Source organism: Monomorium pharaonis, chromosome 10 (genome assembly GCF_013373865.1).
Source record: "Monomorium pharaonis isolate MP-MQ-018 chromosome 10, ASM1337386v2, whole genome shotgun sequence".
Lineage (NCBI taxonomy): Eukaryota > Metazoa > Arthropoda > Insecta > Hymenoptera > Formicidae > Monomorium > Monomorium pharaonis.
In genome coordinates, this window is record NC_050476.1 from 13,975,016 (window position 1) to 14,034,674 (window position 59,659).

Below are 59,659 nucleotides of genomic sequence, written 5' to 3' on the forward strand. Positions count from 1 at the left end.
TCAAGCAAAGAGCGCCCTTCACAATGTGTCTGCAAAAGAAAGAGCGGAAGGCAAAGAACGGCAGAGAACGGCCAAAAACGACGGAGCGACAAACAGACACGTCTACTTGCTACTTACGTAGGAGCCGAGAGAGAGAAAGAGAGAGAGAGAAGGGTAGAAAAGTAATTAGAAGGAGAAGCAGCGACTTTTGTGAAAAAAAAGAACAGAAAGAAAAAAAAAGAGAAAGTGTAAAAAATAAGAAATAAGGAGAAATATCAGGTAATAATAAAATAAGAAATAATATTATACAATAATGTCCGATGTTTGTTTACATATGTATTTCTTTTAAATATCTTTAAAATTTTTTGATCTTTTTTCCAATATAGAGTTCTATATATCTTTTCATTTTATAAAAATAAATTTATAAATTATATTTAAATGTTATTTTCTATTTCTTATTACTGATATTTATTTCCATCTTTACCTCTCTCTCTCTCTCTCTCTATCAATCTATCTATCTCTAATCTTTTTCCTTTCCTTAAATTCTATCTTTCTAATAAAATTCATATTCCATTAAATACGCGAACTATCAAAATATAATATTTTAAATTAAATTTTTATTTGAATTATTTCTCTCTCTCTCTCTCTCTCTTTCTACCTCTCTGTATTAACTTATAATTTAATTTATATTTATAAAATAAAAATAAAAAAGTAAAAGGTTAAATGGCTCGCGCAAAGCGTGCGCAGTTTTGTGTTCTAGTATCTACAAAATGTATACTTATTATAAATATAGCAAAGGTATATGTATATTAATATAAAAGAATATCTTCTATGTAGACCTTGTACACGGAGAGAATTTTCTCTTAAAAATTACCCTGAAAATCGTGGTAATTGTGAGACAACGTAAACCTTGAAGAATTTTACCATATTTTTAATAAAATTTACTAAAATTTACTAAAATGTTAATAAAATTAAGCAAAGTTTTAGTAAATTTTGTTAAAAGTATAGTAAAATTTGCAAAGTTTTGCCAAATTTTATTAAAATTATAGTAAATTTTGTCAAAAGTATAGTAAAATTCTTCAAGGTTTACGTTGTCCTACAATTACCACGATTTTCAGGGTAATTTTTAAGAAAAAATTCTTTCCGTGTAGTACCTATATGTAGATGAAAGTGCTAAACTGCTATTACGTTCCTGTAATCACTGTGCCTCTTATTATTCTTACCAAGAACCACAAATGTTTCATAAAACTTCATAAATTGTTTCATAAAACGTGCAAACAAACCCATTTATATTAAGTTGTGTTAAAATAAAGCATATTGAGTCAAATACAGAATCACGACGTTTCAACGGGAACTCATTTAAATCCCACAGTCAGTTTCTTATAGCTTAAAGCTAAAATTCTTTATTGTAGACTAGGGGTATACCCATATAGACAAAAAGATGTCTTTTAGATTTCTAAAAGATATCTTGCGATTTCTTGCAATATCTCGCATTTTTTACGAAAAGATATCTTTTCGCAATCTAAAATATGTTTTATGCAACAGTTTGAGATATCTTTTAGATATCTGGTGATGTCTAAAAGACACCTTGAAGAAATCAAAAAGATATCTTGAAGAAATCTAAAAGATATCTTAAAGATATCTAAAAGATGTCTTTTAGAAATCCAAAAAATCTATATAAGACATTTTAAAGATGTCTTTTATATGTCTTGAAGACCCTATCTAGAATTCTTTTTAGATATTTATAAAAGTTTATACATTTATGCGGAGGCTCAGAGAGCTTTCTCCGAGAAGAGGTGCGAAGACCTGTGGAATTCTTTCTATCAGGATACAAAAAATCTATTACGTAGGCTCTAAGAGGATTGAGAGCTTACTACGATTGCTATCGTAAGTTAATCCGTCACCGTAAGTGATCTTATATAACTCTCAGAATGTAAATTACATCACGAGGAAGGCAGCATCGCGTCGCCTATAGCGGCGATTCCGCGAACTACATCGCGGCTGCCGCGATTGCGGATGCCGCATACGTGAGTACATTGTATTGTGGCGGATGTTTCACCGCTATATGAAGTACTAAATTATGATTTAAAATGTCTTTTTTTAATGTTGATAAATATATAAAGACGTTTATAGATATCTTAAAGCAATTCTAGAATTGGTCTTCAAAGTATGTATAAAATACATCCTAACCTCTACAGGATCAACCCTTTTTTGACCGACTTTTTTAATTTTAATACTAAAACATTTTTGTCTTTGTCAGTGAGATGAAACAAAGAAGATGACATCACTCTAGCGCCTAATATTATTAGGCTTTCAGTTCGAAAAAAGAGTGATTATTTAAGTTACATTTTATAAATATTTTATATAATGTTAAAAGTTAATAATAAGGTTAAAGAGCTAATGATTTTTAATTTTATTAATTTTAAATTTTTATTTTTAACTTTAACTAAATATTTAAAACACATAAACTTTAACTCGTAAACTTTTTTCCAAAGTTTTCAAAATTTATCTGTGTAAAAGAAAAAATTGTGAAAGAAAAAATACATTTCCAAATAATCAATAATATTTCTTTGTTATTCTATGTAAACTTAATTTACAAATAAAGTGTTGAATTTATTTTATGATCTAATCTAATTATAATTGTTTTGATAATTTAGTTTAAACAAATTATATTTTTTTATTTAATATAAATATAAATAACGTTTTCCAAAATTAACTTTAAATTTAACTGGAATTAGTTTAATCTACCTTTCAACTAAATCATTTTTTTGTTTATACAATTTTTAACTTGAGAAAATTAATTCTATAAGCTATTTAACTTTAACTTGATTTTGTTAAAAAAATATATAAACTTACCAACATTAATTTTGTGTTAACATTAATTAACTTACCAACATTAATTTTGAAGTTGTCGAAGTTTGTAAAATTTTATCGAAGAAACAAAAGTTTTTTAAATCTTCAAATTTTCTGAATAAGTCATATAACAGCAAAGCGCGCGTTACTTAATTAAATAATTAATTAAATAATTTATTTAATTAACCATAAAATATATTCAACATTTTATTTGTAAATTAAATTTACATGGAATAACAAAGAAATATTGTCATTTATGTGGAAACGTGTCTTTTTTAATACTTGTTTTTTTCATAATTTTTTCTTTTACACAAATAAATTTTTAAAACTTTGGAAAACAGTTAACAAGTTAAAGTTCATGTGTTTCAAAAATATCTAATTAAAATTAAAAATTAAAATTAAAAATTTAAAAAATTAAAAATGTTATCTACAAAAATAAAAAAACGAATGCCTTGCTTTATTTAAAAAATAATTATTAATTTTAAATTTTAATTTTTAAAATTTAAAATTAAAAAAGCTAAAAGTAACACTTTTAACTTTTTTAATTTTAAATCTTAATTTCGCCTTGTTTAAAAAATAATTATTTTTTAAATAAGGTCAAATTAAAATGAGAAATTTAAAAGTTAAAAGTGTTATCTACAAAAATAAAGAAACGAATACGTTATATTCTTAAAGAACTCATTATGACCAGCTCACATACTGCTCATTTAGGTGGCGCATAAGATCACAATACGAGCACCTTAACACCTCTTTTGGAAAATTAAAGAACTCATAAAAATTCATATAATTTATAAAGAGCTACTATAAGATGTCTCCTTGCTGTCTGGGAATATATCTTGTAGAGATCTTTCATTTAGATATCTTTGACATGTCTAATTCGAAAATTTTTAAGACATTTTTTAAGATGTCTTTTAGATGTTTTTTAGATATTTTTTAGAAATTCTATGAAGATATCTTCAACAAAATCTTTTTAGATATCTTTTAGATATCTTTTAAAAATATCTTGAAAAATAAGATGTCTTTTTGATTTCTACAAGATATCGATGTTTACTGAGAATAGAAGTAGAAATAAGATTACATTTATCTGTTGAGCTTTCTAACAGTACAATAGTGAAAGGTAATCTGGAAGATAAAATTATAAAAAACTTTATAAATAAAAATATTTTAACAAAGTTATGGGACCATTCTGAAGAAAATTTAAAAACATATGCAAGTAACTTAATACAAAATGTTGTAAAAAAATATTTTCATGTAAGATTATCTTATATGTGTAAGAATATGACTGAAAAATTAGAAAATGTTCGTCATTTTTATACGAAATTAATAATTTATAAAAATCAATCAAAATTATTTTTTATTCTGTATTTTATTATTTCATATTTTATTTTATATTTATTCGTATTTTTTTCAGATGTAATTTTTCCTGAAGTCCAGTATTCCAGTGTTGAAGAAGTATTTCTATTTTCAAAATAATTTCTGTACATGATTATATTTTTAACAAATAATTTACAATTTATAAATAAAATAAGGATATCATTAAATATATAAACATTTTTACGTTAATTACTTTACCTGTTTAATTAATTTTTAAATTGTTTATTAAAATAGAAATGTTTATTATTTTGTGACTGGGTATTATTAAAAAATTATTAATTGTACATTTGAATTTAGCGCCATTATACACATCACATATGACGTCATAGTTTGTTCGATTTTGGCTTCACTTTCTCGAGCAAATGATCCTTCCTGTACTCTTTATTCACTTTATTCAATGCTCTCTAATCCATGGTAGAAGAGTCTCTTACCCCATTTTGGTGGAAAGATTCGAAAATAGGATAGATGTAGGAAAATTCAGCGAATATTCGAACGTTAGTTCGATTTTGAGGAGTGCGTAACGGATAGTGAATCCAGATGATAAAATCATTTAAGAAAACGCACTAGTTATGTGACATCTCGATAAAAAACATTTTAATATTTAATAACCATAACGAATTAATGTAAGTTGTTTTTTACAAAACTTGTTTTTTGGTCAATGTCACTTTCATCTTATCTCCTGTTCTCAGTTCTTCATATATCATTGAGACGTATCTTAGGCGAACATGTGCTTATATAACCTCTAACATCTTAATCTCTCATTTGCTTAAATTGCACGCTGATTTCATGTATGCACGGACGTTCTTACGATATGTTTCAAGTCCGTCTCTCTTCTCGTATCTTATCATATTTCAGTTCGGTATGCGATAATTTCACCTGGTTAAATCGATCTTCAGTGCGAGTTAGGTTGTGCCACATATCGCTATGAGTATGACAATTATTTTATTCAAAAGTATATTTTTCTCGAACGTGTACTCATTTGCGCGATTGTTAATTTCCAACATCGGGATTAGACGAATACTTCAGGTTTATCGATAAGCGAAAGGAGTTTTGATCTTTCTAGCTTATAAAGTGCAGTAAAATATATAAAATAAGAGTGATGTGAGTAAAATGCTGCTTATTTGCTGCTTATGTGCTTTGTGTAATTTATCTCCATTTCATTATCTATATGCTATTCAGTAGCATAAATTCTTACAATTAATTGTTATAATTATAGCTAATTGTTATGTTTCTTTGGTCAAAAGATTTAAATACATTATTTTAAAGTTTACTTTTTATAATTTAAATAATATAAAACTATTAACATTATAAAAAGTTTGGTTTAAAAAGTACAATATTACTTTAATATATGAAATTCATTATTAATAATTCATTTAATTGTATCATATGTATAAGATTTAAGTGATATTTAGATTATACATGGACAATTTTTTTTCAGTCCTTTATATTTTGTAAAAGAAACTCTTTGTAACTCTTGTAAAAGAAACAATGTAAAAAATATCCTTTTAATTAATTCTTGTTTTTTCAATATAATTGTTATTTTTTATACTAAATAGAAATTTCACACAAAAAAGAAACTTTGTAATTAAATTTACTTATAAAACAATGTGTATGTAAAATATAAAATTATATATTCCCAGATAGCACAGAGAGTTCAAAAAGAACTCAATTGGTATGTCACCAATTATGAATTCTTTTTGCATTTCTTTTTTAACTCTCTGTGCTCTCTAGGAATATATAATTTTATATTTTATATACTATTTTACAAAGCTATCTGGGTTTACATTCTATATATTATTTATAAAATATTTAAAAAGAATTTAAATAGAATTATTAAAATAAGGTTATTTTTGAAAAATAAGGTTAAAATGCATTAAATAAGATCTATGAACTATATTCAACTATTATATGGATGTCAGATCAAAAATGGCATTTTTATTAAAAAAAGAAAATAAAAAATAAAATACAATAAAAAAGAAATTATTGTGCTATTGTTCCACTTAGGAAGTAAAATTAACAAATTTGTCAATTAAATTATTTTAATAATTATAAATATTATCCAAAGTTTAAAACGTACAATGTTAAAATGACAAAAATAAATCATGACTAAACAAAAAGTGATTTTGTAGTAATTATTCTGGAACCATTTTTATGTCATCTTGATGTTATGACTTTGTTCTGCTTGAGCTTCTACTTTTTTTTAATTTTTGGCCTGTTGTGCTTGGCTTGTTCTTTTGTGTTACATTATGTACATTATTGTATTTTCACAGGTTGGGTGATGAGATAGAACAGTCCTTAAAAGTGGAAGAGGTAGAAGAGTATGCCATGACTTGTCTAGGGACGTTAGTATTTGCGGATAAACATTCTCGACAATCATTAACTTCGAGTGATTCATCTAAAGAGCAAGTTGATTCCTTATCACTTGCATATGAAGATCTCTTCATCATGCCATATAACATCATACATGATTACTGTCTCATCATACAACATTTAGATATCAGTAACAACATGTTTAGTAGGTAAGCAAATATGTTTTATATAAATATATATTAAAAATTTTGTTATTAAATTTATTTCATACATATTTAAATATTATAACAATTAGATTGAAAATAGTAAATATATTTTACATATAATTTTTATTTTAACTTCTAAAGTATCTCTCTCTCTCTCTCTCTCTCTCTCTCTCTCTCTCTCTCTCTCTCTCTCTCTCTCTCTCTCTCTCTCTCTCTTTCTCTCTAAATGATATAAGTAGCAAAGTATATTTAAAGTATATTTTACTATTTAATAATATATACAGAATATATTGAATTACTAAATATAACATTTCAATATCAAAAAGTAATAATAAATAAATAGTTTTCATATTTGGCGCATTTGCCTCATATTATTATTTTTTTGTATACCAGGTAAAATTTTTGTTTTATTTAAAAAGAAAATTGCTTACGATTTTACATTTACATTTATTTTATATTATGTAAAAAAATAAGAGCAGTGTAAAATAAAAATGTTACTTGGATTTATGTAATATAATGGCATTTTCCTTAAAAAAGCACACACACAACCTTTTTTGTTTAAAAAAAAGTAATTTTGTTTGGATATCACATATTTCATAGTGCTAAATATTTCATAGTGCTCATTTTTTATAGAGTATAGATAATTTTTTGCAATAACAGGTTTTTATGTGTGTGCTTTTATTTGTAACATTTAATTAATTGTATTATTATATATAAAGTTTATAGATTCTGTTGTTTTGTTCACACTAAAGAAAATTTATCATAAGATTACATTTGTTATAATAAATGTTCTTTTATTATAAAAATATCTCTTACATCTCAATCAACAGACAATATTTTTATAAATTTTTAAAATATTTTTAATTATTTTTACATTACCATCCCAGATAGGAAAATTGCAAACTAAATGCACAATTATTGCATCTTCTATTTACCTTAATTTTGCAATATGTTGCAAGTGAGACTACAAAACGCATATGTTTTGATGAAAACAAATTTGAAAATTACTTTGCGTAAATATTACAACATTGAATTAAAAAATAAATTTTAAATTTATTTACGTAATTATTACGACATTGTATTGAGAAATAATTTTCGAATCTTATTGCGTAATTATCACGACATTGTATTAGGAAATAAGTTTTGAATTTTATTGTCTATATAAGTATTGCGACATTATATTAAAAAATAAATTTTCAATTTATTGACGTAATTATTATGACATTGTATTGAAAAATACATTTTCAATTTATTTACGTAATTACTATACGCGGAGAGAATTTTCTCTTAAAATTTACCTTCAAAATCTGGTAATTGTGGGATAATGTAAATTTTATTATAGTTGTAGTCAATTTTACTAAAAAGTATAGTAAAATTACTCGAGGTCACACATTACCTCATAATTATCAGAGTTTGAAGATAAATTTTATAAGAAAATTTTCTCTGTGTAATATTGTATTAAGAAATCAATTTTAAATATTATATTTATTATTAATATCTATTATATTATATTAATATTTATTTTTATAACAGCACCGAATAATGTTTGCACAACAGTTATCAAATGAAACATAATTTTAATAATGGCTATAAAATGTACATAATTTACCTGCTGAATAATAAAAGCACCCAAAATTGGTCCGCGTGTGTACAAGTAAATAATCGCAGCTAAATTTACGATATCACTCGTTTATGCTTGTTTAAGAGATTTACCAAAGAGAACGAATTGAAAATCAAAGAAAATACACTAACAATAAACTGAAAATAGTGGCTGTATGCTGAACGCCGAATGCACACAGAGTTCGTAAAGGAGAGCCTCACTCTTCGACCTGTTGAGACTTGAGAGTGCTGAGTATCGGGCGAATTCGGGCGGGTTCGAGAAATAACCGAACACTAGATTTCTGCAGATTATGTCGCAATAATTGTAAACTTCACACTTTGTCAATCTATTTACAAATGATACTAAAATAGTATGCATGTTTCTTTGTAAAATTTTTATTTAAGAATATTTAAGTAACAATTGTACAATTTGATATTGTAATAATTTCTACAATAATTACAAAATTAATTTTTGAAATGTATTCAGCAATAATTATGCAGAGATGAGACTCACTAATATCACAATTATGCAAAGATGTATTTTAGGCATTGATTTTTTAAAAATTGCTACATGTTACATAAATTAAATGTAGAATTAATGATTTTAAAAAGTAGATTTATAATTATGACACAATATATCCTACATTACATTTAAAAACTAAAATGTTGCTAAAATTTTTCTGCATGCTTTCCTATCTGGGATTTATTATATAAATAATATTTTATATTTATTAAACATTTGTTTTACCTTAATTATTTACACAGGCACACAAAAAAGTGATCTGATACTGGGACCCCACTAGTCTCTTTGTATTTTGACGTGTTAAACACGTAACCGTTGTCAAAATTTTTTCTTATCACCCACCATTTCTTTTTTTTTAATAAAAAAAGCCTAAAAATCTTTAAAATTGCAATATTTATTCTGCACGCGGAAAATAGTGATTGATGGGGCAATTCTAAAACCGGATTTGTGTTCAGCGGATTAAAATACACAAAGATATCATAGTCTGGTCCATGATACAGACTATTTTTTATGGGTGACTGTGTTATCGTACTTGAACTTAGTCTTTGACGTGTTTTCCCGCGTTTTCGGGCAAAATGAATATCACCATGTTATCTATAGTCAAAAAACTATAAGAAAACATACCGATTTCACTGCCGCACTAAATTTGATCTATATCACAAACCAGACTATGATATCTTTATGTATTTTGAGCCTCTGAATACAAATCCGGCGTCAGAATTGCCCCATCGCTCACCATTTTCCGCGCGAAGAGCAATTATTGCAATTTTTTAAGCTATCCTTTTTATAAAAAAAGAAGTCGTGGGTGATAGGGTAATTCTAACACCGGATTCGTGTTTAACACGTCAAAAATACATGGAGATTGACTAATGGAGTCCCAGTTTCAGACCACTTTTTCTTTAAATTAATTTTAAATAAAAATAAAATTTACTGCTATTTAAAATCAAATTTAAGGGCCTAATATTTATAAAAATTCTATAAAAAATGTGAAAGAATTATAAAATGTTTATTATAAACATTATTTATATATTTATGTTTATGCACAAAATTTTGGCAGTTTGTCCAGCGCTCAGTTTAAATGCTATTATACAAAACGTGACTACACTGAATTACATTAATATAAAAAAAAATTGCGGCAGTTTTTCGGTCGCAAAAATGTCTTACAAGAAAATAAAGTAATTATTTAGTTTAGGGGAGGCAGCTTTGATGACTTTGACCTTGACATATGTTATCAAGGTCACCCTCTTGAGTGACCACCTTTAAAAGATTTTAGCCGTTGCTCGTGATTCATTAAAAAGTTATTAACAAAAAAAATTTAATAAATACGACACATAATTACTCAGTACACGAGTACATCACATGATTTTGCGACTTTCCACGCATAGCGAGGTACATCCACCCCTGTTTACAGAGCGAAACGACGTCCACGCCTGTACTTTACCACAAGGATTTGCAATTTTAGATTTAAAATTGTGGCCAAATAACGAATTTAAAATGGTCGTGTTAGATTAAGAAAAATTACGGGGTGGGGATACAGGGGGAAGGGCTCCGTCCCTTCCCTGCCAACATGTTCTCTGCATCACACTTTGCAGCATAGGAGAGTATGAAATATTTATATACAATAATAAGTTTATTTATTCGTGATATTCTTCAATAGGATATATTGAAGCCATAATTTTAAAGAATTTAACAAATTCGTTCGGAATAATTATATTTGGAATAATAATATTTTCAAAAATAAATTCAGTTATATAATACATATAGTGCTCTTTTCGGGTGCCATATTGTGATATTCCAGCTCGAATATCCCGCCACAGACGTTCAATATTTTGAATATGTACTCCTGTACTTAAGTCCATAAAATTTTCACTATGATTAACAGTCCTATACGTATAATCATAATTACTTAATGAACTGTATGCCCGCCAACAATCGCTATGAATAATAGGGCTGGTAAAATACAATGACGTATAATTGGTAGCAAGACTTCAGTAGGATCGCTGTTCAACAGGTACAACAAATAAACGGCCTGTGCTTTGTTCAATGGCTCCAAATAACCATTGACCAGTTTGATCCCAGGTAGCAAGGTGACGTCTAATTGACGGCATTTTTTGGTCATTTTATGACGAACCAGACGTCATAATGTCGAGATAAAATGACGTCTAAATGTCGTAAAACTGACGTACATTTGTCTCATCTTAACGACGTCATATATTGACGTCAAAAATACGTCATTATTTTCATATTATTGACGTCATTTTCAAGAAGCTAGTATCGTACATTTGACGGTATTTTATTGTTATTTTTATGAAAAAACATAGGTTTTTAGGTTGCATTTAATAAAGACGACATTTTAACGTCATTTTTATAACTATCCCAGGTAGTAAAAGCCGTTATTTTGACGTTTTAGAAAATATTTCGGGTACATGTCCTATATATGCAGTACTTGCATTATGAAAATATCGAAATAACATAATTATAATGTAAAAAAAAATCTACGTTGTTTCTCAACAAGCATCACGACCCACCACACCATAGTCACGTTTGGAATTGCCTAACTTCCGCGGTCACCCATCCAACTCTGAACCGCCGTCGACGTTGCTTGACTTCGAAGATCGTACGCTACTTAGCCCTTTGTGATGATCCATGAACACTTGATGATCATGAATACATATTTGTTATAGATCAGTTCAATAGATGCGAGAAACATGAAACTTGTAGTTAACTAATATTTTTATAAATAAATATAAATTTACAGTTTTTTTCCTGATTTTTACATATGCAAAATAACATGTGGAATAACTTATAGAAATATGTTTTTGCTCTGTTCTTTTGATAAAGCTAAATTATACCTCAGACAAAACGCAATATTTATAAAATATTTATAAAATATTTATAATATTTATTTAAATATTTTATAAATATTTATCTAAATATTTTATAAATATTTATCTAAATATTTTATAAATATTTTTGTGGTCTTAGATTTGACAAATCATAAAGATTTATCATAAATATTATAAAAATATTTATGAAATATTTATAAATATTTACAAAATATTACTTATACAAATCTTTATCTTTTATTTATCATAAATATTATATAAAATATTTAATTTATATTTTAATATGTTGAATAACGATTTTGTTTTTCGTATATATAAAATATGTGTAAAATATTTATATAATATTTTGAAAAAATAAATATTAATAAATATTAATAAATATTTATCATAAATATTATGTGCTGCCTGGGATGATTCTAAAATATTGATAGTATTAATTATATAAAATATTATATTAATTTTAATAATGTTGTTTATTAACCAATCTTTAAATAATGATAGTTATAGGTAGCAAGGTGTCGTCCATTAGACCTCAATAATTTGTCATTTGAGGTCAAATCGTCAATTATTACAAAGAGTTATAGTTAACGTCAGTAATTAGTCACTAATAAAATCTTATTAATACGTCGTAAAATGATCAATTAACTGACGTTATTAATTAGTCAAGAATATGACGTCGGAAATACATTATAGGATGGATAAATGACTGACGTAATTAATAGGTCAAAAAATGACGTTACTATTACGTCTTAATTTGGTAACATGACGTCTGCGACCTTAAATGACGAATTATTGACGTCGTATTAACGTCATCTTGCTACCTGGGATTGTATTATTTATTCGTTCACGCTTTAATCATTATGACACATTTTTATAGATGATATGCATTGTTTTTATGGATATTCAATCGGCATCATTTTTCAAATGATTAATTATATTGTTACGTGCGAGCTCGCGTGTGTGAACGCGAGCTTTATTCAGAAAAATCAATATATCAATTTCCCTCGTCAGCTGAGGGATGTCGCTTCGTTTTAAAGTTGTTTGTTGTTTGGTTTGGTTTTCGGTTTTGAGCTGTCAAGCCGAAAGTTTCTTGTGCTTAAAATAAACCGCTTTCTTGTGCTTAAAATAAACCGCTTGCTTAAACGAAACGAGTTGCTTTATTTCGTGCGCGGGCGAGTGCTCGGGAGTGCGCGAGCGTGTGCTGTGCAAGCGTGTGCAAGTGCACGGCGCGAAAAGCGTTACAATATTTTTGTTTGCGTTATTTTACTCATGTTTAATTTTATAAATATTTATATACAATATTTATATAAAATATTTATATACAAATTGGTAATTTGGTACGACTGAAGAAGACTATGTATAGCCGAAACGTTTCGAAATTTGTTAAACAATTTTAATACAGTTGTTTTTAATAGCGTTTATAATTATGTATTTTTGATTTAATAAATTATATTAGATTGTGAAAATTGGTATTAGCTCGAGATATTGACCTGTTTATCTTATTGTTTTTGCTTATAAAACATACCTCACGTTTATCCATTACCTCAAAAGTTTACACATTACCTCAAAAGTTTATCCAGTCAACGGCTGTAGAAGATGCAATCGATAATTTAGTTTGTAAAAGTAATTGACGTGGAGAATTCAACAACATGCAACAACAAATCAAACGACAAATTTTTTGCAAATTTAATGCAGTACGTTCAAACCATGTTTTCGTTAAAGCACTTGTTTTGAAATTACATGTTTGTCGTTTCCGTTTTCTACCACGAATTTGCTTGTGATATGTTTTTGTACAATGAAAAATAAGACTTCGTGAATACTGTACATCTAGGTGTATAATAGCACTACATTGTTGTGACAATTTATTTGAGATTGAATCACTTTTTTGTTAACTAAATATTGAATTAATTTATCATAATTATGCGTTAAATGTAGAAATTCATTGAACAACATAATAAGCGGAAGTAAGAAATCACTATCGAGTAGTGAACTATCGAGTAGTGAACAGATCGAACAGTGAACTGAGAATGTTGTGATTATGTATATATACTAAAAAAAAAAAGAATTGCTGCAATAACCAATTTTTATTGGCTGCATAAGAGTTTTCTGCCACAACTATTAAATTTTTGAAGCAGCAAATCGCAATGTCAATCTATGATTTTATATTTGCAAACGCAAACAATTTTCAAAGGTAGTAAGTGTAAAAGAAATTGGCTACCCCAGCAAACACAGAACATGTTGTAATATTGCTGTGATGTTGCTACAATGTTATAACATTGCCGCAATGTTGCTGCTATGTTCTGTGTTTGCTGGGACATTTCTTAGCTGCGGTCACTTTACCGACTAGGTCGATAAGACAGTTGGCCGGGTTAGCCAACTCAAATTTGTCGTGCAAGCGACGACCGGTGATAGGATTTTATTTTCGTGAAGCTCGCCGGACTCTCTCACCCATTGTGCACACGTCTCCATTACAGTGTATAATGTTTCAGTTTCTAAGATTTGTTTCTAAGATTTATCGGTGAGAATCCTAAACACGAAATCACATGCGCACGTTCGTGTAACTGTGAACGAGAGAGAAAGTAAAAGAGGAAGTGAAAAAGCACGCAACCGGCGATCGGCGAAAAATTACACATCACTAAACATGGAACTGCAACGTTAAAAACATTTCCGAAACGTTGAAGAACGTTGTAGCAACGTTTCGTGTTTAGCGGGTATTTCTAATTGGCTGCGTTCAGCATAGAAAGCTGCTTAGCAAATGTAAAAATCGTAAATCTGATTGGCATTCACAAATTTTACAACAGTTGCAAAGTAATTTTTTCTGCTGAGTGTAGTCATTTGATCACCATCATGGCAGAAGAGTGGACAATCGATACATTAAAGAGGGAGTGGTTCATTTGGACACAGTACAATTGGACACGGTGCAAATGGACACAAAATAATGTACACGTTTCAAATGAACACGGTTCATTTTGACACAGGAATTTTGGACACAGTAATTTTGTTCACAGGAAAAATAAATTCTGGACAAATTACAATTTGGACACGATAAAAATATACACCGTGCAATTGGACACGTAAAATTTGTACACTGCAAAGTTGTACACCGCAAACTTGTACATCGCAAACTTGTACACCGCAAATTTGTACACCGCAAAGTTGTACACCGTGTATTCTGTATTGGAAATCTGCTAATACATATAAACTTTACTTTGTTTGCAATGTACAACATGGGTTAGTGACTTCGACGAGGTGAGTGGGGGAGGGGGGCCTAAGGCCCCCCTTGCACCCCCTCCGCGCGCGCGCGCGCGCGCGCGCGTGTGTGTGTGTGTGTGTGTGTGTGTGTGTGTGTGTGTGTGTGTGTGTGTGTGTGTGTGTGTGTGTGTGTGTGCGCGCGCGCGTAAACCATTCTCTGCACCACATAGGTTTGCGACTTCCACGCAAAACTTTGCGGTGTACAACTTTGCGGTGTACAAGTTTGCGGTGTACAACTTTGCAGTGTACAAGTTTGCGGTGTACAATTTTGCGGTGTACAAGTTTGCGGTGTATAAGTTTGCGGTGTACAATTTTGCGATGTACAAGTTTGCGGTGTACAAGTTTGCGGTGTACAATTTTGCGATGTACAAGTTTGCGGTGTACACGTTTGCGGTGTACAAGTTTGCGATGTACAACTTTGCGGTGTACAAATTTTACGTGTCCAATTGCACGTGTCCAATTTTTACATTTTTATCGTGTCCAAATTGTAATTTGTCGAGAATTTATTTTTTCTGTGTACAAAATTATTGTGTCAAAAAATCCTGGACACTTGCACCGTGTCCATTTGCACTGTGTCCAAGTGAAGGCCACTCCATTAAAGAAGTGGGAATTTTCATCTTATGAAGCAATATTTAAAGGTAAGTTTATTATCTGAGATTATTCAATAGGAGGTTATGATATTATACTATAATAATTATAGTACAGATTGTTTGCATTTCTTTGATTGTTTATGAAATTATTACTAATTATTACTAATTATTACTAATTATTTTTAATAATTTGGTCACACAATGCTTTACATTTTCATGTTATTGTTTAAATTCCTCTACTTATTATTAATTTTTTCTTAGAACATGAAATAGATAAGAATAGCTTTTTAAAGCTAAAGGAAGAGCACATACGTCTTTTAATTCCTCTATTTGGCCCACAAGTTAAATTTTTGCACTTATAGAAAAATTTAGTGTCTTCATCGAAGCAGTTAAAGTATATGTCCTTTGTTAGTTTTGAGAGAGAATTATTCATTAAACCTTTCACACTTTTTCGCTTTTATTTTCTATTTCTGACTGAAAATGTAGAAATTCCGGAAGAAAATAGAATTTTTGAGACGATAAATACCTTTGTTGCTGTCGATGATAGTCTTGTTAAAGATATATCAATTGAAAATATATTTGAAGGACAAAAAGTTAATGAAGACTTACCAGTTATTGAGGAATTCCCTACTGATGTGTCAATACAGAATGAGGAATCACAGAAAGTAGAACGTTGCAAGAAAGATTCTTTCAATTAGAATCGAATACATACTTGTGTTTCAAATGTAAGTCCTTATTAAGTATTGCTATTATTTTAAGTAATGAAAAATTACAAGTTAAATATTGTTGTGGGATGTAAGGCTTTATCTTGAGCGAACAAGTGATGGCAAGAGTTATTTTAATCTGTATAAAAAACAAGATTTTGACGCTCTGAGATCAGATTTGGCTAAATACATAATAGCAGCAGAGTTAGCTGGTGATCCGAACAAACGGTGAGTGTGGTGCAATAATCTACTATTCGAATTATTTCATACATAGTTACTGTAATTACTAATGAATATAAACAAAATTATTGATATATGTATATCTCTTACAGAATTATTTCGGATGATTTTAAGGGACTTAGTCAATAAATTATAGAACTCTTTTCTACGGAAATTATAGTTAGTTTTATGTATTTTTTATTATTCGTTAATTTCTTTATAGTAGAATTCTATGCTCTCTTTATTTATGTCACATTTTATTTTATTTTAAATAGGATACTTGGTACATTCCAAGAAGAAAAAAGACTACTGGGATTGATCGAGCAGTACAACCTAAGGAACCTAAGGAACAACCTAAAGGAAAGCTATACGATCAGTACACAAAATTAATTGGCAAACTTAGAAGGGCAGAGCTTTGAAGTGGCAATTTATAGGAAGAAGGACTTGGATGACTCTGATGACTTTAATGGTATAGAAACAATATTTTGAATTTAAAACAATTCTTAACCCCACTTTAACTCTTATTTGGTACTATGATCACAGGATATTATATATGATAATATATATTATGAATGACAGTTTAATATATAATATATTATGATATTATGATCACACATAGGAGCGGGCAGTTCAGAAACACAGATAGCTTTCAGTGGTTACGGAGATGCCTAGAGCCACAGAATGAGGCCATTATAAAGTGGAAAGAGACTGCCTCCGTAAGACTTTGGAAACTCAGAAGTACAGAATGCAGACAAAAAAAGCAAATACTTTATTGGTGCAATTACTGACTATTTTAATGAATTTCGGATTTTACGACAGCCTTGGGGTTATATTTTAGTAAATTGCTGGGATTAAAATTTTATTATTATATTTTTTTAATATATGAAAATGACATTGTGTGTTTGTCGAATTCTAGTTGGAACAAGATTTTAGCTGCCTGTATCCTAATAATTCAATGCAACTTTTGTCCAATTGGGAGAAAATTGTTCAAATGAATGATGGCAAATACTTTATTTCTACAAGGCATGCATTGTGAACATGTACTGACAAATGTAAATGTTCATCTTTAAATCACCTTAAGTGTAAGTATCCTTTCTAATTTCATTGTAAGTGTAATTGATCTTCTGCTTACATGAAGGGAGATAAGAATTTTGTTTATTGAATTTATAATATGCCGTGTAAATGTATTTGAAAATAAATTTATGATATTTAAAAATAATTTGTCTACTTTTTATTGTTTGTTCTTAAATAAAAAATAATAATAACTGATCATCAAACAATTAAAGCATTTTGCTATTGCCTTGAATCTTGTGCATATTGTTATTTTATCTGATTGTACAAACTATCTAAACGGAAAAAAATAATTGTAATACATGGACCTAAAATATTGTTGTGTTAGCCATTTTTTTATTGAAGGATCAAAAAAGTAGCAATATTTTGAAGTCCACGTATTAGAATCATTTTTTCCGTTCAGATGGTTTATACAATCAGATAAGATGGTCGTAACAATATGCACAGGATGGCCACCATGCAGAAGTAAATTGACCGGAGCAACCAACTAGTAGGCTATCGCGCAAGAGTTATTGGTTGGAGTAGCTAATTAACAAAGCTGTTTTAAAGTAGGCAGTTAGTTGGAGCAGCAAAGTCACGTATTAACTCCAGTCAAATTTATGGCAGCTTTGAAAATGGACTGCTGCAGCCAACAGAAATGCTATGCCATATTTGACCATTAAAATTGGCTGATGCAGCCAATTCTAGGCTACAGCAGCCAATCCTTTTTTTCAGTGTACAATTCTATCTATATGTTGTCAGATAAAGTCACAGATCTATGTAGTACAGTACAAGTAAAAAATTTATAATTTTTAAGTCTTTGTTATTGATGTAGAAAGAATTAAATTGCACAATCATTGTTATCTACCTTATTTAGCTATCTATATGTGGCAGTTACTGCATTCATTGATATAGCAAATACAATCTATTTTGGTTTATCTAAAAATCTAAGAATCATATGTATTAGGGGAGAGGCGGGCAAAGTGGCCAGGCTAAAGTTTGCTGATTTTTTAAATTTTTAAATTGACGTACAATCGCCATAAAGGCATCACAATTAGTGATTATATACTTTAACTATCCTTGTATATAATAGAATTTTTTAATTATTTTAGATTGAGTTAAATGCCTAAAATATTGAATTTTTTAAAAAGTACGTAAGTAGCCACTTAGCTTTAAGATAAAAAATGACCGATAAAAAATGGTTTAAACTTATAAAATAATGTATTTTATTTTTTTTTATACAAAAGTTACATAAACTTAGGACAATTGCTAAAGTAACTTGGAAAAAATGTTCATTATAAGACATTATAGAAAAATTGCACTCTAACTTTAAAGGTCCGTCATTTTGTTTAAAATTTGAATTCAAAAAATCGAATATGATAACGACAAAAAAATCTACTCTTCTTTAAGATGCCATTTGGTTTTCGTATTTTAATTGAGCGGACGGAGAAATCATTGTCACCGCGGAATTATGCATGGCTGACTACATGACGATGAGAGGGGAGGGGGAGATTTTTAACCAAATCATTGTAATATTTGTATGAGAATTACAAAAGGTGTACTTTATTATACAAAAAGTCCCATTTTTATAGTTTGCTTCTTGGTTCTGTAAAAAATTCATGAATAATGACTTCTTTTTGTGGCTTCAAACTTATATGCCCTTTTATAAAGAAGAAGATTACATTTGAAGAAGCGTAGTATTGTATTTATCAAACTTTTCTGTTAATAACTTTTTGTGTATAATTCGAAAACAAAGACCGAGCGACGGTAACATGTATAGGGAAAAGTTGTTCAAACTAACAACCTTGACAACATATTTAAAGGTCATCAAAATGGTGGAAAGTCGCTAATGTAAATAATTACCAAAGACACATTTTGACTCCTTCCAACCAAAGATAAAATGTATCGATTGAGTTTGCATTAAGAGGATGCTAAACGGCTCGTCAAACGTGATCGAAGTCAATAATGTAAAGTCATTCATTTATCCTTATTCATAAAAATATTTGCTTCAAAATATAAGTTATGTAGCTTATCACGTACAAATGAATGATAGACCGCATTTCGTAATAGTTTAAGGAATAAGGCTATATATTCGTCAAATTACAAGCCGTAAAAAAGAATTATTTATTGGATCAAATTTCGTTCATTTAAGCGTTTTTACTAAAGATTTCTCAGTGAAAACGCTTAAATGAACAAAATTTGATCCAATAAATAACTTTTTTTACGGTTTATAATCGTAATTTGACCAATATGATCTTATTTCTCAATTTATTCCAAATTGCGGTGTACTATTCATTTGTATAAGCTACATAAGTTGTATTTTAAAGCGAATTATTTTATGAATGAATAAACTTAAAAACTGTTTTTGCATTTTTGGTTTTGATGTAATCGTCCTCGGGTCTATTTGTGTACGTACTTTAAATGTGTAAAAGGATTTTCAATTATGAAAATTCAATTCGAAACTAAATAGTTGAACAGAATGTCGGTAAAACAGTCAACTTTAGGATCCCCTTAAATTATAAATGGAAAGTGACGTGTGTTGATTTGTGTTAAAAGTGTCGACTGTTCTGTAAAAGAAGATCAGCCATTTTATTACACAATAATACATTTAATAAAAACAATATAAATTACTTTGGCGTTTTAGAAACCTGCAGTTTTTATCGGAGTTTGACAATTTGAGGTCTGTCAATTTGGATCATAATAAAATAGACGATGTTACTATATTTCCAAACATGCCAAATCTCGAGCTTCTCTGGTTGAATCATAATTGTATAAAGAATTTGTATCCCTTTATCAAGAATCTCCGTAGAAGCGTACCGAATCTTAAATACTTATGCCTTATGGGAAACGAAGCAGCACCTAGTTATCTCAATGGTGGAGATTTCTGTGATTATCTTCGATATAGGTATGTTAGAAGATACTTTTTTCAGTTTTATAATATATAATTCTAGTGGAAAAATTGTCATATTTTAATGTTTTTTGATGTTTTTAATATGGAAAAAGGAATTTTAGTATTTTATACATAAAGTTAAGATTATTTATAAGGTTTATAATAAATTTTACTGTTGAATATTATTTTTCTATTTATTTAATGTTTTTAGTTTATATAAACTGCGTGCCAATTAGTTTATATAAACTGCGCGCCAATTTTGTCAGTCTTGGAACACGGTTACTAGCTAGATATCAATGCTCAGAAGTATCTTTAAGATCCGTCCTATTCCAAAAAACTAATTCATTGTAAAAAATAACATCTTAGCCAAGATTTTTTGGGAAAGAGAGGATTTTAAACGCGCTTCTGAGTATCAAGTTTTTCTGGCTAATAACTATGTTTCAAGATTGACAAAATTGTCGGCTCGCAGTTTATATGAATTAAAAATATTAAATATTAAACTAATCTATTAACGCCTAAAGACACGCAATTTCTTGTTCATTTTTGAGCTTTATACTCAATAGGAAAAATGGGAAATGTTTTGACCAAAACCTTGTATCTTACTATTTTTGAATATGCTCTTTCGATTTCCATAACCAAAATTGCATTTTCATGCTCAGAAAACTAGTATGGCGGATTTTAAGTGGAAAATACAGAAAAATTTTTTTTCGATATTTTTTTAAGTAGAAAAAGTATTAGGACCCATTTCTAACCGCGTCCAAAGGTAGATAAAATACACTGGCGCAAAAAAAAACGAAACAAAATTTTTGACCGATTTTTAGGCAATCTTCAAAGTGATGCAACTTTGCGAAAAATCATCCAAATTACATGTACTTTTTTTTAAATTAAAAGGCAAAGACTCTACTTTGAGAATTCCTACGCAAAAGTTTGATTTGTTAAGTGCGAACCTTTTGTATCGCATGAAAACCAAACATGTGTTTTTTAATTGAAAAAAATAAAAGTTTGTTATCATTTTGCACAAGTTTCTCGTTAAAATCTTGCTAATATTAATTCAGATTCTTAAAGTTCATTCTTTTCTAAATTAAAAAAAAAACATGTCGACACGATGTTTTTTGTTGATTGCACGCGAGTTTGAAATTTGCACTACATTTTAAGGTATTTTAGCGAATAAATACGGTATTTTTTTAATATCATGAATTTTGAGTATCAATATGATATTGCACATTAATTTTATTCGTGTTTAACTCAATCATACCGCTGTCATCAAAGTGACCCGATCTGCACCACGTGGAGATTGACGATCGGATTTTGTACATCATGTGGTTCTGAAATTCATCGGTGGAAATTTGTACTTACTGATCTGAATATAACGGATAGCTGACGGACCAATTTCACTGAAGTCAACAGAAGATCACATTCATCTACATTCATAAATCCACACATACACGTAAACATACATATACACATACTCATACATAAAAAATAAAAGTTCAAATTTTATTTTAAAAAATCAGCTTTTTCAGGGCCACATGATGTACAAAATCCGATTGTTATTTTCCACGTGGTGCAGATCGGGTCACTCTGATGACGGCGTTATGATTGAGTTAAACACGAATAAAATCAATGTGCAATATCATATTGATACTCAAAATTCATGATATTAAAAAAATACCGTATTTATTCGCTAAAATACCTTAAAATGCAGTGCAAATTTCAAACTCGCGTACAATCAACAAAAAACATTGTATCGACATGTTTTTTTTTTAAATTGCTTAGAAAAGAATGAACTTTAAGAATCTGAATTAATATTAGCAAGATTTTAACGAGAAACTTGTGCAAAATGATAACAAACTTTTACTTTTTTCAATTAAAAAACACATGTTTGGTTTTCATGCGATACAAAAAGTTGGCACTTAACAAATCAAACTTTCGCGCAGGAATTCTCAAAGTAGAGTCTTTGCCCTTTAATTTAAAAAAAAGAACATGTAATTTGGATGATTTTTCGCTTCAACTTTCAATTCAAAGTTACATCACTTTGAATATTGCCTAAAAATCGGTCAAAAATTTTGTTTCGTTTTTTTTTGCGCCAGTGTAGTTGAAGTTCAACGAGAAATTTTTTTTAACCCCAATTTATTGTAATTTTTTCAAAGTAACGGAAATTGCAAAAAATTGAGTGAAACATGGTTTTTTTCTTAATAATTCTATGAAAATCAAGCATTGTCAAGCTTTTTTTCTTCATAGTATGAATTTTGGATGAATCTAACATCATTGTTCATGTTTTATCAGAATTTACAATCTTAATAATGGCGGATCTAATATGATGGCGACCAGAGAACTAAAAAATATTTTATTTTTTCAAAATTTTTAAATGAAAAGAATATTGTATTTTACAAAAATTTTCTTGAAGAAAATATTTTTGTCAATTTCTTCATTGAATGTGCGTTGTTTTAAAATTATAATTACTATAACACTTATTCTTGAGTTATTAGGCTAAAGAGGAACAACGTACAAAAGCGTAAAAATTTTTTTTTAATTAAAAATATTAAAACTTAAAAAATGCAAAAAAAAGAAAGATTTAACCGTCTACTTTCACGTCATAAGAGTTGGAAAACGTTTGTGACATCTAACGGACAGAAGCTTCAGGTACATTACTTATTGAGAATATTAAAGTAGCGGGACTATTTTTTTTATTAAAAGTCTAGCGTTTTTTATATTCCACCTATTATATTAGATTTTGCATTTTTAAAATTTTATAGCTTTCAAAATTTTAATTTTTTTTTCTATTTTTTTACATTTTTGATATTTCATCCACCCTATTAAATCCGCCATTTTGAATTTTGAAAATCTGTCATCAAATTTGGACTCGGCAATCTCAGAAACTCTTAGAATAATATATAGTAGAAACGTACAAAGGATAGTTCTCTTTGGTCTAATAGCTTAAGAATAAGTATTATAGTAACGATACTTTCAAAACGTTATGATTTTATTTTTTCAAAAAACGCATCCAATGAAGAAATTGACAAAAATATCTTTTTTTTTTTAAGTTTTTTGTAGAATACCATATTTTTTTAATTTGGAAATTCTGACATTTTTCATATTTTCTTCGCCATATTAGATCCTCCATTTTGCGGTATCCAAAACATAAAAATGTACAAATCTTATGTTTTCAAAACTCTTCCTAATAGTCACGAAAAAAATATTTTTTTAGTTCTCGGGCCGCCATATTAGATCCGCCATTATTAACCCTCAATTTCTACCGTGTTTTTTGGCACCTTCTAACCCTACTTATGGGTCGTTTTCGTCTTTGCCCTTATAACCATATAAATAATAGATTTAAAAATCTGAAAAAAATCATGTATACTGTTTAAACATTTCTCTTTAAAAAACTACCATTATATTAATTGTAATTAATGTATATTTATTTACTGCGTCCCCTCAGGGTTTGCAGTTTCTCCATACTATACAGAATATTTTACAAATTAGAGCTCATCATCGAGTGAGTCCCAGATGCGCACAGTAATGAACGGACCCAGTAACAAATGGACACAGACCAAATGCGCACACTGCACATGCGCACGGACCAAATGCACACACGGAAAGTCGCAAACCCATGTGACGCAGTGAATGCTTTGCACGCACACACACACACACACACACATACACGGGGGGGGGTGCAAGAGGGCCTTTGGCCCCTTCTCCCGCACTCACCCCGTCCAAGTCCCTAACCTATGTGGACTTTACTCTGCTTGCAATGTACATGGATGGCATTTGGTCCGTGCGAATGTGCAGTGTGCGCATTTGGTCTGTGTCCGTTTATTACTGTGTCCGTTTGGTCTGTGTCCGTTTGTTACTGTGTCCGTTTCACTCAGCCTGCTGTGTCCGTTTATTACTGTGCGCATTTAGGACGCTCCCTCATCATCCCCCTATGCGCCCTGGCCATTGTGCAACCTTTACAGACTTCACCTCCATCCCTTTCACGTCTCTCTAATCATAAACTCCCCTTTCCCCCTTGCCCCGCTTCATCCCTTCTTCTTTCTTCTCTTTCTTCATAGTCCTTCCTCCAATATCCTCATCCTTGTCCATTTCTCTCTTATTCTCTCCCTTCATCCGTCCTTCTGTTTCCTTTCTCCTTTTCTCCTTCTCCCACTTCTCTTGCTCTCCTCCCTCCGTGATTCCGCCACTTGTTTGCACATAAGAACACATCATGAAACACATTCTATTGTATCCTATAAACGACCTCTTCTCCTCTCTCTCTCCTTCTTGTCTCGTCCCAATTCTCCTCAGCCTTTGCCCCACGTCTTACCATAATTTCTCTCCCTCTCCTCTACTTCCCCCTATCCTCCTCCATTTTCCATTTCTTCCCATCTACCCAGATCTCCCTATTTGTGATTTCCACTTTTTTGCCCTTAGCCCTCTTCCTCCTGGCCATCTCAACAATTCTCAATCTTCTTCTTCTTCTTTTCTCCATAGTCAGGTCTTCGTCGATCCCCATCCTCCATATCCTTCCCACCTTTGCCCTCCTTCCAGCATTTCATCTTTATCCCTCTTCTCTGTTATAAGCACCCATCTCTCCTCCTTGCTCCTTTCCTCCACCCATTTCACCTCGACCCTCCTTCCTAGCACTCTTCTCATTATTGCCTCCACGAAGCAACTTCTCTCCTCCGTGTCCTTTTATTCCTCTCCACACCAGCCTCTTCTCCCTGCTCCTTCTTTCCTCCTCCTTTCTCTTCCTCCTCCATTTCAATTCCTGCTCTTCTATCTTTTTTGTGTTTCTTCTATCCTCTTCTTTCTCTGCTTGTTTTCCTTTATCCTTTCTTCTCTTTTCTCTTCTCCTTCTTTTTCGACCTGCTTCCATCAATTTTCCTCCTCTTCACTTCTCTCCTCACTCCCTTCCTCTTTCCTGTTCTTTGTGTCCACCGTTTATCACTTCTCTCTTCTCCCTCCGTCTTTGCTTTCTCCTCTTTTTACCGTAAAAAAGTTAATTTTTTTAAAAATATATAGCGATGGTAAAAATTAAAAAAAAAATTTTTTTAATTAGTTTTTGGAAAGAAAAAAGTTCCTCTTTACGAAAAAACTGTCTGATCAACGTAGAATGAAAGCAGATATCCAATTTCAGCATATAAAAATTGTAAATTTTGAGGATAATGAATAGCGTTGTAAAATAGGGAAACATCAATAATCAACTTTTTTTTAGCTTAAAGTTTTAACAAATTTATTATTTAATACATAGTAAAAATACAAAATTTTGTTATAAAAATAGAAAAAGAACAGTTTAAAAGTAGTTATAATAGCAATTTAAACGATGACAATCGCAAACGGGTTTGTTGCATCGAGCACAACATTGATTGGTCTTTTTATTATTTTTATGTAAACAATAAAAACATTTTTTTCTTTTTTTAATTTATTAGTTAATGTCCAATCTTCCCAATATTTGCCGAATGCTAAGTTTTATTAATCTGCTTAAAGTATTCTGGATTCCTAACCTCCATTGTAGATGTTCAACTTAAAATATATACATAATTATGTCCTGAAATGCATGTATGTGTCCGTAAATACTTAAAACAAAAAAAAATTTTTTTTAAGTTTATTTTTACTTACGTAATCCCTACCTATGGGTCGAAAACGTCCTATTCGAATTTTACTTGGCTGACGTTTGAAGTAGAACAAACGAACCGTGCTGGCCTTGTGCACTGAAGACCCTTCCCCCTCAAAGTTTTTTTTAGTACAACTTCGATGGCGTTAACATCGCGGTTGTACGAAAAATTAAAGATAGTAGTTTTAAGCAGGACGAAAACGACCCATAGGTAGGGATTGAAGGTTAAGACTGTAAATTTTGATAAAACATGAACACTGATGTTGAATTCATCCAAAATTTATGCTATAAAGCAAAAAAGCTTGACGATGCATGATTTTCATAGAATTATTGAGAAAAAACTCATATTTCATTAAAATTCTTGAAATTTGTGCCGTTTTAAAAAGGTTACAGTAAATTAGGGTCGAAAAAAAATTTCCCATTAAACTTCAACTATTTTATCCATCTTTGAACGCGGTTAGAAATGGATCCTGATACCTTTTCTACTTGAAAAAAAATATTAAAGAAAAAAATTTTCCAATTTTTCTGTACTTTTCCATTTAAAATACGGGAAAGAAGAAAAGATGGCGGTCAGTGACAAACAGGTAGGACTTTTGGTCCCGGAGTTTTGTGGGAAAAGGAAGTGAAGTAGTGGCTGAGGAGAGTTGAAAAATGGAGGCAGAGAGAGCGAGATGTGAAAGGAAGCCCGGACATTGGAGGAAGAAAAATGGAGAAAGGACGAGAAGCAGGAGAGCAAGTTGAAAAACTGGAGTAAGGCATCAGAGGAAGGTTGAAAAGATGAAGGATGGGCATGGAGAAGGTATGGAGGAAGTGGTGCATGGAGAGGGCGCCAGAAGGAAGGAGCGAAGATGGAGAAGTGATGAAAGATGGCGCGTGTGGAGAGAAGGTCTAAGAGAGAAGAAGAACTGAGCGCATGGGCTGAAGGAATTGGAGATGTAATTGGGAGATTGAGGTGCAGAGTATGTCGAGGATGGACCAATGGAGATGAAGGAGCAAGGAAGAAGGTTTCGGGAGAGGGCAACAGTAGGCGGTGATAGGGAGAGTTGGAACACGTGTAATGAATTGATATGTCGATAAAAGATCGATGTGAAGAGTATGCGATTATGGTAGGCAAGTTATAGGCAACCGTGGAAAGAGTACGAGAGGAAGGTAGGAGGGATAAAGGTGTGATTAAACAAATGGAAAGAGTGAGAGTGGAGAAGGTATTGGTTGAGCTAAGAGAGATGCATGGGAGAGTTGAGAGAGATAAGGAGATATATGGAGGAGGTAGTGATAATGGTGAAAGGAAGGTGTGTGAAGTTTGGAAATGAAATAGAGTGAAGGTGAAGAGAGGGAGGCAAAGGCGAAGAGGAGAGAAGAGGAAGGAAAGGAGAGAAGAGAGAAAGAGGAGAACCGTGGCACGGAGAAACAGAAGAGCAAGAAGAGACTGGAGAAGGAAAATGAGAAGAAAACAGGAGACATGGATAGAAAGCAAGGAGAGGCGAGCAAAAGAAGGCTGGAGAGGAAAGAGGAGAGGAAATGACTGAGAGTGAGATTGAGAGAAGATAAAGCGATGAAAAGTAAGGTGAAACGACCGTAATTCTTACACAGGCATAGCTTGCCGGGATCCAGGGGTAGAAAAGGTCCTGTGACAACAGATCGTGTGCTTTCGTTTTACAATTAATTTCTATATTTTAACTTTCATGTACTTACAGAATATTTATGTACAGTGCTATTTACAAAACGCTATGCGTACTTTCGGCTTCAGCTGAGAACTGAGTCCGTGTGCGGCGCTTGGTGGCTTTCGCGGGGCTCGTAGTGTAGCGACGGGTGATGCCTTGCGGCAAGGTGCTTGAGTTCGGGGGTCCGGAGGGTGCACGGTACGGCGGGCTGTAAGTGCCCTGTTTACGTACGACGGTAGTTCGTGGGGCGCGCGATGCGGAGATAGTGTTTCGGCGCTTTTACCAGTGCACGATATTTAACTCGAGTGGCCTTCACTTGAACACAGTACAATTAGACACAGTGCAAATGGACACGGTGCAAATGGACACAAAATAATGTACACGTTTCAAATGGACACGGTTCATTTTGACACAGGAATTTTTTACACAGGAAAAATAAATTCTGGACAAATTACAATTTAGATATGATAAAAATGTACACCGTGCAGTTAGACATGTAAGATTTGTACACCGCAAAGTTGTACACCGCCAAGTTATACACCATAAAGTTGTACATCGTAAAATTGTACACCGGTCATTTAGACACGTAAAAGTTGTACACCACAAAGTTTTGCGTGGAAAGTCGCAAACCCATGTGGCGCAGAGAATGGTTTGCGCGCGCGCGCACACACACACACGGGGGGGGGTGCAAGGGGGGCCTTCGGCTTCCCTCCCGTACTCCGTCGAAGTCGCTAACCCATGTTGTACATTGCAAACAAAGTAAAGTTTATATGTGTTTGCAGATTTCCAATACAATATACACGGTGTACAGCTTTGCGGTGTACAACTTTGCGGTGTACAAATTTGCAATGTATAAGTTTGCGGTGTACAACTTTGTGGTGTACAACTTTGCGGTGTTCAATTTTACGGTGTACAACTTTACGGTGTATAACTTGGAAGTGTACAACTTTACGGTGTATAACTTGGAAGTGTACAACTTTGCGGTGTACAAATTTTACGTGTCCAATTGCACGGTGTACATGTTGTAGTCGTGTCCAAATTGTAATTTGTCCAGAATTTATTTTTCCTGTGTACAAAATTACTGTGTCCAAAATTCCTGTGTCGAAATGAATCGTGTCCATTTAAAACGTGTACATTATTTTGTGTCCATTTGCACCGTGTCCATTTGCACTGTGTCCAATTGTACTGTGTTCAAGTGAACCACTCTCATTTAACTCAACGTTTAATAAATAAGAACGGCGGCGGTTACTTGGGGGAGACAGAGAACGCTCGATCCTCTCGTTACCGGGCCGTGTTAGGTGGATAGGAGTGAGCCGGGGTTGAGACTCCTCGGCGAAAGCGGAGAACTCTTCACCTGTGTGCCATGCTTGGAGGTGTAAGGATGTCGAATGCGAGCGGAGCCAAGAACACTTGGGTAAAGCGGAGACTCTCCACTCTAGTATCCGTACCGCGGGTAGGCTTCTCGGTCGCATCTGGCGGAATCGAAGTGCCGGAATACGGTCGGATCAAGAAGTGTTTTCACTTCGCGGGGACGGTCCTTTTATAGCAATCCCGGTGGAGGTTCAGGGACCTTTGGAGGTCCTCGACTCTCTTTGAGCGGCTCAGTCTCGGTGATCAGGAGAACGGCGGTGGAAACGCGCGAGTCTCAACGATATGGGTATCTTTATGACGGGCCGGTGCCCGTATCGTGGTTCGGCGGGTGTTGAACTAAACCGTGCGCGGACAATGGTTGCCGGCGGACGAAGTTTGTTACAAAGGAAGCAGAAATGGAAGGAACGGAGGAGAAAAGGAGTTGTTCGGAAGAGGTGGCAAAAAGTTTGAGAGAGTTGTTTACGAAAGTAAGAGGAGGGAGAGGAAGAAAAGAAAAAGCGACTGCAGAAATGCAAGAGAGAACAGAGGAGGAAGAGGAAGGTGAAAACAGAGAAATGCAGGTGAGGAAGAATTTGTGAAGAGGATTCGAGGAAGGAGAGAGAGAGATGGTTGTGATTAAAAGAGGAGTAAAGGGGGAGGAGAGGAGGCGAGACAAGAAATTGAAACTGAAGGTGCATATGGTAAAGAATATGAAGGGAAGAGGACTGGAAGTTATGGTGGAAGCGGCGAAGAGGAAAATAGATGAGAGGAGGGGAGAGTAGAGCGTTGGAGAAGGAGAGTAGGAAAAAGAGAAAGAAAGATACAATAAAAGGGATAAGAAGGACAGTAATGACCTGGACGGAGCGAGGACGTCCAAGAGGAATTGGAATATGAGAGGGAAACAAGAAAGGAGAAGGAGGAAGATGGAGGAATTGGGACGAGGAAAGGAGATAGAAGGAGAAAGAGGAGGGAAGAAACTAAGGCAGGCAGTTTAGATAAAAGAAAGGGGAAGATGGATAATACAGTGACAGAGGAGAAGGGAGAGTAAAGACAGGGAGTAGTACATGAAGTATAAGGGAGTAAGAGAAATAGGGTAGAGGGGAAAAGAGTGAGGAGTGGAAAGAGGGCAGAGAGAAGAAAGGAGGGAAGAGGAGGAGGAGAGGAGAATGGGGTTGTAGATGGAAAGGAAAGAAAGAAAATATTTGTGAGGCTGCTCAATGGACAGGACGTGAGGGAATCATAAAATATTTCGTATATTTTTTTTACAGGATCATATGTGATAATTGACTGTGAGAAAGGAAAGGAGGAGAATGTAAGGTGGTCCCCTGAAAACATCACGGGAATCCTCAGAAGAAACCGTAATAAACCATACCATACTACTTAAAATCCGTCATGCTGATTTTCTGAATGCATAAAAATGCAATTTTGACGCCGGAAATCGAAAGAACAGACTTAAAATGGTAAGATACATGATTTTTGTCAAAACATTTCCTATTTCTTTATTGAGAATGAAACTAAAAGATAAACAAAAAATTGCGTGTCTTTGAGTGTTAATGGGTTAATAGAAAAAATACATTCATCATAAGATTTGCTGCAGATCGAATAAGCAATCTTAATTTTTTTTATATTCAAAACATTTATCGGTCGAATAATTAAATTTATTATTCAATATTTTACTATTTACACAATTTTTGAAAAAATTAATTTGTTTAAATTTTTCTGCAAATTTTTGTAAATTTTAGACTTAAAGCTTTCACAGCCATTGACGTTGCTTCTAATAGAAAGGCTTCCTGATACATACCGCGGCCTGCTACAGCGTTGCGCAAACGTTGCAGTTTTTATCATCAGGGCTAAGAGCTCCAATACTGAATTCTCTTGGATTGTGATCGTCCTTATATACCTCTTGCCCTGGTGGTAGGGATGGGGGAGAGGGAACGGGGCAATTCGATTAATGGTATCATTGGTCCCAATGGCCTAACGGAAAACGAAAGAGAAAAGAACAAGATGGCTTTCTTTCCGTATCTTCAAGGTACGACAGAACGCATTAGCAAGAATTTGCGTAGACACAATATAAAAGTAATCTTTAAACCACAAAGGAAGATTTTCCAGTTACTTCCTAATCCGAAAGATCAGAGATCACGCTTAGAACCTAGGTGTATATAAAATCCTTCGCTCTTGCGGAAAAGTGTACATAGGAGAAACCGGGAGGAAAATCAGTACATGAATTAAAAAAACATCAACGGTGTACCAAATATGGCCACTTTTTTTAATCAGCCTTAGCCGAACACTGGGTGGAGACTGGACACTCCGTACAATACGAAAAAGCTATAATGCTAGCGTCTTCTCAAGGTTACTTTATTAGAAAATATCGTAAAAGTCTAGCAATTTTGAAACATCCCGATAACCTTAACTGTGATAAAGATTATTAGATAAGCCCGATTTGGCACACTGTTTTCCTCGTTTTTTTAATTGATTTACTAAAAAATTTCCGGGTAGCATATATTAACTGGCAAACAGTTAGCCAATATTGTATTAAGATTGACCATCAGTTGACCAATGTTAGGCCAATAAATTGTGATACCATTGGTCGAATTGCTTTACCACCAGGACAAGGGGTATATAAGGACGGTCAAAATCCAAGAGAGTTCAATATCGGAGGTCCTAGCCCTGATGATGCAAACTGCAACGTTTGCGAAACGTCGGCGCAATGTTGTATAAAAACGCGACATATATCCGAAAGCCCTTTCTATATTGTAAGTTTTCTTCAAAAATTATAGAATAAAAATCTTAGAAATTTTAAAATATTTTAGAATTTACATAAATTAAACATTCTTACAATTGGAAAATTCTTTTAGTTCTAAAAAGTGTGATAAAATTTGGGAAAATAAAATTAAAAAATTTTCTAAAAAAGTTATAAAATTTCATGGAAATTTTTAAGAATAATTAAATATATACAAAAATTTTGACCGTAATAAAACAAATTATTTTTTGTTACACGTGCGTTGAAAATAGTTTGGTAATAAGGGCGATTTCACCGATTTCAATAACCGATTTGATATATGTGATCATTATTCTGAATAATTTTTCTTAATACATGTTACCGCCACTCGGCCTTAGTTTTTGAGTTATACACAAAAATTTATTAACAAAAAAAAGTTTAATAAATACGATACGACACTTCGTCGCTGTGGTCACACACACACACGCGCGCGCGCGTAGAGATAGGAGTGCGCAAAAGTACGGTGAGTATTTTGTTGAGAAATAACTGTGTCAGCCCAGATAGCACAAGGACATCCATTGTATGTCCAATGGATATCCGCTTCAGGATATTCGGACCATTAAGAGTCCAAATAAGGTCCGTCGGACATTCGATGGACGTCCATAGGATATACGTTTGGCACAACTTTGTACGTTCATAGAAAGTCCTTTAATGGACGTCCATTGGATATACGTTTGTCACAATTTCGGACATTCATAGAAAATCCAAAGTAAACCAAATTTTGGACCTATTATGGTTTGATTATTTCTTTTGGACCTTTTTCAATTAAAGGGCTTGTTGCAATAGTGGGTTAATCCACATTTTGTAAAAATCATCGACATAAAGCATGGACTGCGCATTTCCTGCAAAAAGCTCTTAAAAAGTGTCCGGCAGTAAGACAAAGAGGAGACATGGTCCAGGTCAATTTCTTTCTTTGTCTAGTGCTTTATGTTACTGGTTAGACAGAGACAGTGCTTGACCCAGACCAATTGCCGTGTCCCTCTTTTGGTCGGAAAAAGAAACGAAAAAAAAAACGAAAAAGAAAACAAAGAAACGAAAATAAAAAAAACGAAACAATAAAAAACGAAAAAGAAACAATAATATATTATAACAAACATTTAAAAAAATACCAATAATCAATAATGTTAATAATAAATAAAAAAATAATACGTATTATTTCATATTATATTTAAAAGTAGAACAATTAAAACAAACCTTTTGAAAATTAAAAATAATATAATTTATTATTATTCATAAATTAATATTAATTAGAAATATTGTAAATAATATATATATATATATATATATATATATATAATTTACAATATTTCTTTTAGATTATATAATAAAAATAATAAAGATAAATTATATAAAAGTAAGATCCAAATGCGGACATAAAGATCAGATATCCAGCATAGGACGTTCTGAATAGAACATCCGTTTTAATTCCAATAATGGACATCCTATGAATGTCTATTTTATATCCATGGACCTGAATTGGACTTAAAATGGACGTCCTTGGAACATCCAGTGCTATTTGGGAGTTAACTCTTTGAATCACAGTGGACTCTGGAGTTTCCTTTCCAAATTATTTTCTTTATTATTTAGGGCACTGAAACCTGAATTTTTTGTTTTTGGATTTTGATGTCATTAATATCTTTATTAACATGTGTATATTATTTTTATGAATTATTTATAAAATTGTTAATATTGTTAATTAATAAACAAAAAAATGTTTTTTTTACAGAAAAAATTCATGTCAGAACTAACATGACGTAATATTAATGTCACACTTGTAATCTAACGGTTTTTGGGTCGTTGATTACGAATCCGACATCAGAATTTTAAACTTCAAAATGGCGAATTCACTATGATGGACCAAAAATGTTTTAATTTAGTTTATTTGGATAAAATTTATAATATCCCAGTAAGAAACGGATTCGAAATGGGATCGATGTCGATGAAAGACGTTGATCGAATACATCGATTCGACGTGTCCTTGAAATCGACATGTTTTTAATATCGATGGAATTTTGATAAAATTGCAATACGCATATTTTTAAAATATATTATTGCAAATATCGGATAGCACGTTTACTTAGACATCATGTTTTTTTGTTATCCTCGAAAAGACATCAAATCGACATCGATTAGAATGTGTACTCTCTCCTTTTGTTATTCTTCTTTTTTCCCTCTCCCTCGAAGTTCTGATAACACCAGTAAATCGAACAGTCGACCGTGTATATACATTAAATATGATAAAAGACCTCTGAAATTAAATAATCCTTATGGTAATTATATTGCCCGTTTGAATCAGGAAGGTAGTGTACAAAAAATCAATGAGTATAGTAAAATTAACAATTTTAATAATCACGAAGAGAATATTTTCAACGATGAAAAATGAAAATAGGTAAACAATACAACTTTAACAATTAGTACGGCAAACAAATTGAATTTACATTTGTGAAGCAAAGTTACTACACATACATTTGAGTATGAGGGTCAATAAAACTTCAAATTAAATGATCACGAATAGAATAAAAAAGAGTATAAAACTCTTAAAAATTAGTAGGATATATAAATAAAAATAATATAAATCAACATATTTAAATAAAAATTTTGTTTGGCCTTCTAATGTTACCACAAACAGCAATATTATTAATTTGCATAAGGTAAAGATCTGATTGAAGAACTACTGTCCTCACTACTATACTTCTGCTTCTGCCTCAATTCTTTTTTACGTCTTGTATTTTTTTCTTAACTAGTATTTTGCTGATTAGAAAACAGCTGCTAACTAGGAGACGATTGTTGACTGGAAGTGCTACCTTTTTGATTTCTCCATTTGGCATCTTTGAGCTAGGCTTTTATTCTTCTCTTAGACGCTAAGAAGTCTGTATCATCTATTTTTAAACTAACAACACCTGAACAAGGCAAAAGCACAGGTTTTAAAAAGCTGCTCAGATCGTAAAACAAATACAAAGAAAAATTATCATTCTATTTACATTAATTTTTTTTAAACGTAAACCTATATTTATTGATAAAAGAAAATTTTTTTTGTCTTTACTAGTCAAATATTAGTCTAAAAATGAATTCCAACCTTTGCTTTGTAAATAAAACTATGAAAACTATGAAAAAAAGCAAATGAGTAAAATCGGACAATTAAGACAATTTAACACTTTACATTTCTTTATTGAAAGACCTACATGTTCATATTAGCATTTATTAAAACAAAGAAATAAAAGGAAACACTATTTCTTGACAAACTAGATACTAGAGTATTTACAGTAGTTGTTCAAGATTTCTGACAGTATTCTTAGTTCCCTTATCAAGTTCTACTAAATCAGTGACTTATTAAACGAAATTTTTAATTAGATATAAAATGAAACATTAAGCTGGAATCAATACTTACTTTAACATAAATTTTAACATGTACTGAAAAGATTAATCTATTGAGAGATATGTTTCACTAAGAGTAAGAGACTTTTACCTTTGATGGCAGCCCATAATAAGAGATCTTCAAATTTGCGTTTGCCTGCTTGACCACTAAAACTGTAACTACCAACAACATTATTGAAAACTTGGGTCATCAATTTCATCGCAGATGTCCTCTCCGATAAAGGATTTTTAGAGACATATGAACTTAGATAAATGAACTGAAATGTAAACGTGTTGAGTTTCATAAATTGAGCTTAATAAAAATTAACAAATTAAAATTAGTCTCAGGTATTACATATAATATTGCACTTTTAAATAAAGTAGGATAATCTACGTATTGTGCAAGACAAGTTATCTTTAGCTTGTAAAAAAATCTCCATTTCAGAAACTTTCTTTAAAGTCTTTAGTGGGAAAACTGGCATGCCTTTAGGCCTTGACAATACTTTTTCATTTGGAAGTATAGCATATTTAGTTTTGCCACATTACTCGAAACCATTTCAATCTTTCCATTTATTTCTTTGAGTAACTTTAGCACATCTTTTTCAAAATCTGAAATAAATAAGAAATATGTAAAAACATCAGTTAATCAAATAAGAAAGCATTATAAATTAATTATATAAAGAGAAATAAAACAATATATACACACTTGAGAAGTAGGATGATTTATGAATAAATTACATTTGTCCGGACACTTTCTTTACAGTGAAAGAGACAGTTGTTTTTTTGCTTTCTTCGTGGAGTTTTGCATTATAGTAAAGTTAAAATTCAACTGTGTTTCGATGTTAGAATCTTCGTCTTCTATATTCTGAGCAAAACCATCAGATGGGAAATCATTTTCCTTATCTTCATGTCCAGATGATGATAAATGTCGTGTAGCCTCCCTTTCTTGCACAGAGGATTGTGAATATTGCGAGATGTTTTCTCGGTTACTGTCAGGTGACTGTAAATCACATTTAGCCTTCTCATTTGGAGAGATGCCTTTCACATGGAGCGATACCTTCTCTTTCATTTGCTTCTTTCGCTCTAAAAGTTTTGTTTTGAGATCCGCTATAGATAAAGTCTCAGAACCCCTGTTTTTTCTCACTATTTTCAAGACTTTATTATTCTGATCTTGTCTGTTGGAAGTATTGACCTCGCAGACCTTCACAGCACACTTTACTTTCGGTTGAGCATTGAATCGAGAAAATCCTCTGCTTTTACTTGATAATGCAATATCTTTAGAAGGAGCAATAAATTTTTTTTAAGGAGGCTCACTTTCATCTTTGGATGAAAGTATCGCTTTTGAATCTTCCTTCTGCGGCCTTTTCCAAGCTCCTTTTCAGTTTCATAAGAAGAATCATAAAGTCTATTTTTAGCACCTAGATGAGCAGCCAAGTAATCAGCTAAAGAAAAAAACAATAAATAAAACTCTGTGAGCAAAAAAACACCATAAAATAATAAATAACGTGCTTCTATCAATACGAACCATAGAACGATTTTACCTCGCAGGGTAAAATAGTCCATGAATTATCATCAGGTGATATCTAATTCTTAATCATTTTGACAATTTGATATTCGGTAAAAGAATTAGGAGCCCAATAGCATTGATACGTATTAGTCTCGTTTTCAAATAAAAGCCATTTACTGCTTGCCTCATATACACATCTAACCTCATAATACACATCATCAGGCTCATCAATGTCAGAGGATTTTTGAACAAACTTGACAACAACGAACTAAACCGAGAAGAAAAATATATTAGTTACAGAAATCTTAACACGTTTAATGCAAAGAAAAAACATGTATGATTGTATTGAGATAGAATCCCCCCGCTGTATATGTTAAATTGGCCTAAGTTCTATAAAAATAATCGGATGCATATAAAAATGTCTTTTCAAGTCTATTTTAGTATATTAATCTGAAACTCACTTAATGAAGAAGTGTAGTAGAATGCAATAATGGTACAGATACAAAGCAATCACCATACTTCATACTCCAACACTTCCCAAACACATCCTCTAGAAAGAAAGATTCACGAATATCATTGATTCCCCACACTTTTATAATGCCTAGCTGTGATGAATTCATTGGAAAAGTGTAGAAGTCATTTGAGTAATTAAATCGTCTGCCAGTTCCCTCTGCTAATTATGTTTTCTGGTACAACAACAATGCCTTTAGTGGTCATAAAACAGGAATCCTTTTAACCAATCTTCAGAATAACGTTGTTGACACGAACTTTTCTAAACTGCTGACTAAGTCCTGTTTCATGAAGATGCAAAAGTTCAACTGAGTTGTCTTTCTCATCTAATAATACTTCTACTTTGTTGATTTGTTTTGAGGTTCGTTGAGCAAGTTGATGAAGTGGTAAATAGCCTGATTTTACTTTTTTTTTTATTGTTTTCAAAAAATTTTCACATGGAAAAGCATTAAACGACTCGAGATTTCTATGGTTTCTACATTCATCGACTAAGTGCTTTAAGGCATGAACATTATATGATACAAAATGTTTTCCGTACATTTGTACAGCATCAATCAACAAAAATATTTATAAATATTTCTGTGCGTCGTTATTAAAAATTGGCAGCAAATATGGACTAGCTAATATGTACAAAGCACCCTGAAGAAGAAGAAACTGATTATAGATAGCTAGCTCCAAATGATCTCTGCGCGCAAGCATTCCATCATATAACAAAAACCGTCGAAACTCAGTGGCTTTATATTTGTACCAGTCTTCAAAATTCCTAGGCTTTCTATTGAAATCTTGCGGACAAGTGGACTTAAGCTGATACAAATTAAATGATATATTCCGCACGGTATCTACATCCAAATTCTATGGTCCTTCCTATGTTAATAATACTTCAAGGAATCTCTTAAAAACTCCTTCATATACTAGATGCATAGAATCCAGTTTAAATTGTGACATCATACGGATTCCTATGAGTTCCAAAGGCGAGTGGCCAGTATGATGAAGCCGGTCTATTTGGTTGACATATGACTCATCACTGCGAGGCTGACAGTCAATATCAACATTCGCAAAATGAACTCGCCTTTCTGCATAGACACCTACAACTGTGCATTTCTCACATGCATCATATCCTCCGTCCAATGCAACATTTGACAAGAGAACGAGCAGGAGCATCAAGAATAAAATTTCTAGTGGAGAAAGGGTATTGAACATCATTATAGGTGTAGCCATTATTTTGTAATATTCTACCTCCAGAATGAAATCTCCTAAAAACAAATCAATATCCCGTGGATCTTCACCATAATGAATTGCAATAATAAAAGGATCAGTCAACGTTCCAACTAGCTTACCCAAGATAGGCCAACATTTTTTCTTGGAATAAATGCTGTTCTTAAATAGTGGGAGCCCATCTATATTTATATCAATAGATCTAGAACCTTTTTTCTGAAGATAAGAATCTAACTGATACTTCCCTCAACTCTTTACGATACCATGATACCACATTAGACGATCTTCCATATTTTGGACATCTGCTTTTTTATCAGTACCCAGCACAGTTTTGTAACTTTTTAGCATTCTCTTAAACACTAATGATAGTCAAACAATTCGTCAAGCTTTCTTATTGACAGAACATCACCAAGAAGGGTCCACTGACGAATGGATTCTATAATATAATCTTCCTTCTCCTCTTCAGTGAAATTTTTACCAATTCCCTCTTCTTCACTGTGAGATAATGCCTCGTCTGATTCATGATCACTAGCCAGCTCATTCATATCCACATTTTCTGGCACACTGTGGACATCACTATCATTTTCAATGACAGAAATATTATCTTCTATGCCATCATCCTCAGGGGCACTGTCTGAGTCACAGGCACTTAAAATGTTTTCATTGTTTTCTCTTTCAGTCTCATTATCAGTGCTACGCTGGTATCGCTTCTATCATTGGCAAAACTATACTGAAGCAATTGTTCTCGTAACTCAAGAAACGCCTCTCAATTTTGAACAGTTGTGGCAGCTCTACGTCAAAAAGTTTTTCTGCACTAAACACAGACAATTATTTACACTACATGGTCAGAACACCTCACGAAAATAATCTAAAATTAAACTCTCTATCTATTACAAACGCTGTTAAATAAGATACATAATCAAACTAATCAGATTCAGAGAAAGCTACTGACAGCTACTGACAACAGTTAAAAAAAAAAATTAAAAACAGCATGCATAAAACATAATACTATTTTAATATCGTTTATAAGTATTTGATAAAAATTGAATAAATTCCTTTGTAACAAAAAATATGATTTGTTGCATATACAATAATTATTGCAAAAATTTCCTATTTAGATAATATACAAAAAACATTCCTATTCAATAGTCGACTGCCAACACGTACGTCCCTATAATTTCAACACTATATCATAAATAGGAGTAAGCTATCCATATAAATATTAATATTATTCAAGTATAAAATAATTCAGCACGAGATATACTTAAATTTAACCAAAGTGATAAATAATATATCTGAACGGTGGCAATAACATCAGACAAACTACTTAACCTCCAAAGTTGAAAACTTATACAAACAAATACATGTTTTATGATATCCGCAAGAGAAGTGAATTAAGGCTGTAATAAACTAATGAACGACGTCTCGTTGATTGATATGAGAGAGATTTAATTCAGTACTCTTGCTAATACTGTAGACTTTGAATAATATTTCTGGATCTCTTTCAAGATAAAATGTAATCATTTCAAATGCAAAATAATGATCGGGAATAACTTACTGGCAGTAGTTGAGCCATAGCAATAAAGTATTAAAAGCAATATTAAAACGCATTCAAACACAAGTCTCGGAAAGCAACGGATCAACTAACGCCGGTGAAATGCGCGCGTTCAATAGATGGATGGATTGAATTAGTGAGCGCTCAGTGATTTTTTAATGTTATTGGTTTCTGCTTCTAGATCATGAACCAATGACGTTTTAGAATCATTAAGCGCTCACTGGTCCACTCCGTATACCGTAAATCAAATTTTCATGATACAAACACGAACGTTTAAAAAAAAAAGCAGCAATAAATAAGAATAAAGATAATAAGGGGACTTATCGGTCTTATAAAGGTAAATAAAACATTTTTCTAACAATTCTGTTTTTAAAGAAAAGAAAGAGGAATCTTTTTTAAACTTATTAGCTATATTTTTATATTATTCGATTACAAAGAAAAATTTTTCAAAAATTGTTTTATGCAATTTCGATTTATTATATAAATATATTTTATCAAAAAAAGTGCTGAAAATTACTGGCGGTCGTGATTGCGATCAAATAAATCATCTGAAAAAAAAATTTAAAAAATTATTAATCTGTGGATAAATGGCTATAAGCATAAACTAAAATCATAACAAATGGTTAATAATCGTTTCACCTCTTAACATTTTTTTTACAAAGATAGGTTTGGAAAAACTTCCGCCATTTTGTAATTTTTTGGTCAAAATTCCCTATTGTAGTTCATGCTGTAGCTATTTACCTATAGATTAATAATCTTTCTTTTTTTTAAACGATCCGTTCTACTGGAATTACGCCCGCCAGCGATTTTTAGCACGTTTTTAAATAAAATATATTTATGTGATAAATGGCATCGATTTTAAAAAATTATGTTTGTAATTGAATAATATAAAAATATAACTAAAGTTTCAAAAAGATTCCTTTTTGTTTTCTTTAAAAACAAATTGTTGCAAAAATTTTTTATTTACCTTTTTAAAACCGATAAGTGCTCTTCAATTAAGGTCCATTTACACCTAGACAGAAATGCAAAAAAGCAAAAAATTTATCAGAACTTGCAGAAGACAAATGAATATTTGTAAATACATTCTGTGCTTCCAAATAATTTTATTAGCGCGAGTTTTGATTAATTTCTGCTTTTTTGCTTTCTGCTTTACTGCCTATAAGTATAAATACTCTTAAAGTCTTGAATTGACAAGAGTCAAATATTTTATATCTACGGGGACATAACAATTAAAATAAAACTAAAGTCATTCATGTCCAAGCGATTAACCAAAAATGCGTCGAAATCTAGATGAAATCGATTGTCGATAATCAATCGAACCCTTCGAGCTCGAATCAATATCGATTCGAACAGCCATTTCTCACTGGGATACAGGTTTTTGGGATTGCTGATTACTAATCTAACATCAGAATTTTGAAATTCAAAATAACAGATCCAACATGGCAAACTAAAATCTTTTTAATTTTATCTATTTGAATAATATTTTTAATTCAGAGATGTATAAGGTTATAACTATAAACCTTACATCAGTTTTCAAGTTATTAGGAGAGTGTTAAAAAAGGGTCAATTTTTGCCCATCACATGCAACCTATACGAATCTTATTTTTCTATTCTATGGGTCACATATGTTGTAAAAACAATAGTTATAAATGTTTATTATAGTTGCAACATTTCAGAATTCAGATTTAGAGCAAAATGGTTCGTATCAAAATAAAGGGAACGTCCCATTTGCCTACGTCAATATTGGTCACGATCCAGATTGAGCACGGGGTGGATTGGCCACGTCAATAATGGTCACATCAATAATGGCCACACCAATATTGGCCATGCGTCAATATTAGCCACGTCAATATTGGCCACGTCAATATTGGCCACGTTAGTAATGGCCACACGTAACATTGCCCACGTCAATAATGACCACGTCAATATTGGCCACGCGTTAATATCGGCTACGTCAATAATTGGCCAATATTGACGTGAGCAATCAGAACTGTGGGCAAACGGGTGCCATTCGAAATAAACATTCTATAGTGAGAAGAGCAACAACACCGCGATTCGTCACATCTGCATTACATTACGACTCAAAACTGCTTCTTTACGTATATACGAGTATCTAGGTGTTATCTCGGTTTTGTCTCGGAAGTATTTTGAGTTTTGAATATTTTTATTCAGATTCATAATCAGGAATCCAAAGAACTCTTATACACCAAATTTTAACAAAAACAAACTTGGAAATTTTATAATTTTTTGTTGGATCCGCCATTTTTAATTTTAAAATTTTGATGTCAGATTCATAATCAGCATCCTCGAAAACCATTGTATTATGTATTTTATCCAAATAAACTAAATAATAAAATTTTTGGTTTGCCATATTGGATACGCAATTTTGAAATTTGAAATTCTGATGTTAAATTTGTTCACCCACCAAACACCAAGTTACATATAACGTGTGTTATATTACAATTATATTATTGAGTGGGAAATTGCAACTAACAAGCACGTTACATGTAACTTTGTGTTTGCTGGGCAGCGATTCCAAAAACCTATATATGGTGTTTATATTTCATGAAAATGTAAAAATTTGTGACTCAAAGAGTTAAGTCATAATTTATCATTCCTTATTACGAAATTTGAAAGGAACATTATATGGAATATTTAGCAGAATTTCTATTTCAACGTTATAATTTTCATAAACGTATTGATGCTCTCTTGGATATTATGGCAATTATGTACACATTTTCTGAAGAATAAAAATAATAAAAATTGTATTCTTTTATTATTGTAAATGTCTTAGTTTCATTTTGTGTGAAAAATCGTGAAAGTTATGGTGGTATAGAGAACGTGTGGGCAGGGGAGGGCCTCCGCCGTTCCTCCTGCACTTCCTCCGTAATTTTTGTTAACTCTAACACAACCAATTTTAAGTCAGTATTTGGCCACAATTTCAAATCTGACATCGCAACTTAACCTAACTCTCTTAGGTTAGGTTGTAGCCGGACAAGCCTAAGAATCCTACGAAATTCCCGGAATCCTACGGCCGGGTAAACTAAGAATAGGCGTGTTGCTCACCGTAATTTGACTCACCGTCGTTGTCTAAACCTCGTTGTGACGGCTCGCTGACTTCGTCCCTGCTCTCCTTGTTGTTCTCGTCCTTCCTTCGGTCGCCAGGTCGGTTTTCCTCCGCTACCGCCAAGATATGAGGTCGCGGAGGGAGAGACCTGTCGCCGGTCTCCCTACACTCGCTCGTTATCGCCGTCGGCGGCTGCGGTTCGCACTGCGGGGTCGTGTGCAGGAATCTCGAGACGAGGATGACACGGGAATGAATCGTCGATACACTTGTGCACTTTTCACAATTTCACGATTTTCTTTATTCACCGCTCTACATCTCCTCGCTTCTCTAGCCGCTTACACTATCACACACGCACACGTACACACTCGCTCTCACACACGCACTTGCAGTTACTTCGCTCTCGCGTCTCGTCGGACGCGCGTTCGCCTCGGCTCGCGATTTACAATCTCGCGTATCGGTTGCAAACGGGTGTCGTTTCGTTACAGACCTTCGACTCGGTCGCGCGCGTTTTCCGTCGTCTGCAACGCCCGTACGATATTATTGAATAAATCTCGCGACTGCCCACTAGCCGCGTTGTTTCACTCGTCGCGTTCGCAGCGTGCAACGCCTGTCGCGTCTACACTCGTCTTTCGACGTGCGACGGTTATTCCGCGCCGCGTCGAACTTTCCAAATTCGACCGTTTTCTGGTCGCGGAGATCCCGATTGTCTTGCGTCCGTTCGCTTCGAACGCTCGGATCACTCTCTCTCTTCACCGCGTCGCTCCTCGCTTGCGATTACCTACAACCGTTCTTTCTCTTCGCCGCGTTCTCCCCACTCTCGGGTCTGCGCATGATGAGTGAGTCCCGATTGCGCACATAAGCGATTGGACACAGTAGTATTTCCCGATTGAACACGGACCCGATTGGACACGGACTTGATTGGACACAGACCCGATTGGACACGGACGGGAAATACTACTGTGTCCAATCGCTTATGTGCGCAATCGGGACAGTTCCGCGCAAAGCATGATCGGCCCGCCTCTACTTGGTGATGGGGGAAGCTCTTTGTTTACGGTTCTCGTAACGGCTCGTGCTCTTCCGTATTTACGGTGCTTTATCCGCTTGACTGTCACGTCGCGGTATTCTATCACTCGCGATTCAAACTCCCGTAATTTCCGTATTTTTATTCTCGTTTTGCGCGTATCTCACTCACTTCACTACCGTCGAATTGGTCACGTCAACCCGGCGAGCGACGCTTGCGTTGGTCGCAAGGTTAGATAAAATTAGATTGCGATGTCAAATTTGAAATTGTGGCCAAATACCGACTTAAAATTGGGTTAGAGTTTGTAAAAATTACGGAGAGTAAAGTGCAGCGGGAGAGGCGGAACGCCTTCCCCGCCCATGCGTTCTTGTGACCAAGGACTCCCTTGCTCATGCTCATGTCACAGCGTAATTACCAATAAATTTTTGTGTATAACTCAAAAACTAAGGTCGAGTGGCGGTAACATGTATAGAGAAAAATTGTTCAGAATAATGACCCTGACTACATCAAGGTCATTGAGATCGCCCTTTTTGTGCATAATTACCAATAATTTTTTTTTGTGGTCTTTTTTGTCCGCAAAGTCGCCGTTTACCTACGATCTAGTTATACGGGTGGCACTCATTTGTACACAGTTCAAATGGAGACATTTGCACACATTTATTTGTACACGATGCTTTTGGACACTGTTTATTTGCACACCGTTCAGTTGAGTGAGTCTCAGATGAGATATTACTTTCAATCAAATTCAATCTAAGTGATATATACTTTTATGGTTGGAAAAAATCACGTTTATTTATGTATAAAGTAAATCTAAGATAATACTACTGATCACATTCAAACAAAATAATACATATATAAGTGATATATATATGAGTTATTTTACGGAATCCGCATATGAAATCTGGGACCCATAGTCACCGATTCCGTTTAAATTGCAGAAAAAATTTTGTCAATATGAGTTAAAACAACCTGAATTTTTTTAAATTTTTAAACCTACGGTTTTAGCGGGGGCACTGCTATCATTTCCTTGACATGTCGCGTTCCGATATCGCTTTAAAGTAAATTTTCACCAATTTCTTTCTTTTTGTTTTTTTCTCAAACGTGTACATTTTTATGTAAAATTTCCTGCTCTTTCCAATAAAAATATTTCCAATTTTCTCAAAATTAAAGAAAACATTAAAAATGATAATTTTTGATAAAAATTCTATTTTTTTATACCTTCCCCAAAATTTATTTTAAAATAAATATTTTTATTGGAAAGAGCGAATTTTTTCACATAATATATGTAGTTTAAAGTTTTTGCTCTTAATGGTTAGAACCAAGATTAAATAAATAAACAAATTATTTACTATTTCTAATTATATTTTCGTCTTTATTATTGATTTTTTATTAAGTCGTTGTACAGCCAATCAATCTATTTTTATTTTTATAAAGTTCAAAGATGTTGAAATTACTTTTGCATAAGCATATCATACTACATAATTCAGAGGAATTATTGCGCAATAACTCTAAGTCTCTTTCACTGGTGTGTAACATACCGTTATTCTAAAAATATTTCTATTTGCTTACAAGTCTTGTAAGATAATATTATTATCTTAATATTACTTTATTTAAATATAAAATATGTTGTTTTCTACAACACCTGTTGTGTATGGGTACGTTTTTGGAGTTGGCGTTACGAATCAATAGAGCATGCTGCGATCAGATGTGCCGAGTGCTTCACGTAACTCGAGAATCGTTAAAGTGTATCGATATAGAAAGCATAACTTTTTATAACTTTTTGCATCATTTTTGTCTTAAAATGGCATCAAAGTGCTCACAAAAAGAAACTAAAAAAATGTTTAGTCCTTTCAACTTAGATTCAAGTCATAAGCAAGCAAACAAAAATATTTTTAGAGCCATGATATGCTACAATCAAATCAGTAAAAGGCACTCAGAGTTATCACGCAATAATTCCTCTGAATGATACTACATGGTAGGATATGCTCAGGCAAAAGTAATTTCATCATCTTTGAACTTTATAAAAATGAAAATAAATTGATGGCTGTACGACTTAATAAAAAATAATTATTAAAGACAAAAATATAATTATAAATAGTAAATATAATTTGCTTATTTATTTAATTTTGGTTCTAACCATTGAGAGCAAAAGCTATAAACTACATATATTATGTAAAAAAATTCGCCCTTTCCTATGAAAATATTTATTTTAAAATAAATTTTGGTGAAGGTATAAAGAAACAGAATTTTTCTCAAAAATCATCATTTTTAATGCTTTCTTTAATTTTGAATAAATTGGAAATATTTTTATTGGAAAGAGTAAGAAATTTTACATAAAAATGTACACGTTAAAAAATTGAACACCGTTCAATTAGACACGAAAAGAAACACACACACACATACACACGCGCGCGCGCGGGGGGATGCAAGGGCCTCCCTCTTGCACCCACTCCGTCGATACCCTCAGCATAGTTATTTCTATGAAGACTAGAACCAGGAGGCCAATCTCTGTGGTTTTGATTGAGCCGAAAATCTGTTAGAAATGTAGCTCCAAATGGTGGCGCTGACGATGCTGATACACCGGGTTACACCGGAATATATTCCAACTAGATACAATCGTCTAGTCTAAGTTTATCGTAGTCAGCCGTGCTAGTGTTGCTAGACTGTACGCAGTTGTTGTGTTGGTATAAGAAAACTGAGATAAGTACTTTAAATGTAAAATTGCTAAGATTTTTATTATAAATTTGCATTTATTGTCAAATGCTTGTCGTTACTGTATATTGTTTTCGGTAAATCATTGCCGCCAGCGCCACCATTTGGTACTACACTTCTAACAGATTTTCGCCTCACTTTTGGAGGCGAAAGCAGGCTTAGTTCGGTCTCCTGGTTCTAATCTTCATAGTTATTTCTTACTGTGTCCAAGTAAACAGTGTGCATATGAACGATGTGCAACTGAACAGTGTGCAACTGAACGGTGTGCAAATAAACGGTGCGCAAAATATCGTGTCCAAAAGCACTGTGTGCAAATGCACCGTGTCCATTTGAACCGTATGCAAATGCACCGCTTCCTTTATCCCACTCAAATAAACCATTACTTCATTATTTTTGTGCCCCCAATAGATAGCGTGAAAAAAGTATTCCTTCCACGACTTTACAGAACTATCATCTCATTTAATCAACGATCAGTTGACTTTACCTTTATCTAGCTTCAATATTTTATTTTTATTTGCGCCGTCTTGCGACACGCATATGGTAACTCTTGAACGTCGGTAGAATTACCGACGTTTCGTCACTTTCGCAAACCTAACTTTGGCTAACTTGTCAATTTATGAGAACGCAAAAGCACTCAAGACCACACTTCGACGCACAGGTAATAAAAAATACTACATGTAAGATGCACGGATTTATCACATTTACAATACTTAATACTTGTCATAAAGCGTTTGAAATTTGTAAACAGGTTGTATGTGCTATCTTGGTTTCCACGTTTAATGCATTTGGACGATAGAATTGTAACTGACCAGCAACTACTACAGACGAAGAAACTATTTAGGCGATCATTGCTCGAAGATTTTGTCGCAGTGCCAGAATGCATTAAGAATTTGCACAATAAGATAGCCGTGCATTCCAAACCATCAGTGTCCGAAAGACAAAAAGTATTCAGTGGAACAAATTTGGTCGTATAAATAATATTAAGGCGCAGATCAGAAAATGTTCTAACAACGTTTCTTTGTTGAAGAAATGAGGTGTGAAGAAATGAGATTTATAATATTCTATACTAGTAGCATGTGCCAATAAAAGAAGCAATACACGATTTTATGGTTATACAAAATGTTATGTTTTACAGTCAACTTTTACAATAATTGTATTGAAGATGCAGCTATAAGAACAAATAAGTTATGTTTTATACACAGATACTGTATACCCATAAACGATACGTTTGAAATCCATTTTGAATTGTACTCTATTTGCATTATTATGTAAGTATGTTTTACTCTATCTGGGTAAACATTTTTCTCAATATTTCTGAAAAGTGTTTTCAGATAAATTTACACAAAAATTCTGAGAAAAATTTAATATTTGTACTTATTTACATTATATATTTTTAATAAAATTGTTTTTATAACGTAAATTGTATATATATATGTACACATAGGGTACTTTGAATATTATATTGAATATTATTTTATACTCCGTATACATTTTATTTACATTATAGTATATACTATTTTATATTCTATGGCCAAAAACTTTGACATTTGATAAAAATAAAAATAAAAATATTTTATCCACGAATACTTTTTTACTAGACGGTTCACGGATTTTTTTATTGTGAATGAGTTGATATGTAGAGATAATTTTCTTTTAAAATTTACTTTAAAAATTATGATAATTATTGAACAACATAGACTTTCAAAAATTTTACAATAATTTTAGAAAAATTTACTATATTTCTTAATTTACTAATATTGATTGAAATTTTATTAAAATCCTATATTATAGTAAATTTTATTCAATTCCATACTATAGTAAAATTCTTCAAAATTTATGTTGTCTTACTCTTATAATATTACATTTTTAAGAATTTTGAAGGTCAAAAGCCAGGTTAAAATTTCAAGAGAAAATTTTTTATGTAATGATTAAATAAATGCGTAATTAAATGCGTTAAGGAATTATACCACTGTATAATTTTCAAAAAATCGAAAAAAATTTTTTTTCCTTAAATAATGCCTTAATGTCTTAAAAACAAGTTTTAATTGGTTTTATAGCTTAAAATATTTTTATGATGTTTTTATGAATGTACAGTCACAGCGCCGTTTTGAGCGTATCTCAGCACGGCCGCCGCGCACACTTAGATCTTTGAATTCCCTAGGTAACAAGTAACTTACTTTCGAATAACGAGTTTCTCCAAGTAATTGTAGATGGCATTAGTAATCTTTTGAAAAAAAAACGGTTCTATAGTTCAAGCTTGTTTCTATTAATATAGATTAACTTTAATTTTAGTGATAAAAAACTTTTATCACTATCATGAGTAATAAAAAAGTGTATCGAGGCCGCAAGGGGTCGAAATATGAAACATGGTCCTCAAAAAAAAACTCTATTGAAACGACCATTGAATCGTTTCGAAGCAGAGTCGAGTTTCGAAGGTTTGAGTGCGTCCGCGAAAAAACTAAAATTATCTGAAGATAAATATAACGTGGAAATAAATAACGAATTTGATTATCGCTTTATTAATTTTATGTCTGTAATGAATGCCATTTCTCAAGCAATTTTGTGCAGAAAATGTGAAATTGATGTGTCTTTTACTGAGTCCGTTAATCGCGGGATTTAAAATTGTTGTTACTTGCAAACAATGTGACAAGACTGAAATTCCTAATAGTCCATTGATTAAAAATGCATATGAAATTAATCGTAGATTTACGCTTACAATGCGATTATTAGGCGTCGGGTTGAATGGTATAAAACATTTTGTGCATTTATGGATCTCCCGCGGCCAGTATATTGATCATTTTATGATACTTGTTGTGAGTGCGCGACACTCACACAAACTTTACTTGTAATAATGATAAGGGTGTCGAGTGACACCTCGCGCGATGACACCGTCCGACCTTGCTACCGGGCATCGCACCGGCCTTCACACCGGACATCACACCGGGCAACATATCCGGTTACTTATTTTGCCACCCGAAATCTCCTGATTTCCGGTGGAATGCGCTTAGCTAGCAATTGCTGGCTAAGCTAGTGCACGGGCCAAAGGCCCGTGACCGCGAGTGACATGCCTTGGTAACCAGCCGAAAGGCTGAGTATATAAAGACCGCGGAAAGAGAACGAGTGGGCTCATAATTAATAATAATAGCGACGAGTATATGTCGCTCGTCGAATCTACAAACTATGCTTAGTAATACATCTCACGGGTTCGCTAAAGAAACTGTAAAAGAAGAACAAATATATATCTCTTGTTATCAACTCTCGGCGTTATCTTTTGGAACCCTGATTCCGAGGAGTCATCGGCAGCGGTCCCGCACTGTATTCCGAGACGAGGGATACAACAAATTGGTGGCAGCGGTGGGATTCACTGCCGAAATATACCGAAAAGGAAAAAACGCTCTCTAACGGACTCAGCACCCAGAGGAAAACCGCCGAAGAAACGTTAAAAGCCAGGGCAACAATTCACCCGAGGCGCAACGAAGTCGATCTGCTGATCCTCCGAGACCAGGAAGGAAAATAGCACCGGACAACAGCGATAGCAGTGTTATCTAAGACGACACCGACCTACCGCAACGTGACGCACCAGCCACAAGCAGCTGAGCGACGGACAACATGCAGCGATACACCGCGGTAATGTAAGTCCAAGAAACTATTTTTGTATACCAAAAAACTTTTGTAAAAAGAGCGATAGGCGAACCCGAATTGCTTAGACTCCCGGTAACACTATCACCGAAACGCGTACTAGCGATAGCGAATGTCCGACAATAGTACACCGATAAGAAACGAATCGTGGCTATTCAGTGAAACAGCGGCGCGATCCATACACTATCGCGAGTTAGAACTAGCGTGGCGAGCGGCACAGGCCCTCCGCGAGGATCGAGATAACGATCGCAGGTCCTTAGGGCGCCTTCTAGACGGCGATAGCGAGCTACCCGAGCACGTCCTACGTGAGCGAGAATTTCCTTTCGGGGAGCTCGACGCCAGTTTATTTTCCCACAACGCAGCTGAGGTGACACTACGGGACCGTGTGGACAGACGGACGAGACCGTACGTTAGTCGCACTCCGAGCCGCGTATCTTCACGAGGTGAATTTTCACTGACCTCGTACGATTCCGATATTTTTAACCCTGAAGAAATTTTCGAGAGATACGAAATGAGTACCAACGAACAAGCCCAACCCTCGGGAACTCAACAACCAGAGGCCCAACACTTTATAGCCGACGCAGAGCGGGAGCTTCAAGAAATGCACCAAGAAATTCGCGAAAACCCAGTTGCACGAGCAGCACTGCCCAGCGTAGCGCAAGAAAGAGACAATGACGTCCGGGACACTCTGCGCGCGGTAATCCAAGAATTACGTCGGTTACAAACAGACATAGACGCCGTGCGGGATACGCAATTACACACTCAGCGCATTCACGACTATCGACCATCACGACTCAGCAGGAGAAACACAACCTATGTAGATCACGATGATGTTCGCCACCAGCGAGGCCGCGGGTCCCTGCCGCTAAAGGAAGCGCGTTGCATGATCCCTGAATTCGACGGGAATGCAAGTAAACTACAAGAGTTTCTAAGCGCGATGACGTATGCGGTCGAAAATATTGATCCGAACGACGAGGTAACTCTGTTAGGAGCTATCCTATGCACTAAATTGAAAGGGCGCACAATGTTGGACTTTCAAACGCGAAAAATTCGCGATTTTGAACAACTAAAACAGGAATTAGAAGCGTGCTACGTGAGTAAAAAGAGCACCACACATTTACAAATTGAATTTAATACTCTCAAACAAAAAACCGGAGAAAGTGCGCGGACCTACGGACTTAGAGCCGACAAATTAACAATGGATTTGTACGAGTCCATGATAGAGGGTCGACAACATTACACAACGGAAAATAAACGTGCAATATTAGATATCCTACAACAGCAGGCGCTTGAGAATTATCAGATAGGGCTAAACGACGACACAAAAGCCGTAGTCAGATCACGAGGATATGCAACGCTGCAGGATGCGATAGCTGCCGCGACCGCAGAAGAACGAATAAAGGGAACGACAGTTTCCCGCCCGAAACCAAAATATTATATGCCGGCCGCAGATAATTACAAAAATAAGCTACAATGTCGAAAGTGCGGAAAGTTAGGACACCACGGAAAAGACTGTCGTAACAGTCGTTACTCGAACCGGTTCGCACTACTACAACCTGATAAAACACGTATAAATGCCGTAGAGAAATTCTGCAAGCATTGCAAAAAACGTGGCCACACCCAAGCCGAGTATTGGCACTTGAACGGGAGACCTCGCAACAAAACATCATATCACCCTCCTCGACCACAAAATAATGGGAATAAAAATAACAACCCTAGAAAAGCTATCGAACTACGTAAAAAGAAGAATTCCGGATCCGAATCTAGTAGCGAAGACGAAAGGAAAGCAGCCGGAAAGAAAGATAAGCGCGCTCAGACGTATCAGGTCGCGCAAGTAACTCGAGCTGCCCAGCCGAGCAACGGCCTAGACCAAATCACGCTTCCGATACGAGAGACGCGCTCAGGAGAAATTAACATGCTTTTCGATTCGGGCGCGACCCTTTCACTCATCAAGGTAAAAAACTTAAAAGGGAAAACTAGAATTTCCCCCGAAAAAATCACCCTTGCGGGAATAACGGGGCACAAAATATATACCATCGGAAGTATGCAGGCCCACATTAATCTAGGCGAACAAGTATTAAAACATACCATGTACGTGGTCAAGGATGACTTCCCCATGGAGTACGATGGAATACTGGGACTGGACTTCATGAAAAACCACCGCGTGATCTGCGATTACGACAAGCAACAATTGAACATCGCCGGCGTCACTTTCAAAATAAAACCTTACGGTAAGATAATTCTACAACCGCGCAGTGAGACTATTGTCCGAGCAACCACTAACCGAAATCAGCCCGGAGTAATCCAAGCAAAAGAAACTAAGCCCGGCGTATATATCGGTCGATGCATGGTCGAGCCGAAGAATTTTGCATGCGTAGTCAGCATCATAAATACCACAGATAAGCCGGTAGAGATACGCACGCCGCACGTGACCATAGAGGATCCCGACGAAAGTGATCATCAAATATACGCGGTTATCAACAAGGTGGAACGTGCGGATAAACTCCCACGAAACAAACGGATCTGACAAACATTGCGTACCCAGCATCTCAATTCGGAAGAACGACAGGCACTCACACGGATATGCGAAGAATACCAAGATACCTTCCACCTTAGTGGAGAACCACTGACATGCACTGCAGCAGTGAAACACGAGATACGTACACAAGCCGACTCATCGCCGGTCAACGTACGGCCGTATCGCCTCCCCGCAAAGCATAAGGAAGAGGTGAATACACAGATAAAACAAATGCTGCATGATGGCATTATCAGAGCCAGCACGAGCCAATGAAATGCACCACTACTAGTGGTACCCAAAAAAGCTGACTCGTCTGGAAAACCAAAGCTCCGAATCGTGATCGACTTCCGAAAGCTTAATGATCTGACAATTGGCGATTCTTTCCCCCTACCCAATATTGAGGAAATACTAGATCAACTGGGAAACGCCAAATATTTTTCGACGCTAGATTTAGCGTCGGGGTATCATCAGATACCGATGGCTGAGCCAGATAAACAAAAGACAGCGTTCTCGACACCATACGGACATTATGAATATAATCGGATGCCCTTTGGATTAAAAAATGCGCCAGCCACATTCCAGAGGCTGATGAACTCGGTACTCATGGGAATTCAAGGACTCAGATGCCTAGTATACCTCGATGACATAGTGATATACGGATCGAGTCTAAACGACCATAATAAACGCCTAACGGAAGTATTGCAACGCCTACGAGAAGCGAACTTAAAGTTGCAACTGGACAAGTGCGAGTTCCTACGCAAGGAAATAAATTACCTAGGACATGTAATTTCCGAAAATGGAATATCGCCTGCAAAATTGCAAGCCATAGAAGATTTTCCGGAGCCCAAAAAGGTCAAAGATATCCAATCATTTATAGGCCTGGCCGGATATTACAGAAAATTTATCAGCAATTTTTCTAAGATCGCGAAACCATTAACGAAACTAACAAAAAAGACGGAAATATTCGCGTGGACTGCCGAACAGCAAATAGCTTTCAATACATTAAAAGAAAAATTAACCACGGCGCCCGTACTTCAATATCCAGACTTTGCAAAAGAATTCAATGTGACTACCGATGCCTCAGATTATGCAATAGGAGCAGTACTGTCACAGGGACCGATAGGAAAAGACCGTCCCATTGCTTACGCGAGCAGAATATTAAACCGCGCCGAGCAAAACTACAGCACGACAGAGAAAGAATTACTTGCAATAGTATGGGCTGTAAAACACTTTCGGCCATATGTCCATGGGACAAAATTCAAAATCGTAACTGATCACAAACCCCTCATATGGCTATTTAATGTAAATGACCCCGGATCAAGATTGATCCGATGGCGATTAAAACTGGAGAAATATGACTATGAAATTATTCATAAGGCCGGTCGAGCGAACGCGAACGCCGACGCGCTAAGTCGCAACGTGAAGCGGGAAGCTCACGTTACAAAAGCTGATAAAATCCTCACACTAGACGAAGACGGCAAATACGCACGTACATCTACAAAAGATGAAAAGGAAGAGGACAACGTATGCGAACCAGCATACACAGAAGAAAAGAAAAAACAAATTCTATATGAATATCATGATGCACCTACGGGAGGGCACCAAGGAATTAAGAGAACAATAAAAAGAATACGATTGACACATAATTGGCCCGGATTAACGGCCGATGTAGAGCGGTACATTAAAAAATGTGAGCTTTGTCAGAAGAATAAACTTTCTCGGAGAATAAAAGCCCCTCTTGTCGTCACGGACACGCCTAGCCGACCCTTCGAAAAATGTGCACTGGATATAGTGGGACCACTAACACTAACGAAAAATAAAAATCGGTACCTACTGACATTCCAAGACCATCTTACCAAATTTAGTAAGGCGATACCTATACCGAATCAAGAAGCAAATACCGTGAGCAAAGAATTTGTCACGAAGATAGTCCTGAAATACGAAACGCCGGAATACGTACTGACCGACCAAGGCATCAACTTCCTGAGCGAAATTTTCAAAAATACGTGCAAGCTACTGAAGATAAATAAAATTCAGACTACCGCATACCATCCCGAGAGCAATGGTATCCTCGAGCGATCACATCGGACCTTAGCAGAATACCTGCGACATTATATAAATAAGGACCAAACCGATTGGGACGAATGGATCCCGTACGCGATGCACACATATAATACAACGCCTCATACGGCGACAGGGTACACACCGTTTGAGTTACAACGCCTCATACGGAGACAGGGTACACACCGGTCGACAGGCAGAACTGCCAACGGCCCTGACAAAACCGCCTAAACCTACCTACAACTACGATGATTACGCGCAAGAATTACGGGAACGATTAAGGGCTACTAATCGTGTCGCACGCGAAAATATAAAAGACGAAAAGGCCAAGGCCAAGACGCAGTACGATAGAAAGACGAAAGAAATAAAGTTTAAAGTCGGCGAAAAAGTATTATTATACGATGAAACGCTCCGACGCGGAAGATCGAAGAAACTCGACGCGCAATGGACCGGACCGTATACGGTAACCGAAAAACATTCTAATATAAACTATACAATAAAGCGAGGGAGGACAACGACGCGCGTACACGTAAACCGTTTGAAACCGTTTATTGAAGCCTAACCCGCGGTCAAGAGAAAGAATAAAACACGCACACATGCACGCATACATAATAAAAATAAAGAAGAGAAATATAATAAATAAAAAAAATTAGACTCACCAAAACGAAGACCGCCAACCAGGAACATAATCCACAACAGCAGTCAGCAAAAGAGGAACTATACACTAAAACTAAACTACACACTACAAACTACTACACTACCACTACAAAGTATCCATGCACGTAATTAGTCAACCGCATCCATGTCTGGATCCTCCGGCGGAAGATCCAGATGCGGCAAGTTCCCCCCGCGTAAATAGAGGTCCACGGCGAATTCGAATTCGAGGTCGAGATTGTCATCAAACTTGTCACCAAAATCGCTCGTCAAAAAACGAGCAAGCAAAGGACCGGGTATTACAATTTCCTCAAGCTCTTCGTTTCCTCGCCCTCCGCACCGGCGGGAACAAACATTTCGGACTCCTGCAAAAGGTCCATAAATAAATCCAAATCGTCATAAGGGGCACTATCAGGGTCTGACAAATGTTCAAACCCATTGACGAGCAACGGCTCAGCGGTACCTGTGCACTCCTCCTCAACAGACGAAAAACTTTCGCCCAAAAGGGCCACAGTGTCGAGATCGCTGAAGTCGTCAAAACTGCTTTCGTTTTCTTCAGCACTCTCCTCACTGGAAGAAGCAAACGAAAATACACGACGAGACATGATTATAAAAAACTTCAAAGCAAACACACGAACGGATAGCCGACAGGAGACTAAAGGGCCGGATCGTCCAGAGAAGAAAAGACACACGAAAGAAAGTGTAAATAGATAACAGGATGCAACGCTAAGCAACGATAAAAAAATGAGGAATCAACAAGACGCGCAGGCAACGGAAACGAAAATATGACACATTTCGAAACGCGAAATAATAAACGATATAAATTTGAGAATTCTTCTCCGCTCCCACCTGGACTTGAGAATTCTTTTCCGCTCCTACTCCTACAGGCCACATTATAAAAATACTTTTATAGTAATTAGATATAATACATACCCACAAACAAAAAAAAAAAATTTTAATAAAACAAAATAATTACAGATTTATAATCTGGGTGACGCTAAGTTCCGCAGAAGACCCGGACATGAAGGCGCCGTATGAAATAGAAAAATTTACGCACCATCCAGGGATATATTTTGAAAAGCTAGGAGGATTACATCAGGTTGAATCCTTCTGGAAGGTGGTCATCAAGATAGACGTGACGTCACTATCAAAACGACTCACACAGGTAGAAAAATACGTACGCAAAACGGATAATCTATGCAAAATGATAGCAGTCATAGGTAAAGAAACATGCGAAAATCTACACAGCGTCATTGCAAAAGGGTGTGAAAGAACTAATAAACTAATAGAACGCATAAACTCAACATACAATACAAGAATACACAGAAGAGGATTAATGGACGGGATAGGGTCAGTCGCAAAATCATTGTTTGGTACGATGGACGCAAACGATGAAAAATTAATTAACGAACAACTAACGGTATTACACGACTCACAGGAATTAAACAAACACGCAATAAAAAACCAAATAAAAATAATGCAAGCCACTATCGCTCACATTGATAACAGTGAAAGAACTATTCGACAAAACGAAAATACTCTCGCGGACGCGGCAGACAAACTAAGAACAAAATTATTAGAAGATGAACGCCAAAGTAACCTACACGAAAATTTTATAATAATTAACGCGGTACTGTCTGATCTAACACGCGACGCGGAAGACGTAGTAGAATATTTAACGTTTTTAAAAGAAGGAATTCTGCATCCCCGGTTAACACCCATTTCAATAATAATAGAATCACTTAAAGACGCTAGCTCGCAATTGCCCGAAGGACTCTACTTCCCATTCAGAATAAAAGAGAATGAATGGTCGACAATAGAGAAATTTGCGACAGTAGGCGCATACTGCGACTAAATAAACATATATACTATTTTACGATTCCCTCTAATTTCGATGCCAAAATACGAAATACTAAGTGTAATTCCGTTACCTATCCCAAGTCAGAACAACATTTTCTCGTTCGTAGAAATTAACAATCCCCTGATCGCAATAGACACAGAACAGCGTACTTATATAATCCTCGCAAAGAACGACCTGCGGAAATGCATAGAGATAAATACCGAATACCTATGCGCGGAAAATCACCCTGTATATCGAATAAACCCAGACTCTATCTGCGAAATAAAAATGTACCTAGAAACTAAAGATCATTATAAAAATTGTAACATAAAAAATACGACGTTGAACCATAGCCTTTGGATAGCGCTAAGTAATTCACACTCGTGGCTATACTCGTCACCACGAAAACAAGTAATTACTCTACATTGTAAAGACCACGGAAAAATAAAGGAAACAATTGAAAAAGTAGGCAAAATTACATTAAAAAATAACTGTAAGTTAGTGACAGAAAATACAATTATAAGATCACCCAAGATGTCACATGAGGCAAGAGTAGAATCATATCTACCTCAGTATAATATTTCACTACCACAGAAGCCTGGCTTAGAAAACGATACAGGCCTCAAGGAAATAAAATTAAAAAATATTATACCAAATCCGACGGAATTAAAAAATTCCAAGGATAAATTAGAGGAGATAGACAACGAACTAGATAAAAATTCAAGTTCGATTTTTCAGTCGCCACACTTTATTTTTCCAATGGCAACAAGCGGAACAACAATTGTAATAATAATAATAGCCGTAGTAATAGGATTTATTATAATAAAAAAGAAAAAGCGGAATAACAATAAGCGGGTCACATTAGATATAGATACAGAATATACGATACCGAGATTTATCCTAAAACGAAGCAACAGCACACGTTTCTAACACAAAAAACATATATATATATATATATATATATATATACTTATACTCACATATATATATATATACGTAATAGTAATTAATAACTATATGTAATAGTAATTATTATATATTATATACAATTTGATCCATTGTCCTCTGCGGGAAAAAACGTGGCATTAGTTTGCACAGCTCTACGTCTCGGATTAACAAAATCAGACCACACGATATCGCGTTACACCGGAACCAAAGAATCAAAAAACTTCTTTCTGCAAATTTCGCTCACACACCGGATGTGCTGAATTGACCATGACCATATATGGTCCGATTTAGGGAATTACACCCCACCACTTCCATTTCTTACGGGATTATAAAAAACTGACGACCCAATCGAGCCCCAAAGACTCGATACTGTCGTTACGGTAAACAAAGTTCAAGCTCAAGAACAACAGCAGCAGCCAGGCGGAACCAGCTCCGCAAATTACCCCGGTGACATAGAGTTTTCAGCATACACACCAACTTCAAGGACAGGATGAAAGTTCCTATGGAATTTGAACTCAGTCAGCCCATCGATGGAGTGCGCCCATTGGACCACCCAGAAAGGTACGGGAGACTGCTACGAAGCATCTGCCTCCAACCAACAGAGAGATGTCTAGTGGAAACAGAGTTTCCTTGGAGAAGATGGTGCCGATGCTGTTATCGCCAACGATACCGGCTTTATTGCACCATACGAGATCCATCGGCACACGAATACCGGACGCAGCTCTCACCTGACGAACATTGGGAAACGATCACCCAGTGTTTCAAATGCGGCAAAGTGCAAATGGACGTGCGCCCTGCCAGAGACTGCCGGAAGTGCATCGAGATATTCCTCGACGAAGAAGAGGCCATAAACGAGACCCTGGACATGAACATGTTCAGTTTTGAAAAGTTTTAAACCTGTGTGTACGCGAATCTGAGAACGAGCAATACTAGCTACGAATGGTATGTAATTACTAGTGTAAAACAATAAGGAAATAGCGATTAGTATATAGTTTTTCACTACGGAAAAGCGATAAAATAGCGTAATCTATTGGTTGCGAAAACTCAGCCCCCTCGTTTTCTTTTCAATAAGGGGGAGGGATGTTGTGAGTGCGCGACACTCACACAAACTTTACTCGTAATAATGATAAGGGTGTCGAGTGACACCTCGCGCGATGACACCGTCCGGCCTTGCTACCGGGCATTGCACCGGCCTTCACACCGGACATCACACCGGGCAACATATCCGGTTACTTATTTTGCCACCCGAAATCTCCTGATTTCCGGTGGAATGCGCTTAG

The 59,659-nt window shown here is 34.2% G+C and overlaps 1 protein-coding gene across 6 annotated transcripts; it reads left to right on the top strand.

Moving 5' to 3' along the window:
- Nucleotides 1–4,501: 4,501 nt before the first annotated feature.
- On the top strand, nt 4,502–58,307 carry LOC105833625 (leucine-rich melanocyte differentiation-associated protein). Of its 6 annotated transcripts, none has more exons than XR_004964747.1 (5): nt 4,502–4,829; nt 6,477–6,725; nt 20,150–20,410; nt 47,468–47,753; nt 56,570–58,221. XR_004964747.1 is itself a non-coding variant. In XM_012675484.3 (4 exons), coding segments are annotated over exons 1-4 (738 nt in total). In that variant the 5' UTR covers nt 4,503–4,827; the 3' UTR covers nt 47,694–48,067. The 6 variants fall into 6 exon arrangements, 4 of the variants coding, with proteins under 4 accessions (XP_012530938.1, XP_012530939.1, XP_036148495.1 ...); XR_001138817.3 differs by lacking the exon at nt 56,570–58,221 and adding an exon at nt 47,855–48,079 and having other exon boundaries at nt 4,503–4,829; XM_012675484.3 differs by lacking the exon at nt 56,570–58,221 and having other exon boundaries at nt 4,503–4,829; nt 47,468–48,067.
- The last annotated feature ends 1,352 nt before the right edge of the window (nt 58,308–59,659 follow it).

Excerpts from the sequence above, each read along its gene's own strand:
- LOC105833625 (XM_036292601.1), top strand. The coding sequence starts at position 50,329 with ATGCAGCGATACACCGCGGTAAT. Across the intron at positions 50,352-56,569 it reads CAGCGATACACCGCGGTAAT|ATTTATAATCTGGGTGACGC; the intron begins GTAAGTCCAAGA and ends AAATAATTACAG.